The following is a 62193-nucleotide window of genomic DNA, read 5'->3' as shown; positions in this document are numbered from 1 at the left end:
CGTTTCGTTCACTACATTGGGATTGAGCCTAAAAAGGAGTTACCATCAAATTAAAATTGTTTTCTCTTTTTGAAATATTTGTACCTAGAGCATTTCGTGATTGTGAGATTAAATCGCTGTTCACATCTAGGTTTGGGCTCTTTGGCATGCTCAAGCCCAATGGCACCCTTGCTGACAATCCACAGCGTCACTAGCTCTCGAGTCTACTCGTTTTTATTTTTCACAAAGCCAAAAGTACCTCTATAATCTTTCTCGCTTGGATTTTTCTATTGTCAAAGCTCTCGTAAGGTAAGCTATGGTCTCTCGTGCTCACACCGCCCCAATGCTTGCCCGACGAGCTCCAGCGCCCTGGCATGGCGGCCATCACCAAGCTTCACACCCGCGAGCTCCAGCTCTAGCTCCAGCACATCCAACACACCACCATGGACATCAAGGCCACGAGCCAGCGCCAGCTTTAGCTCCAGTTCTTCAAGGTGACGCTCCAGATCGAGCCCCAGCTCCAGCAGCAGCAGTGTACCATCATCACCACGGTGATGGGGCTCCTCTGGTTGTTCACCACCATGGAGGACGCCACAACCACCACCACCACCACCACCATCATCGTTGTCGCGACAGTCACGACGCAGCAGTGGCCACACCAACACCCGCAGCAGTAGTTACAGTGGTTCAGTGACGCGTAAGTCAGCACAGTGCATGCGTTGTCACATGGAAGATTGTGTACAAACAATCTTCAAGGAGAAATCTTCAGAGCAAGAAGACAGCAGGCTCTTGCTCGCGGACAGTGAAGATCACATACAAGGGTCAACTGGTGGAAGTCACCAGATATGGAAGTTATTGCACAGGTGGCTCGGGACATGGACTGGAAAATAGAGCAAGAACCTACCAAGTTTCGATTTGACTGAGCTATCCTCTAGAGTGACGGGGAAGCAGACGTTAGTGCACCTCCAAAGGCCAGAGAATTTGCTTGAGACGGAAGGTTTGAGAAAAGGTAACGTACTACTTTTGCTCTGTGTTCTTGCAGGCGCTTAAAGCTGAACTTTGATGAGAACAAGCATTGCAGGGCATAGCGGCCAGATAAGTTTCTCCAGAGTCAAGAGCATCATTCAAGCAAGTGCAATTGTGAAAGTATGGTCGAAGTCTACACTGCGGCTTGCAACACAGGTTGTTCAACAGGATGGGACGAAGAACAGGATAGGTACCTCGCAAATTGTGAATACAAAGCCGTATGCATTCGTCGCAAGCAGCCTCGTGGACTGTGGAACCATCAGAAGTGTTCAGGAGGACAAATAAACACGACGTTGGTTGCCTGGAACACGAACATGCAAGTCTTCTATCAGATGCAACGAGAAGCTGGGCTGCCTCCAAACGCTGAGACTTTGCATGGAGCAGCAAGACATCGTTTCCTGGGATATGCCGAGAACAACCTTTGCTCTTTAGTGCTACGAGCAAACCGGCAGCCAAACGCTCAGACTTTTCATGGTGGCGCTCAAGGCACGCGGTGACTTAGCAGAGAAGAGGTTCCACTCGCAGATCCGGGAGAGATCTGGATGGAATCCACTACTCACGTGCTCGCTCAGTGTGAAGACATGCCTGCCGCTCAAGAAGTTTTCTGCCTCACTGTCACGATGACACGCTTCTTCTTGCACTACTCATAAGAAGCATGATGGTCATAGGTACTATAGTTTTTTCACTAGTTCATAGCTTCTTTGTTTCGTCTTATAGCCTTCACAAGGTACTTCGTTTATGCAATTCTTAGGCCAAGATGGTCGAGTTAGTTAAAAATCCCTATCTTCAAGCTGTTTTCAGGAAAATGAAGTTTGGCAATGAAAAGCTGTGGAGGCTTTAGAGTTTATCTCCTTACACATGGTAAGTATCTTCTTCTTTGACTTTTTCATCAATGACATGAATGGGAATGGACATACAATTTTATTGTGGAGAGGGTATTAATAGGTGTTACTCATGTTGCCTTGGAAGGTTACTTTTCATTTAGGTGCTTGGGAGTTGCCTGAGAACTAGGAGCGCTGTGTCAGAATGAGGGAACTCCATCGTATCACTGAAGGCATATGCTCTAATCTCATGGATTCAAAGAATTTAATCAAAATGAGAGAAAAGTTTTTCTCAGGAGCTTGTTGGTAAGCTTTGTGATGCAAGGTTGATGGAGCCGTCAATGAAACCCAAAAAAATATGGTACCTGAAAACAAGAAAAAGGATCTTAGCATGGTGAAGAGATAAAAATATTTGAGAAAATACTTATCTCATAAATAATTTTCTTGGTTTACTAGATAGTAGTAATAATTTAATTGAGAAATAATGATAAACATATTTATAATCTATAAACCAAGATTAATATTATTGCATATCAATAGTGGAATAGAAAAGAATATACTAGAAAGTTTTTTCCAAGATTTTATAAATTATAAACATGTTCACAAATTATAAAAAATAGATTAATCTAAATGAACAACAGCCATTAGATAGTAGAATATCCTAGAATATCCAAGCATATTCAAAGTTTATTCAATACCACTTCAAGTTCACTTAAGCAAAGCAATTATAGATCTATGGTGTTTGGTCACTTAAACTTAGACAAGCTTATTTCATTAACTCATGTACTCATTAATATATAGAATTTTCTTCCCCAAACTTATATAATTAAACCGATATAAAAACTTGAGACTTACATTTTTCCAACATTTTGTTGTAGATTAGATGTTATATTGTTCTTTCAACAATGCCTTGTACAAATATACAATACAATACAAGTTCTTTAAATCTTTCCTGATTTTGTATTAGTAGAAGAGAAACAACAAACATATGAAGATTACAAATACTTGGTCAAAGAAAGTGAAGACAATATACTCAAAGGTAATATAGTTAAAAAGTAAATATGAACATCAATCAACAATACCATAATCTCAAGTATATAGTTTTCAGTTAAGAAAGTGATATTGTAAATGGGAATCTTTACAACATCATAATCAACCAATTCCTAAGTTGCAATGCACATACTTCTTTTAACGTTAAACTTTGAAAGTCTTTCATCCTTTGCATATTATGGATCTAAATGTTAAACTTTCAATTCATCATAATGTTTGAACATAAGGTGAAAAAATAGATATTGGTATTGTATTAACTTAATATGAATATATAACTTAAACAATTAGTATAAATAATAATTATTGAATATTAAATTTATAAATTATTCTCTAAATTAGGTGATAACCAAAGCCTCTGCCACAAAGATTAGATGGTGGTAAGTTAAACAGATGTAAACATTATTTAAATTACTTATTTTACTTAAAATACCTGATTAATAAAACTGTTTGCAGCTAAAACCTTAACAGAATATTTTTTAGTGTATCAGAATATTCTTGTCAACTCCATTTACTAACTCCTTGTATTAGTAAACATAACTATTTAGGTTGGATTACGATTTTCAACACCACCAATGTTTTACAATTTCATGAGTAACAAAGCATAAACAAATTGATGAAGTATTAGAATTGTTTATAATGGTTGTATAAACAAAGTTTTTGTTAAGTGAGAGAAGAGTTGCTTTTTCCATTAGGAATAAAGTTTACATGAATGCACAAAGAAATGTATTCAAGTTGAACACCATAATAAACACAAATGGTTTTGCTAGAGTTTAAAAGGTACAAGCACTTTAGAAAATGGCAAACCAGTAATATAAGTTTGTACATTTATAATGGGTTGGGGGTGATGTTTATGAAAAATGCAATTTTAAAATTACAAACTTGGCTGACATAGTGGTTTATTTGTTTTCCACATTTAAGGACTTTAGTTATTTCTCAAATAAAGAAGTACTCACATCAATCTCTTTATTAATTATCTTTCTTTATTCAATGAGTTTTGAAATACGTGCTACGAAGTGTTAACAACAAATCTTATTGAAATTTACCATATGATATGGCTATCAAAAACAAATTGCTCTAAATGCGTATTTTCACATAAAACATGCTAGAATGATTTAGTCATCTCTATGCTACAATAGACCTTTATATACTTTTATATAAAAGGCCAAGTTATAAAAAAAATTGATGTAATTTTGAGGGTTTGGTGGAATGTTCCACAACATTGACACAACCTCTTGGTCACAAAGTCATAAAAGTGATGAAATGAACTTTATATGATTTTGGAATTTCATTTGCAATAAAACCAATTGAGAACTTTGAAACTGTCAAAAGAAGTGAGCCTATACAGCCAAACCATTTGCACTATCTCAAATATAAGCATATAATTATAGAACAAAGAGGACCAGTGCTTTTGAGGAATGAAGAGCCTAGATGCTTCCAAGCCAAATTAGGAAAGATTCATAGAATTTAATGAGTTAGACATCGACTTAAAGTCAGTTCTAGAATCAAATATTTTACTTGGATTGGAGGAATATTATATATTAAGCAAATTACTATATGAACTTTACACACTCCAATTGATTGTTTTTGCAGATAACAACAATATGGCAATCCTCCACAATATTGTGATTATTCATATTGTTGTGTCCTATAGAAGTTCTGCTCACATAGTCTATGTAGTGTTAATTATCCAGAAAGTAAAATATATACTATATATTTACTTAGTTGAAGAAGGGGTGAAATTGATGAATTTGGAGCTTCAGGCTTTAGTTGAAGCAAACTTTAAATTTGAAAAGAACACTTTACAACCATAACCACAAACTCAACTTTAGCACTTTTCTCAAGAAATTCTAAAAATGAGAAAGAATGAATGTGTGAAAATTACAAATACATAATTAAAGGAAGCAAGGTAACATACTCAAAAGCACTACAGTTGAAAGTGGAAGTTAAAAGTCTCAACATTAAATAATAATACTATCATCACAAGTATACAATTTTCAATTATGAAATTGATATTTTAAATATAAAATTTTACAATATCACAACAAATTAATTCCCAAGTTGCACTTGCATATGCTTCCTGCAATGTTATACTTTTGGTAGGTCTTTAATCCCTAAAAACATATTTATTTTATATATTTAATGCTTTTTGGGATGGAATCAAATGTTAAAATGTTAATATGAGGATTTCATAACATTGAGAAATAATTAGATATTAGTATTGAATTTTAATTTAAAATATTTATTATAAAATATTATTATAAGTTACATATAAAATAACAAAGGGCATTTCTCAAAGTTACACTCAAATGGATTTTACAGTAATAATTAAATATTTAATAATACTAATTATTAAATCTTAAAATAATACTTTCATCTGTAAATTAGGTTACAAGGGAAAACCTCTATTAATTAGGAAATATTGCCACTCATATTTAAATATTATTTAAATTATTAGTTTGTTTAAAATACCTATTTAATAAAAATATTTCCACTAAAACATTAAGAAAATATTCTTTAGTGTACCAGAATATTTTAAAAGTTTATTCTTAATGACTCCTTTTGTTGACTTGGGCTCTCTCTATTGGCAGATTCTAGTAAGTTTTTAATGATTAGTTTCTTTGAATTGATCAAGAGTTCCCAATATCTCTATTTGTTTGTTTAGGGGCTATGAGATACCAAAAGCAAATGCTCTTAAACTTTGAAAAAATGTGAAGGTGACATTTCCAATTTTGAAATTTTGTAAGAAAGAAAAGTTACTCATTTTAAATTACTTTTAGCAATACAATTATGTAGCTAAATATGTTTACTAGCAAACCAAAATACCAAATAATATTAGTGTTACTAATAATTATAATAATAATACATAATATAGTAATAATATTCACAAGAACAAGGCTAGTGTTTTGCTTTGCAATGTTATTCAAAAGGATGAGTAAAGAAATTTATACAACCAACACAATATAAATCAAATTGATATGATCTGGAACAGAGGAGTCTCTCGTACACAAGCAGCCCATCCTGTGGATTCCACACACATCTCTTTTGAGGGTATGCTCCACAAATCTAAACCTAGAGCACTTCATAGGATGTTGCCAAAATTAGATTTCATGACCTTGAGTATGTACATATCATTTCCATGCAGCTTCTTGGCTATAAAAGCTTGTTAGTCCTTCCGAACCTCATCTCTTAAAAAGCTCTTGAAATCCCAATTATTGGATCGTTCCAGACATTTTGACTGATTCTACTCTGGAGGAGCTGTGGATCAATATCAATATGGAGCTATGTTGCACTGTGAGAATATCAAAAGAGCAATGGATAGATTTTCCCACTTTTTTGCAAAAGGAAGTAGTTTGTGCACGCTGCTGGCTGAGCGTCTCTATGAGCTCCATGACTCACATTCAATGAGTGCCAAGTTTCCATAGGTTTGGAAAAGCGAGTAAAAAAGTTTTGTTCACTGCGAACTTGGAAAGGAGTTGCCATAAAATTAAAGTTATTTTCTCTTTTTGAAATACCTAGAGCATTTCGTGATTGTGAGATTAAATCGCTGTTCACATCTAGGTTTGAGCTTTTTGGCATGCTCAAGCCTGATGGCACCCTTGTTGACAATCCAGCTCTCGAGTCTACTCGTTTTTTTTTTTCACAAAGCCAAAAGTACCTCTTTATTTTTGTAAGTCAAGAGTTAAATTATAATCTTTCTGGCTTGAATTTTTCTATTGTCGAAGCTCTTGTCAGGTAAGCTATGGTCTCTCGCGCTCACGCCGCCCCAATGCTTGCCCGCTGAGCTCAAGCGCCCTGGGCCATCACCCAGCTCTAGCTCCAGCACATCCAGCACACCACCATGGACACCAAGGCCACGAGCCAGCGCCAGCTTTAGCTCCAGTTCTTCAAGGTGACGCTCCAGATCGAGCCCCAGCGCCAGCTGCTTTCGTTCACCCTGCTCACGGCCACCCTGCTCATCTAGCTCCAGCGCCTGCTATCCTCGATCATGCTCGCCACCACCATCCAGCTCCAGCAGCAGCAGTGTACCATCATCATCACGGTGATGGAGCTCCTCTGGTTGTTCACCACCATCACCATGGTCACCACCATGGAGGACGCCGCCACCACCACCACCACCACCACCACCACCATCGTTGCGACAGTCACGACGCAGCAGTGGCCACACCAACACCCGCAGCAGTAGTTACAGTGGTTCGGAGGACGACGTGGTCGCTGCTCCAGCTTCTTCTCTGGGTTTTGGTTGCGATCTTGGTGCTGCTCGCGTGCTTTTTGCTCGTGCGATGGATGTTATCTCGAAGGAAGCAGCGCAGTAATGTGATCTTTCAGGATCCCGGGTGGCAGATCGAAGTTGTGGTGGAGGATCCTCCCACTGAAAAGAAACAGCTGGAAGTTCACACTCGTGGTTCGCACAGCAATGGCACTCTAGGATTCTCCTCAAAGTGTCCTGCCAACACTGGCAGTGACGCATAAGTCAGCACAGTGCATGCGTTGTCACATGGAAGATTGTGTACAAACAATCTTCAAGGAGATGAAGTTGCAGAGCAAGAAGACAGCAGGATCTTGCTCACGGACAGTGAAGATCACATACAAGGGTCAACTGGTGGAAGTCACCAGACATGGAAGTTATTGCACAGGTGGCTTGGAACATGGACTGGAAAATAGAGCAAGAACCTACCAAGTTTCGATTTGACTGAGCTATCCTCTAGAGTGACGGGGGAGCAGACGTTAGTGCACCTCCAAAGGCCAGAGAAGTTGCTTGAGACGAAAGGTTTGAGAAAAGGTAACGTACTACTTTTTCTCTCTGTTCTTGCAGGCGCTCAAAGCTCAACTTCGATGAGAAGAAGCAGTGCAGGGCATAGCGGCCAGATAAGTTTCTCCAGAGTCAAGAGCATCATTCAAGCAAGTGCAATTGTGAAAGTATGGTCGAAGTCTACACTGCCGCTTGCAACACAGGTTGTTCAACAGGATGGGACGAAGAACAGGATAGGTTGGTCTACCTCGCAAATTCAAAGCCGATGCATTCGTCACAAGCAGCCTCGTGGACATGTGGAAGCATCAGAAGTGTTCAGGAGGACAAATAAACATGACGTTGGTTGCCTGGAACACAATCATCATGGGACAGCACGTCTTCTATCAGATGCAACGAGAAGCTGGCCTGCCTCCAAACGCTGAGACTTTGCATGGAGTAGCAAAACATTGTTTCCTGGGATATGCTGAGAACAACCTTTGCTCTTGAGTGCTATGAGCAAGCCAGCAGCCAAACGCTCAGACTTTCATGGTGGTGCTCAAGGCACACAGCAACTTAGCAGAGAAGAGGCTCCACTCACAGATCTGGGAGAGAAATCTGGATGGAATCCACTACTCAGCATGCTTGCTCAATGAGAGAAAAGCTTATCTCGGGAGGTTGGTAAACTTTGCAAGGAAAGAGTGTGATGCAAGGTTGATGGAGCTGTCCATGAAACCCAAACAAAGATGGTACCTGAAAAGACGCAAAAGGATCTTAGCTGGCACACCATGGTGAAGGATAAAAAATATGAGAGACAATACTTAGTATCATTCATTGAGTATTTTAATTGATCAATGGTTATAAACATATTTATAATTTATTGGCCATATCAATAGTAGAATAAACAAGAATATACTAGAAAGTGTTTAGGAAAGATTATAAATTATAAATAGAGGAGCTCAACAAACAAATGGCTCATGAGATCATCAAAACAGCTTACTATAATCCATCAGTCTTATGCTTCTTGGTGGGTGCCACAAGACCCTGTAAACAGTTAATGACTGAATGAATGATATATATTTACACCTTGTATGCACCATTATTTTGAAGATTAGTAAGTTCCTTGTGTACATGCATTAATTGCTCCTCTTTTCCTAGTTTGTGATCTCCCTCCATGGTAACTTGATCAAGGAAGTTGCAACCTAATGCAGTCAATAGCTATGGAATACTAACTTATGTAAACCAAGGAAAGTTAATTAGGTGCCTAGCTAATGTATTTATATCACCTTTGTCCCAACTTGTATATATACTAAACAAATTGCATACAGTAAACTTCATCACACTTTTCAGTAACTCTCATAGTTGTGACCTGGTGTTGTTATGGACATATCTTGATCTTACCACCTTTCATATAGATATGATTCATGTGAAGGTTAATACAAGTATGGAAAGATCATTCTGAATGATACATTCATAATTACATAGCATGAAAAGGTGGGTATATGTATAATACCATGCAAAGTTATAGTACATCATACCATTTATAGGCAAAAACAACCAGAAGTATTCATTAAATAAAAATTACATAGAAAAATATATACATATAATATATACAAAATCTTATAATCTTGCCACGTTGGCAAGATGCAAAAGTGCACGTGTGGATTACCATGTACGGCCAGGATCTTTCCCCTTTTGCCACGCGGGCTTTGACGGGCAAAAGAGCAGTGGAATTCAGAAAAATATTTCAAGCATCTGCTTTCTGTGAAGGAATATTTTAAAAATCTGATTGGTGTTTAGAAGATCATTTGAGTCGCGCGTAAGCCATTTGAAAATACTCGCTAAACTCCCACTCGTCGAGCTTGTCGAGCCCGAGCCTGTTGTAAACCTCCCGTTCCTCCTCCCCCAGGAGTGGCGCCACCGTTCTTGCGGGGTCGTAAGCCCTCTGGTAGCTCAAGCTCGGGCTGGCCAGCGGCGGCACCTCCCAGTAGATTTGCAGCATGGATTGGACGAGCTTGTAGTTTTCGATGTGATCCTGATGGGAGATGGGGACTTTGATCTTGTCGAAGTTGTCGCGCATCTCGCCCCGGATCCCCCACCACGCTCCGCTCATGCTGCACAGCTCCGTCATGTCCACTGCTCGCTCCCATGCTCTCTTTCGCTGGGATCGGACCTCCGCCTCCCTGCTGCTCAGGGAGCAAGAGTGGCCACCTCCTGACAAAGCGAAACGTAAATTTCACCAAAGATGATAACTGATTCTTGGAAAAAGGATCGTAGATCTCTAGATCTCTCACCGGTGGTAAGCTGATCACATATTTGCCGGAGCGAGTACTCATCTCCAGACCCAGTGTCATAGTTATCGTCGAAGACTAGGTGCTTGAAGCCCGCTTGCTGCGCCTGCTGCACCCTTTCAAAGAGCACAGAGTGATAGAGAAAAGAAAATTTTGGGCTCTCACCTCTTGAGATGGCTCTGGTGATCGTCAAAGAACACCAACGCCTTGGCCTTGTCGACGCGAAATCGGTGCCTCACTACGTCGCCCAGGACTTGGTCCCAGTCCATGCTCGCAAAATCGGTAAAGTTCTCCTCGGTGAAGTAGAATGCCTTCGCATCAACGTAGAAGGGTCCCTCGCTCTCGTGCGATCGCGGGTGCTCGGGGCTGAGCGTGATGATCGACGCATTCGGCATTGCCTGCCGCAAGATCCACGTCGAGTGACCCCTGTGCACCCCGCTCTCGATGATAATCTCCGGCTGGAGCCGCCGCGCCAAGAACCACAGCCCGAAAGAGTGATCCAGCCTCGTCCCCCACTGGTTCTGCTGGACCGGCCGCGTCGCGTAGACGGGCAAGAAGTCGTAGAGCCCGAAGAGGAGCTCGCTCTTGCTCCATTCCACCGGGATCTTGGACCTGGAAGAGAAATTTTCACGACCGGGCAATGGAACACTCAATGCCGATCGGTCGATCGATATTTCGGCACTTACTTGCACCAGGGCACGCCCAGGAGGCCGAAATCAGAGGAGTGCCCGCCTGCGCCGTCGATCTTCCTCACGCAGTAGCGCTCGCTGGCCCACGACGCCGGTGATCCGAGGTGCTTCCAGTCAAGATTCCACTCAAATGCGAGCAGCAAGAGCAGCATTGCGACGCCGAGGAGCAGCGATCGCGAGATGAGCTCCCCCATTTCGTTTGCCCGCGCATAACGATACAAGCACAAAGACCTAACAGATTAGATTAAGTTAACACGCATAATGACGGCTTTGCGAAAGGGCGTGAGTTCAAATCTCGTCAATACGTGTTCACGTGCCGGTATATTCCATCTCGACAATATCCTAGCTTTCGTGGATAAGACCACTTTAAACTGCCGCTGACGTGGACCAGCGTCCAGCCGTTGAAATTCGCGGGGCCATTATTCGATGGGATTAGGTCAGAAAAAAGAGGCTAAAACAGGGTTTGTGGCGCGGAGAGTGATTTTTCTCGAAGGCAAGCGCTACTTCGTCTCTCAAGCGATTCGCTCTTTGCAAGCGATCGAGTGGTAGCAAGCTTGCGGCCATCAGCTGGGAGATTTCCTCCTTAAATGTTGAGCGTTTATCACATAGCAACGCTGGCGATTTGGGGGAGCCCGATCTGGTGCATGGACGAGGAGGGCAAGTGGAACTTCCAGCAATTTGTGACGCAGCAGCAAAATCACCACCACCACCATCGCCATCCTCCGAATCCTCCGATCCAGCAAAACCATCCTCCAAGCCATCCAAATCAGTCGCAGCAGCCACAGCCCACCAGCGCTAGCGGCGCTTCGGACAATGCAGCAGCCACCAGGAGCTCTGGTTCCACTTCCAGTTCCAAGCGATCGGCAAGATCCAAGAACGCGAGCGGCAGCCACGAAGATCACCACAAGCAAATGAGCAGCAGCGCGGTGGAGTCGGCCAAGACCGGGGAGGCTGCCTCGATCCAGCAACAGCAGCAGCAGCAGCAAGGCTCGCAAAACAGTCAGGACAAACGCTTCAAGACACTTCCTCCATCCGAGACGCTTCCCCGGAGCGAGGTCCTCGGTGGGTATATCTTCGTGTGCAACAACGATACCATGCAAGAAGATCTCAAGCGCCAACTCTTCGGTAAACCTTACATCCCGTTGAAACAAAACTCCACCATCTCCATTTTTTCTCTTGCTCTCGGCCATAAAACGCTCGTAAGTTCTTTTTTCTTCTCTTGTTTTTTATTTTTTTCTTTCCTTTATCTCGTTTCTCACCTAGAACTTCGCAGGCCTTCCCCAAAGATACCGTGACTCGGTGAGAGCAATCCAGCCGGGGCTGCCATTGTTTCTATACAATTACTCCACGCATCAGCTTCATGGGATTTACGAGGTACGTATTACACTTAAGTTCTTCTTTGCCGTTGTCCTCTTTGGAACTCTAAAGAATCTATCAATCCAATCCAGGCAACAAGTTTTGGAGGCTCCAACATCGATGCAACTGCGTGGGAGGACAAGAAGTGCCGCGGAGAGTCGAGATTCCCAGCTCAGGTTTGTCTCTCGTTTTCTAGGAGAATAGAAAGCTTTTTCTTGTTCTTGAGCTGCAAGAGCTACAAAGGAAAACCCATCGTGATCCCATACAGGTAAGAACGAGAGTGCGAAAGGCCTGTAAAGCTCTGGAGGAGGATGCGTTTCGGCCCATACTCCATCACTACGACGGCCCAAAGTTTCGCTTGCAGCTCTCGGTGCCAGAGGTAGACTAAAATCTAGCCTTGGAGTGAAAAAAACAAATCGAACTTTGGAACTTGGTTCTTCCAGACTTTGAAGCTGCTGGATTTGTTTGAAGAAGCCAGGACGGAGTAAAGAAAGGAGAGTATGTAAAGATGAGTCATTTAGAAAAATTCAAGTATATTCTAGGATAATGGTTTACAATAACTTGCGTAAACCTTTACTAATCAGTACCATAAAGTAAATGCTTCCTTGAGCAAGCTTCATCTGCTTTGTTGTCACAAACTTACAATGCTGTACTTTAGTTTGGTAAGCTACACTTGGATCGATTCTTATGTTTTTCGGAGTGTTAGTGTGTTAATGTGTTGAGTCAGTGGTGTTGTGTGTGTTGTTTGCAAGAAGAAAAATTGTTTAAAGGGATCAGATGTAAAGAAAAAGGGAGAAAAATACACCAGGGAGGAGCTCTATTTCCTCTGCTTCTCATGTTGTTACTACCTCACCTCAATCATGCTCCTAGAAAAATATATTATAAGTTGGCTAATATTTTCAAGCTCTTTCCCAAGATTAAGATCCCAAATGGTGAACAAAGTTACGACCCTCTATAGCCTTTTATGGAGTGAAATAATTTTAAAATTCTCTCCTTTATGATAATAGATTTCAAATATTTTAAATTATGAATTTTGATTTGAGATTGAAAATATTTTTCCAGTAGTTGTATCTTTTAATATAAGTATACCTGAATTAGTCACATATAAAACAAGACCAACCATAATGCAATTTATTTTATTACAATCCAATTCTATCAACCAAACTAGACCATTATCACCCCATATCCCAACTTACCATTGATTAGCACTTGTAAATAACAATTTTTGTCTTTATTTTCAGTTTTTGTTGACCAATAATTAAAATCTTTCTTGATATTGTGAAGCACAAGATTGCAATTTTCATATAATGTGAGTCTATACTTATAATTAGCTGAAACAATACTGTTTCTTGAGGTTATATAAGATCCTATCATCTTTAAATTTCCAGCTTCTACTATATAAATATATGGCCAGCAATTAACCACATCAAAATCAATAATATTACTAGTTTCATTTGTTTTTAATTCTAAATTTTGTAAAAATAATTTATTTAAGAGAAGTATAGGTGGTAGTTTTGGTCGTGGTGGTTGATTAGGATTTCTTGTTGGTCTTGAAATTGTGAAATAATCTACAAGAAAATATGGCATAACAACTTGAACATGTCCATAAGCTCTAGATTGTGCTGCAAATTCAACCAGGTCAACCATTCTTTTATATGCTTCTAATAGAAGTCTACCTGAAACAAATATTCTTTCATTTTCTAAAGATTCTACACTACATTGTGGAGATTCTCTATCACTTTGTTTAAATGTTTTAAATCTCATATAAGTAAGAGAAACAGTGGTAGGATATCCCCAAGAAATTCCAAGTTCATATCTACTTGTGTTATGAATACCTGCCATAGTAGGTAAATACCTCATTGATCTTATAATTAAATCTATATGTGCATCTGAAAAATGAAGTGGCATGACTGCTATATTGATTTGTTGAGATTGACAAGCAAATATTAAATATGTTAGTATTGTTAGTACTAAATTCCACATAATATAAAATACAAAGTAGTATAAGAAATTTTCATAAAACTACTTTTCCTAAATTCCTTGAAAGTCTTAAAACATTTTTCGACTTTTTTAAGTAACTATAAATATTATTTAGTAATATACTAATATTAATATATATTTATAACATAGTTTTATTTTTATTACTTATTGTCATTATTAATTTACTCCTCCAGATGTACTAATATAAAAAAAAAACTAATATAATATATTTACATTATAGATCTCTATATTTTGAATAAAAAATGTAATTGTTAAAGAAACATAGTATAAATAGCATTGGTAGATATGTTGATCTATAAATGAAATATATGCATCCACATATTATTTGTTTTTATAATTAAGCCAAATGTATACCTATTCTTTACTTAGGCTATATAAATTTAATATACTTTTTAATTATATAACTTAATTGATATATTACAATATATATTTTATGTTACTTAATAATAAATAAGAGTATATTTGTTATGTGAGGTCGAAGTGTATGGATATGATGCCATTTACTATTATTAGCATAGTATAGTTTTGGTAGCTATTGAATTGTCTTCATTATAGATGAAGATTTTTGGGTTAATCAAATTTGCACATTTTTATATTCCATGTAGGATATAGAGTTCTAAATGTATAGTAAGGATAGTAGTTAAAAGCATAATTAACCATTTAAGACATTAGTTTAGCTTTTATTAAGATGTGTCACTCTTTATTTTATATCTGGCTTGGATTTAAATCTATGTTGTGTTAATCAATGGGATACCCATCTCCTCACATTAGATCACTAGTATATTAAAATTATGTCACACTTTATTTAACACCATTTTTCATATAGGAGCTAAATATAGGGAGTTGGGTGCTTATAGAGGATTTAAGTGTGTACCAAACTTTCATTTCATGGGCTTAGAATTCAACCCCAATTGAAATGTCTTACATTAGACCATTTGCTCTATATATGATCTAGGGTTTTTGGGTTAATTAAATATGCATATTTATGTATTCCATGCACTCATAATACAAAAGGGTAATTAGATAAGTTTTGGTTTGTTTAAGCAAAACCTGTAAGGTAAATATTCTAGAATATTCTACCATCTTGAAATAAGATTAATATTTATTTATAGATTATATATATATTTATAATTATTGATCAATTGGATTATTCAAAAATACTAAATAAGAATGACACTATTATTATTGCTGCATACAACATGCATAAAGTTTTTTTTGTGTATTGCATTGTAGCGCACTTGAATTTAGTGCCGAACTCCAAGCCCATTGTGCTACAAACGAGGGTCCGGTACAATCCCACAAGCATCAGCTCCCCGTATCCAGCACCTACATGCAAAATGGTGTTAGACGGAGTCTGGCACAATTTTGGCATACCAATGGCCTAACGCGAGGAGGAGGGTACTCCACCGACTAGAGTAGCGTGGAGCTTGGGCTTAGACCCAAGCCGGACGCAGAACAAAGAGCGATACAGCCCAGCAGAAGCCAAACTAATGTCTCAAGTGGTCGGACATGCATTCTAACCACTATCTCTACTATACATTTGCAGCCCCCCCCCCCCCCCCCCCGTGAGGGACACATGCTTTGGGCTTTTGCCCCAAACCTCCCTTAGTACCAGGAGTTAGTCTCTGGGAAAAGTTCGAAACTTACTAAATATGGAATATCCTTAGATTGCGAATTTAGACACGGGACGAACACCATTGTGTTCAGGCTGATCTCTACATTCCGTAGATATGCCAAATGAGCTAATCTAGACACTTTCCATAAATAGCATTTGAGACCGAAATGAGACCAACACAAAGGGCGTGATAGCAAGGGTGTTTGGCAAACACGGTAAGCTATCATCTAGCGAATATTGAGGGACTAGTCTCAATATCGCAAGGGTTCCCAACACTAGCAAGTGCAAGTCAACATCATGAATTTCTCATCACTGTGTCAAGTATGCTTGACTTAATGACAACTTAGGATTTCCTTCCTTAGTGCCCTTCCGGTCTAAGTGCACATGTGCTGACCAGTTTCTCAACTAACTTGGGCAAAGACCATAAAGGGAACCAGCAGTACCGACCTGCTGCTGTCGTGGCAATAAAGAGAGAGTGTCCGTAAGGACTAGCCGACAAGTATCTTTCGATACCCAAAGTCACATTCGCGACACTCTCCCCCCCTTAGGGAAGATTGATGTCCTTGTCGATGTATACCCGAGTCTAGCAAACCGTCAAGGAAATAACTCCGAAAGTTAACGGAAAGCACACTATGTGGGAAACACACCGACTTAAAGGAGTTATGGAACGACCTCTCCTTTACGTCCAAAGATGTTAAGACTCAAACACCCTCCGGCCGTCACCAACAAGGAAATGACTAACAAAGTTAGCCACCCTTGCTGCTCCGGGTACCACTCGGCTTACAAAGGAATGATACATCCCTGCCCGCAGGGACATAGGGAGAAGGCCAAAGGCCCAACTTCCCCTGAGCAAGAAATCAACCCTATTGGGAAGATTTAGACAACTACTATAAACTGGCAGATTAAGTTGTTTACACAACCACGCCCCTTTTTGAAAATGAGTCAACGAGAGAGAGGCGGGGACTTGTGATTAGTCTATAATAGTTATCCCCATGGTTATGGATTGAACCCATGCACCGAAGTGCCAAAGTCAGCCTGCCAAAACTAACCCAAGTACGAACGAACGATAGAAACGACACTTTGATTTATAAAAATATATTATTTTATTAAATTGCAAGATTTATTACAAGATTTACAAAAGCTATTTTTTATTACTATTCTCATACTCCGTGACAAGCTTATGGGCATGTGTAAGATTACTAAGAGGTTCCCAAGTTGATTCACAAGTCGGGTAACCTTTCCACTTAGCTAGATATTCCTTCGCACGACCACCACATGCCTTACGAGACAAAAGGATAGCCTCAACTTCATACTCCGGTTCACCATCAATAACATCTGGAGCTGGACGAACATCCCTAGAGCGGCCAAGATCTTCATGATATGGGGCCAGTAAACTTAACTTGGTACCAAACAACTGGAACAGAGTGCCCCAAAACTTCCCCGTAAATCTTGAATCCCTATCTGAGATCATCTCTTCGGGAAGACCACGAACCCGCACTACTTTATGGAAAAAGAGCTTTGCTACTTGTTTCGCATTCACTGTTCCCACAGTTGGAATGAAGTGTGCAATCTTTGACAATCGATCCACAACCACCATCAAAGTATCATAACTCTTAGACTTCGGCAAGCAAATGACGAAATCAAGTGTCACACTCTGAAATGACCAGGCTGGTACTAAAATGCACTGCAACTTTCCAGCCTGCTTCTCAGTTTTACGCTTACATTGCTGGCATATAGGGCAGGAACGGACATAATCCGCTACATCACCTTCCATACCAGACCAAAAAAATCCCTTTTTCAATGAAGCCAGAGTCTTTCGCTTTCCACCATGGCCCGCTGCTGGAACATCATGATGTTCCCGCAGAAACAACTGTTGCAGATCCTTAGAGGGAAGATACAATCTTTCTTGCTTATAGAATATAAGCCCATCCCAAACTGAGAAGTGAAGCTTCGCATTAGTGCGACTAGCAACTTTTGCTGCTTTGCTACTAGGGCTCTGCTTCAACAACCCCGCACGGCATAAGATTGCCTTCACCAATAGATCACTTCCATACGAAGCCCGAACGTCTTCTAACCAGTCTGAACTGATTGCCGATATCGCCCAGAACTGAGCCTAATGACTCAATGCATCCGGGACAATATTGTCTTTACCAGGTTTATATATGATTTCAATATCATATCTAGCAAGCTTCTCTTGCCAACGAGCCTGCTTCGGCATAAGCTTAGGCTGTGTAGCAAAGTAGCTTAGTGTGTTATTATCTGTATAAACCTTGGTATGTCCACCCAAGTAGTGTCTCTAGTGTTCCAAGGCCGACACTATAGAAAACATCTCTTTCTCATGCGTTAGCCATCTTCGTTGAGTTCCATCCAATTTCTTGGAATAGAACGCAATGGGACAACCATGTCGCCTTAGCGTAACACTAACCACTTTGTCACAATCTTGCTGCAACACGGCACCAATAACATAGCCAGACGCATCACAATGCACTTCAAAGGGTTTATCAAGATCTGGGATCCTAAGAACAGGAACTGTAGTCAAGATCTCCTTCAACCGTACAAAAACACACTGACAAGCTGGTGTCCAATGAAACGGAATACTACTCTATGTCAACTCAGTCAAAAGAAGAGCAATTCTTGCAAAATTGCGGACAAACTTGTAATAGTATCCCGCCAAACCGAGAAAGGAGCGAACATCTGATACAATGGTCGGGACTTCCCAGGACTTCACTGCTTCCACCTTCTTTGGATCGACTTCAATCACACCACCACCAACTATATGTCCGAAAAAGTTTACGCGCAATTAACCAAAAGTGCATTTACTTTCCTTAGCATACAATTTGTGTTTGCGCAACTTCTGAAACACCAGCTCCAAGTGTTTCAAATGATCCTCCAACGTTTCGCTGAAGACTAGAACATCGTCGATACATAGGACAACAAATGTGTCCAAATAATCTCCAAATATTCTATCCATCATAGTGCTGAACGTTGCTGGAGCATTGCATAACCTGAATGGCATGACAAGGAAACTCATAAGATCTGTACTGAGTCTTAAAGGCTGTCTTCTCCACATCCTGATTTGCCACTCGTATCTGATGATACCCGGACTGCAAATCAATTCACGTAAAATACTTAGCCTTTAAGAGTTGGTCAAACAAGTCATCAATGCGAGGCAAAGGATAACTGTTTTTAACCGTGATCTTGTTGAGTGCCTGATAGTCAATACACATCCTCATGGTTCCATCCTTTTTCATAACAAAAAGGACCAGCGCTCCATAAGGTGACTTGCTGGGTCGGATATGACCTTTGTCAAGAAGCTCCGTGAGTTGTTTCTTGAGTTCAGCCATCTCCTTGATGTTCAACCAATATGGAGCTTTCGTAGGTGGTTTAAAACCCGGAATAACCTCAATCCGATGATCAACCTCACGGCTAGGAGGTAGCCCTGGTGGCAAATCCTTCGGAAAGATATCCTGATTCTGCACCAACAACTCCAATATCTTCTGTGGTACAGGATCAACCCCATCACCAATTCGAACTAAGTCACCAGCACCCTTAGCTTCCATCACTTGAACCCAAAAGGTCCGACATCCCCTCTTAGCTGCTTTTTGAGTGGCCCTCGCAGTTAAGAACTTTGCATCCCAATCTTTTGAGGAACGCTTTTGCAACTGGAAGGACACATCAGGACGTCCTTCTGACTTCAACGTGATATGACTTTGTCCAGCACCATAAATCCCTTTTATATACTTGTTGAAGTGATATACCAAACACCATCTGAAAATCTGGTATCTTCAACACTACCAAGTCCACTCTTTCTTTCCACTTGGATATCTTTATTGGAATATCACTCACAAACTTTCTGGCTACTTGCTCACCTTCTGCAAACCGGAAGTGCATAGGTGACATTTGCTCATTCAATCCTAACAACTTAACTAAGTCTTCGGATATCACGCTGTGTATAGCTCCCGTGTCAATCATCACTCGGATTCGGTGTCCACGGACAAAGCCTACCAGATACATCAACAGATCAGTGTTTGCATTGACTGCAAGAAAAGCTTGAGGAAAGCAACGAAAGTTACTCACCTCTTCTTCCTTATAGTCTGCATTGACCAACTCGTCAACCCCTTCAGCTTCACCACCACCGTCTTCCCTCATGACATTAACCCGAGACCTTGTCTTATGCTTGTTGGGACATTCCGAGGACCTATGTCCCGACTCTCCACAATGGAAGCAATGACCCACACTACCTGTTCCACTAGGAGCAAGTTTTGCAAGTTGCTGCTGCTTATACCCACCAGGAGGAGGAACAGAGGGCCTAGGACCAGAAGAAGCTGCTAGTGGTCTCCAACCACCACCACCTTTGTTAACCATTGCTTGTGAGCCTCCAGGGCGAAACCTACTTTCCACCCTCTATTTCCGATCACCTTGTTTATTCCTAGAATTTTTATTCTTATCTGAGTTACCAGCATACGGTTGCTGATATTGTTCCATGAGTGAGTGACTAAAGGCAACTTACTGTGCTGCCTCCTTACACTCCAGGTACGTCTTTGGCTTAAACTTCAAAATCTCATTGTGAGAAAGTGAACTTGAAAATAGCTCCGAGCATCTTTGTCACTCATATAATGCGTTTCTGAGCAAACGCATTAATGTAATGCATGAGATCCCCTCGCTGCTTTAATTGCCGCAGCTCCGCGTGAAGTCTCAGACCAAGATCATCCGGCAAGTACTCCTTACGGATACGAGACCGCATCTTGGTCCAACTTCTAGTCTGCCCTTTTTCAACACACACTTGGCGCCACCAAGTTTTGGCATGATCGGTGAGAAAGGATTGCATGCACGCAACTTTCGTACGATCATCTATGTCTACCGCTATGAAGTAGTTCTCCATATCGTAGACCCAGTCTTTCAAAACCTGATAGTCCCGCATGCCTCTGAAGTTGGGTGGTTTCGGAGGCTTGAACTTTGAAACTCGTGCAACTGGGGGCAGTTGCAGAACTTCATCATCCTCAGAACTTGAAGAGGAGTCCAGTTGCTTAGGCTTAGCTGGTTTAGCTGCCTCAGCCTCTTTCTTCCTCTTCTTGTTCTCGTTCTTCAATTTGCGAATCTCCCTTCGCAAATTCTCAATCTCAACTTCTTGAGTCGTACGCTGTAGTGCTGCAGCATTTGGCTCTTCCTCTTCTGACTCGGCCTCAGCCTCTTCCGCAACATCTCTAGCAGGAGTTTCCTCCTCTCGATTCACCTGTCTAGAGGTTTCAGTGTCATCAGCACGGTTCCTCTTCACCATCCTGCTAGCTGCATACATGTCTCTATCAGTAATTGAACATACATACAACATTCTTACCGAATGGTGCAATCCAACTAATCCTACACAGGTTGCTTTGGATCTACTAGAAAAGTCTCTGCGTATGCAACTTGAGTCAGAAAATCCGACAAAAGTTGGAAAGGAATCGCTGAGACAATTCTTCTGATACCAAATGTAGTGCACCTAAATTTGGAGCCAAACTCTAAGCCTGTTGCGCTACGAACGAGGGTCCGGTACAATCCCACGAGCACCAGCTCCCCGTATCCAACACCTGTACACAAAATGGTGTCAGACGGAGTCTGGCACAATTTTGGCATATCGGTGGCCTAACGCGAGGAGGAGGGTACTCCACCGACTAGAGCAGCATGGAGCTTGGGCTTAGACCCAAACCGGACGCAAAATAAGGAGCAACACAGCCCAACAGAAGCCAAACTAATGTCTCAGATGGTCGGACATGCATTCCAACCACTATCCCTACTATATATTTGGAAGCCCCCACAGCCCCCCCCCCCTTGAGGGACACACACTTTGGGCTTTCACCCCAAGCCTCCCTTAGTACCAGGAGTTAGTCTCTAGGACAAGTTCGAAACTTACTAAATATGGAATGTCCTTAGATTGCGAATTTAGACACGGGACGAACACCATTGTGTTCAGGCCAATCTCTACATTCCATAAATATGCCAAATGAGCTAATCTAGACACTTTCCATAAATAGCATTTGGGACTGAAATGAGACCAACACAAAGGGCATGATAGTGAGGGTGTTTGGCAGATACGGTAAGCTATCATCTAGCGAATATTGAGGGACTAGTCTCAATATCACAAGGGTTCCCAACACTAGCAAGTGCAAGTCAATATCATAAGTTTCTTATCACCGTGTCAAGTATGCTTGACTTAATGATAACTTAGGATTTCCTTCCTTAGTGCCCTTCTGGTCTAAGTGCACATGTGTTGACCAGTTTCTCAACTAGCTTGGGCGAAGACCATAAAGGGAACCAGTAGTACCGACCTCCTACCGTCGTGGCAGTAAGGAGAGAGTGTCCGTAAGGACTAGCCGACAAGTATCTTTTGATACCCGAAGTTACATTCGCGACATGCATGCAATAGTAGTGCTTTCCTATTTAGTATTAATTAAAATGTAATTCTATTTATAATTATTAAATATTTGTTAGGAATAACATGTTTATGTGTAAAAATGTAAGTCACATTTTTATTCAATAATCATATGCCAGAATAAAATTAATTTTTTAAAACGATTATATACTGAAACAAGTTTTAACTAAATAACTTTCTTATAGTAATTATGTTGTGAATATCAATAGTCCAACTCTACTCTCTCATATTTTAGAGTATTAGAGTATCATAAAAACTCCATCTTAAGCCCAAAAATACGCCTTATCGTGGTTAAGTTGTTATTATATTTATTTATAATTGATAAGCACAATATTTTTGCATATCAACCAATAGATGGTAAGAATATCCAAAGTTATTCTAGGTATATTCACTATCACCCAGCCTGCACTTAATTAATATAATAAACTAAAAATAAATAAGAGAAAATAAGTAAAGTAAACATTTCTTGCAAGCACAGATTATTAGTCACTAATTTTAGATATCTTGATAGCTTTTGTGAGGTACATACTAATATTAGTGTAGCAGGATTCTTATAACTATTAGATTGGTTTCAATCTAGACCACTTCCTCTTTTATATAAACTAAAGTTTTTTGGCTAATTGATATGCATTTTTTTATATTCCATACACTCACATTGGTGAAGGTGAGAGGCAGCTTTGATTATCCCTAAGGAGTGCTTGGATTTAGGATTTTGGTTTAGATTTAGCTTTTACATTATTTAAATCTCACTTTCCTTATAATTTTGTATTAATTTTTTCTCTATTGTTTTTTTCCTTTTCATTCATCTTCATGACAGAGTAGTAGCCTCCTCCTCTTTTGACTCTAGAACAGCAATTGGTGCAATTGTAGTTGAACACTTAAACTCAATTGATGATGGTATTTATGGTGCATAGTACAACTCTTCCTACTATTACTGCCAATCCTTGCATTTGGTTAGAGTTCTTTTGTGGGAATTCTGGGGATGATATGTACCACTAGTTTGATCACTTTATGGTGATATTTAGGATGATGTTTGGCACCTATGTGAGTTTTCCATGTATTTCCAAGGGATAACATTGCAATAGTACAATAGTTTGAGTGCAACCACTTTCGTAAATTAAAACATTCTTTTAGAAATCTTCAAGCATGCATTTGGACATATTAATAATTGTGATGATACCTTCTAACAATTGCACTATCTTCATCAAGAGGCGTATAAGTAAATGATGCAATTTGGTGTTTGTTTTTGGAGACTTTTATTTCATGTGGAGCCAAATATATTAAAACAAATCAAGTTAAGAATGTTGTGGCTTTCACTTTGTTAAGATTTTATGGGATTTGTGCATGCACTTGCTTCCCCTTAACAATGTTCTTCGATTGGCACAATATTATAAACCATCACCTCTTTTATTGTTGCATATCCTTCAACTCCACTTTTTATAGTAAATGATTCTATTTTGATAAAGGTTGATGTTGTTACTGCCCATATTCAAGGACAAGAGTGAGGACATGGTTGTGGCCATAATGTTTATTGTTGGGCATGTGATGAGGTTGGCTATACATATTAGTGTTATCAACATTTTCCAGATTGATGTCCTTCATTTCTTGAGTGGAGGCTTTGACATCAATAACATTTTGTTGGTGCTATTGTTCTTGACATAGAGATTCTTTCAAAAAAATAATGAGTTGCGTGAATAATAGAGAACCTTTGCACACATAAGTCAGTGGCTCTTCCATCCTTCTTTCAAGAGCACCATCAAGAGGTTCACTTGGCACTAGTGTTACTTCCAAGTTTGTCTTATAATAAAAGGTCTCCTATCTGTAGCACACGTGGTTTTTACCCTTTATCCTATGGTGATTTACTATAGGGTAACACCACGAAGCGGAACCTAAACCCTCTTTATGCCACGTGACATATGCCACATGTCATATGCCATATGTCCAAAGGACAGTGGTGCGGAACCTGAGGTTCAGGGCCTTGGGCCACTGAACAAAGGAACGGTGCCAAACTCCCAAGCATGGAGCCAAAGAATGAGGGAACTGGACCACGGAGCAACTCCCGAGCATACAGCCCAAGGAGTAAAGGGACAGGAGCTCGGAGCGACTTGGAACAGTCCTGGAGCAACCAGCATCCCAATGCTAGAACCAACACATAAAATGGAGCCAAACGGAGTCTGGTGTTATTTCGGCATACCGGTGACACAAGGATATGGGTACTCCACCAACTAGCATGGAATGGAATTTAGACTTAAACCCAAGCCGGACGCAGAACAAGGATAGGCATGCAAGCAGGAGCTAGACTATGCCTCAGATTGGTCAGCCATGCCCAACCTATCCACTATCCCTATTATACATTTGGAACCCCCTCACAGCCCCCCCTCCCCCCTTGAGGAACACACGCTTTGGGCTTTCACCCCAAGCCTCCCTTAGTATCAGGAGTTAGTCTTTGGGACAAGCTTGAAACTTACTAAATATGGAATGGTGCTAGATTGCGAATTTAGACACAGAACGAACACCATTGTGTTTAGGACAATCTTTACATTCCGTAAATATGCCAAATGAGCAAATGTGGACACTTTCCATAAATAGCATTTGGGACTGAATTGAGACTAACACAAAGGGCATAATAGCGGAAGGTGTTTGGCAGACATGGTAACCTAAAACTTTTGACAAGGATAATCAACCATTCTAGATGATAGTCAATCATCATCAATGATTACTAGATGCAAAAACCAACTTCAACATCAAAGGTAATAAGCCAAAATGCCTTTCTCAACAACTCCTAACAAATGGAACAATGAGCATAAAACTCAAAGAACCAAAAGTTCGAAGAAGTCTATAACCAAGTCTTGCCTAACAATGATCATGAGTCTTGCATGAACTAATGTGAATGCTAAAAAAGAAATCATGGTACAACCCACAATATCCTCCTCAACACATCTATAAACTAAACTTCATAATGTTAGAGCTAATGAAGAGCATGTCTGCATCAATCCAAAAGCTAAGCACAATGGAGTTATACTCAACAAGTGATCACCAAATGATCCTCTATGAATCCATCTATAACAAAACGTAACTCATTTCATAACAAGCATAAGAAGAATCATCAATAATTGATATATCTCAATTGAAATCCAGCAAAGGATTCAAACATTTCAATATCGATCACTAACTCTTCATCTCGTAAAGCTAGCATAGTCTACGACTAAATCACTTTTCAAGGAAAAGCTAAAGCTCAACCCCTACTAAACAATCTCGTTTAGAACACAACTAACTTAACTTGCCATTTAGTTCATTTGAACGTCGATACAGTTGCTAACTAGCAAATGCACAAATGCCAATAACACAAAGCCATAGCTAAACCATCAATACTATCTTTATTGAGACTAATGAAACTCAATATCAATCCAAGAGACATCTTATTTCACTCAGATATCAATATCAATAATGTCAATGACAAAACATCACTTCAATGCCATTAACACCATAACAAAGCTAAAAGAAAGCAAAAGTGAATCACCACTCAAAGCTCTCTAGCAACCAAACTAACCAAATTCGAAGATACTTTAGTTAATATCTGAGACTAATCCTCCAACAATACTCAGTTACAGATAACACTTCCTCAAGGAGTGAATCACAACATCCAAGACTTAATGAAATCCAACACCACGAACTAAATGCAACCAAATGATATCGACAAGGTAGAGTCGATATACCAACATGGAAAAACCATGTAAGTCTAACGATACGATCCTTTGCAACACCATCTAGTAAAGCAAACCTATCACTGCTAAATCATCATTGAGTGAAGTAAGTGTCAACAATCTCTTTAACAAGGTTTACAAGCACTCTTTCAACTTGCCTTCATAAGACCCAAACACTAAACTCATGCTATTGAGTCATATACTTGTCCAATATGAACATAATATCCCATGCATGAGATAAAGGTTCATGGACAAGCATAAACTAAATGACCACTCGAATCCAACTCAATTGCGATAAGCTGACTAACACATCTAGTCAATAGCTTTGAGCATGGAAGAGGCTAGCTATGCATAATCAACACCCAGTCAAAACTAAAGTGAAGACCATAAGATGAACTCATATAAAAAACATACCTCCTCATAAACAAAGCTATAGTACGGGTACTAACATCTCAAATTCAAACAACTAAGTTGGACATCACCATCCTCAGCCAAGGTGTAGAGCTACCAAGACTAAGTCAAGATCAGTAAGAGCTTACTACTCTCATAGAGTCTTAGCAAAATGCAAGGTGCAACTTACCACCAAGAAAAATGCTATAGAAAAAAGGCACAAGGGTCACCTTTCTAGAAAAGCGCAAAGGCCACTTTTCTACACCAACTCCAGACTTTATCCAACCTAATTGCTTTAGCCCCAAAAGTTAGCATCCCTTTCGAGCCGTATCATACAAACTACATACTAAGGTCTAAGTTAACCAAAGTTAATTCCAACCCCTTCACTAGTTTGTACTAGCTTACGAAAATGGATGGTTTTCGGGCAAAGTGATCAACAAATCAACCATTGGAAAAGTCTAAGAAAATTTGTGGAAAATTTTCCATCCTAAAGAAAGAATGACTCTAAATTTAGGAATATAAACTTTCAAGACTCAACCAATTTCCTTCTATTAACAACTTCACATAGGTTCACCTCAACACAAATTCTCAAGACTTATAGTATGCTTAAGCCACGAACATCTTTACCCATTTTTCTAACATCTGTAAAATGCAAAATGAATATCCAAGGCTTGATCACGAAGACTATATCTTCAGATATCCATATTGCATTAACACTCTTTTTCAACTACCTTCAAGATCCAATGTGAAGCAAAAACACTAACAAGAAAAATGACATGGAAAATCAAGCTCTAAAGAAAATTCCTCATCACTTGAATCAACAATGTCATTTTCACTAACACAAGTGCTATCAATGTTAATGCCTCAACTACACACCTTCTCCATCCAAAAGCTCTATTTCGTTAAAGTGGGATTTATTCAGTAAAATGGGACTAGGTACAAATTTTCAAGTATTTGAAAATGACGTGAAATTATATGTTTTTTGTCCAGGGGCTAGACATATCTGGGGCATGGTGACTAGTGCGATGACTTTATGTCCAGACTGAGTCCATCTGGTTGTATAATAAATCTCATTGTCAAGGTGAACAAGCCGAATCTGAAGCTAAAGAAGAGCGATGGCATGCGCGCACACACTATTTGTTTGTTCATTGAGCGTGTGGTGAGCTTTCCAAGATGAACATCATTCCTATTAGCCAGACATATCACTTAATGGTGAGAACATTTAGATATTATTCAATGTTATCTTTTTCTAACGAATCTAATTGTGAAGGTGTAGCAAGAGGCATTGCTAGTCTGGAGAAGTCATTTAACTCATTTGACCACCCTTAGTGTATTTTCATGAAACTAAATAACATTCATATTATTAAGGAATTTCTCTAGTACCTTTTTTTTACGACATAGAGGCTTGCATTTCTTTCAAAGGTGATTTAGTAAAAGGCCTGAGGGCACATGCCATTCTATTTCTCAGACCGGTATTAAGATATACTAGTGCAAAGGGAAAAAGGTATTTGGTGATCAAGTAAATGGCATGAGGGCACACGCCATTATAAGCCTAAGCGCTAGTGGACACCTCCTTTTTGGTACTCTCAGCGGTACTATCATCCTTCTCCGGGTCAGTTGTTTTGCTTTGGATTGTTGTCTCTGACGTTACTGGGGCGTTCTCGATAGTTGTTAATATTGCCGTTTGTTCAGAAAAATGATCACCTGGAGTATAGTACGGGGAGTTTGGAAGACATATATTCTACATCTTCACCTACCTCCTTCTCCGTCTCCTTTTCTGCCTCACTTACAGATTTTGTGCTTGCCATGAGAACGCTCTTCACCCTAAAATATGGAGTTCGTTGTGTTATAAAAGGAAACCAACACACACGCTGCAAGGGAATGATGGTACATAAAGTACGTAAGCCCACAATATGAGTTTATGTGCCATTAATATGGGCCACACGCCATATTATTAGATTTATGCACGTGTGATTGGTAAATGCATATGTCACATCATCTTTGTTTTACCTCACACACTATATCAGGCCTCCTCTGATTCAGATTCGGATTGTTCACCTTGAAATAAAATATATTAGAAACTTAGTAAAGGAATATTAATGAATCTCACCTTGAACCCGGGTTATGAATGCTCTTGCATGGTCTGGCAAGGTGATGGTGGCACTCTACTTCCGCATCCAACCATGCACAACATTATCCACCGATATGCTCATGCTGGGATCCCTTGGATTTAGCACCCATCTCTTTTCTAGGCAATCCTTCGTATATCCGGAACTTGGCTTGAACCACTCCACAGTTACATTGAAGGAGTTAGTTTCCGCGTCCTCCTCTGCATCAGTGATGCAGCGCCCCACCCATATCATTTGTTTTTTATTACTGGGTCTGACAAGCACGACCATTCCTTTGCAGACCTGTACTGGATTGAATGCTGAATCCGGCTTCTTGTTCCTCGGCCCATAATAGTGATCCTCAACATCGTTATCTGTCACTGCATTTCCAGACGACATTGTTCCGCTACTATCTGGTGCTCTGGGTTCTGGCCAAAAGGACTCTTCCAATTCTTCATATACAACCGGCCCATTTTGGATAGCAGATATAATCTTCTCCCAGTATTCGAGCAAAGGCTTGCACCTCTGAAAATAGGATTCTCCACCAAACACCAACCCCCTCTTCCAGAAGGCAATATGCTGTCTAATCCCGGCCACTATACTTTCCTGGTCTTTGAGTCCATCCGGGTGCATCGGCCGTGGGGAACCCTGAGGAATCATAGGTTCCCCAGTTATGGGATCTCTCTTGAAGAGTTCAATGCCGTCCACTAGCAGCCACACTGTGTCCCATTCTCTCATCTTGTACCTCATCACTGAGCACCGTCACACATGCTGAAATGAAACTGAAGAGGCTTGGAGTGGCCAATCAGCGTTTCGGATCCGTCCCTGATGTAGCCTCTTACAAACCCCTTAAAGTCTGGAACCTCTGTCAGAAGTGCAGCTTCAACAGTGCCTTTGATGCAATTTTGGAATTCATCGTAGAGTTGTGGGAGGGTGAGGACATTGGATCGCCGGAGGGACTTTGCCAGGTGACTGAACATGGCATCGACGTCTTCATGAGTGTGCCCAACCATGAGAAAGCCAAGTGTAACCGTTTCAAATATGCCTTTGGCAACAAGCATCGCCAAGTACGCGAAGACGTACATGTTTTTGTTCTCACTGCCAGCATTGTCTGTTTGGAGCAGAAGATGGGGTGGAAGGCCACATCGGCCGCAAGAACTTCCTTGAGATTCTGCTTCGTTTGGATGAGGCTGTGCATTCACCGGGCGACCAGCCTCGTCGGAATGGCATGAGGCCTCACGTGATAACCCTACAATCTGACGGCCAACATATTCACTGGGATGGCATGGGGCCCCACGCGATACTGCAAGCCTTTGCTCCTCCTCCAGCTGAACCCTGTATGGGGTTCGATCGACAAGGGCCTTATGCAAGGGTTGGCCGTTCAGCTCAGTCTGCGCACTTTGCAGAGACCTTAAGTGTTTTGCTAGGGACGCAATCATCATGTTTGCACCCCCGCCACCCCATAGAGGTACAAAGAAGTTCCCATAGTTCTGGGCACCATGCCCATGAGCGATTATGCCAAACAGAGACACAGGCAGCTGCATGGATGAAGAGATTGCCTTGGGGGCAGGATTGAGTCGAGGTAAGCATGTCTTTTTCTGGTCCATTTTGTCGTGGATGATGCAGAGGTAAGAGTCAGGTCTCTCCATGGAGAGAATCCTGTTATGATAATATGCAGTCCTGCAGCTTCTCTGCTCGATGTTGTGGTCGAGCCGCCTTCTAACCAACGTCTCTCGCTCTTGAGCGCTGCAAGAATTCTTCAACAAAGCCATTTTGATAGCAGTGCACTCGTCACACTTTGAAAAGCTGGAGTACTTTCCTATACTCACATCCCTGAACCTGTTGCTCCACAATCTACTAAATCTAGATTGGCTCAGCTTCCTGTAGCCATTACTCTGGAGTTCCCGATTCACATCTTCCAATATGGCCCCCTTGGTATACATGGAAGGGAGAACTCGTTGGGTGTCTCGTGTTCCATCTTCCAAGAGGCGGGTTTTATGTGGTTGCTGCTCGCTACATGTCTCGACAAACCTCTTGAAGATTGCCTCTCCATATACAACATGACCCCTGGTTTTGTGCGTACTGTCGTTCCCATGGACTGCCTGTTGAACCCTTTGTTCCTCGAACTCAGTTTTGATTCTGTAGAATGTGGTTTGAGGGACTCCATAAATGATTCTCCATGCCTTCATGTAGACCAAACCCCTCTGGAAGACCATGCCCCCCACCTGATGTTCTGAAGCATCAACAGATGACCGTAATGCCTTGTAGTGGTGTTTGATTGTGAATCCTTCACATTCTCAAACACTAAGTGCCTCAATTTCCACCGCACAATGCTTCCAATAGTCAGACTGTTTTCTTCTGTGTCAACAACCTCTAAAATCGCAACTCCAATATCATCCCAGCCCAATTCTTGATTAGCAACCGCATCTCTTGGATCGACAACTGTGGCTAAGCCCTCAGCTACCACCTCCCCCTCGGGGTTGTTTAGAAACACCTTCGCCTGAATCCATGTAGCACGGTTCTTAAGATCCACGGAGGGAACATGCGTCGCACTTGCGCTGTCCCCAACATCTACTTTCTTCTGAAGATTTTTCAAGGCAACAACAACATTTACCCCGACGACCATCTCTCCTCGTTCAATAGCGACCACATTCCCATCGAAGACAGTCTCTACTGATACAGCAGCATTGCCTTCCCCAAGCCTTTGACAGTGTATAACAAAGTTCCGATCCATAGACACAAGGGTCCCTTTTGCAACTCTCTTCCCACCATTCAAAATGTAAACCTTTTCCCCAACCCTGAAGGCCATTCTAAAAGTGCAGAAAAGAAGTTAAGACCATACAAAAAATGATTGGAGAATGGCCTAAATCATAACATACCAAACAACCTCAATAGCATGAGGCCACATGCCATTATTCAAACATGCTATTGACACCCACGTGAAATTTTGCATTCACAAAATTGGCATGAGGCCTCATGCCATCTTGATATACACACAGCTGCAGGCAAGTAAAAACATACATGACAATACGCTAGCCATGAAATTGCAAGGGCCCAAGATGGCATGTGGCCTCATGCCATTTCTAAATGTGGTCCTAAGCCATTCCATGGTGAACATACCAGGAAGCACAAGTGCCGAATATCAAGAGGAAGCGGTAGCCACACCAAAGACAGTGCCGCTCGCAACACCGCAACTACTCGTAGCGCCGCTCGCAACACCGCAACTGCTCGTAGCGCCGCTCGCACAAATTGCCACTCGCATAAACTGCCGCTCGCAATGGCGCTCGCAATGCCGCAACCGCTCGTATACGCATAAACCATAGCCCACAACGCCGCTTACACAAGCAGCGCTCACTGCGCTCAGCGGAACCAGGAACACGGCGCACAAAAATGATAGACCTAGGAATGAGTTCGAGAATTCAAAAATAACACACGCTTGAATGTCACATCAAATCCTCTGACAAACCAGATTTTATGACTCCTTTGACAAATTTCAAACTGAGTAGCTTCTAGACTTTGCTGTCGGAGGTTGAACTTTGTCACATCATGTCCTTGCCTCGATCCAGCTGTGCCATGTCAGTGATTCGAACTTTGCCATGCCATGTCAGCGATCCGTGCCAAGATTATTCGCCGTGTAAAGGAATAATTATGCTCTGTGTGTACGTCCATTTATGGCAATATAAGGCCACACGCCATTCAAAGAATAATGCTAGTCGAGCATTTTTTGGTGCATTTTTGGGTTCAAAATTGCATGATCCCACACGCTATAAAGTTTATCTGTACCAAAAATAGAAACAGCTTTATTTACTTGGGAATTTAAGTGGTTGAGGCATTTTTAAACTTACAAACACATGCCCTACTTACATTCCTTTGGCTGCTTAAAATTCAAAAATATTATAAACCTTTCTTTTTGCATTTTCAATGTTTTCAATTATGGTTTTTGATTTTCGCAGGACCAGCCTAGTAATCTATTTGCATCCCGTCATGTTTATAGCTAGCTTTCGTTTTTCCCCTTCGCTAGCCTGAGATACATCTGCTCGGCATCTGCCTCTTACAGCATTTGCCCAGAAAGGGCATCTTTCTTCACGCAGCATTTGCCACATGTTTAGGGTTTAGGGTTTAGCAATTCAGTAGCTTGATAAACATGCAAATATAGAACTTGATGCAAAATCCTTTGATATGTCACAATGCCCCTAGGACCATAAACACATTTCAATAGAGAGGGTCCTTTCATTTCATAACTCCTTACGTAGATCTTGGTGAAACCAGAGTTAGTGAAGTTAGTTTCTTGTGATCCCGCATCTGATTGTGATGTCCCTTTGCAGTGTCGATGGAAAGGTCAATGCACACCAAACTGTAAAATCTTGGAGCAAAATAACGGTCGGATCTATGGCAAATGCCCCTGAAACATTGTAAGGCTTGTGTGGTCTCATGTGGTGTCCGATCGAGATGCTTCTTTGCAGGGTCATCAAGAAAGACATTGTATACCATTCTGTAAAATCTAGTTGCGATCTAACGGTTGGATCTCCAGAAAACTCAAAAAAATCTCGCGCGTGTCAGAATATCCTAGGAATATACTCCTATGTGCCCCTGAAAATGGCATGCGGCCCCACGCCATTCACGAGATAACGCCAGATGACACCGAGAATTTTTTGGTGCATTTTTTGGGTTCAAAATTGCATGAGCCCACACGCTATAAAGTTTATCTTTCCCAAATAGAGAAAAGTTTATCTGTGTCATGTGAGGTAGTTACAGTCCTTTGTGCTCGGCATCTGCCTCTTGCAGCATTTGCACTGAAAGGGAATTTTTCTCCATTCAGCATTTGGCCCTGAAAATGGCATGCGCCCACATGCCATTCAAGGAATAACGCCACAGGACGCCTGGATTTTTGGGTTTAAAATGTTTAGGGTTTTTTGGGTTTTTTTAAAATATTTTGGGTCCAACGTTTTTTGGGTTTCTTTGGTTCAAAATTGCATGAACCCACACGCTATAATATTGATTTGAGAGAAAAATAGAAACAGATAGAATTTCTTTATTTAGCTGAACATCTGCCATTTTTGGAAATACAAGATGCTTTGGAATATCCAATCATGCATGGTATAAATATAGCGAGGGTATTAAATGATATCCCAATCATGATCTTTCTTTTGGATTTCGCGTGCATGCAGTCCGATGAATGATGACGTTGCGGATTTTTTTTGGATTTTGCGTGCTTGCATGCGCACGGCAATCCAGAAATTAATGGTGGCGCCCAAGTCCGAGGAATGATGACGTGGCGGGATTACCAACCGTTGTGACATTTCGCGCGTGTGAGGTTAGGTTTTGCATTTTGCTTCGTGCTCACGCTCGCGCTCGCATCACACTCGCGCTCCCGCTCGCATCGCGCTCCTACTCGCGATCACGCTCACTTCTCTACAGGTTTCTCGTGTGCATCGGCGTCCACTCGCGCTTGCATCACACTCGCGCTCGCATCGCGCTCGTGTGCATCGGCGTCCACTTCAAGACACACCCAGTTTGTAACTTCGCCGCCAACTCCGCCGCCCACTCCGCCACCCACACGCAGCCCACTTGGCGTCCCGGGAGATTTCAGCGCCACTCTCCAACTGTAAGTGGCAGAGTAGCCTTGCTGCTACGATCCGCTGCACACACAGTGCACATTCGCCAGCGAGTCTGGCCTCGATTGTCACGGCCTCCATTCGGCTTCAAATAGTAAGTCTTTTAGGCCAAGTAGAAAATGGCATGAGGCCACATGCCATTCAGTAGCAACATTGGCATGCACCGATTGGGCTCTCGAGTGCAGTCCGGTTACAGATGGCGTGTAGCCTCACGCCATCTTAGGATGCAGCCTCAAGACATCTGATGCAGTGGTGAATGGCGTGTGGCCTCACGTTATTTCCAGCTGCTAGCTTTTCATCTGTCAGCTCTAATTGTTGTGCATTTCTGAACAGGCGAGGAATTGCGTTCTTCTTCCAGCCATTGTCAATGTGGATGCAGAGAAGGGGGAGGAGCTCACCAGTTGGACTTTCGGGATGGAAGGCGAGGATCTGATGCTGTACAACACAGATGGTGGGAGAAAAGAATGCATGGGGATCCTCATCCAAGTGACAGACACTCCATGCAGTTCCATGCAAGAATATGGACTGGCACTTGTGGTAGAGACAGCATCCGCCTTCAAGATCCACCTTGCACATCCTAGCGGCTTCCCGGAGGGGGGCAGCGGCTATGAGGAATTCCTAGAGGGAGCTAGGGAGAGGTTGTCCAGGAGGCCCACAATTTCAAAGACGCTGCGGGTCTATGAAGATCACATGGAATCCACGGACCTCACCTACGGCGATGTTCAAAAACTATATTCCAACATTGAGCCGTTGAGAGTGCCTCCAGTTCGCGAAGCGAAGGGGAAGGGGGTCGATCTGGAAACTACCCCGAAGCTGAAAAGGGTGGTCAAGCTCAAGCCGACGTCCGACTCTTCTGCTCCAAAAAAGAAGCTACTCGGTGATGCCATTGCCTCGGGTTCGAACACTACACCCACCAAAAAGAAGAGCCGCAAAGAGCAGAAAGAGCAAGAAGAGGCAGCAAAAATCGTCGTAGATAATAGTACTTGTTACTATTCCAACAAAGTATATACAATCGACGTGAGCCGTATCGACATCCAAAGCAAATACAACCACAGGCTAGTATCTGATGAGTGGGTGGAGAAACTGAAGCAGAAGATGCTGGCAAGTCCAGTAACACCCGACATCGCAGATGTGATCCCCTACTACCAAACAATGAAGGGCGAGACGAGGTTTCCAAACTTGATCAATAGGAAGGTGTTGGACGATCAGAACATCCGGTTCTATGCCGTCTCCGGGCAGCATTCTAGCTTGGCGATGCAAGAGATAGTTCTGGATATTATGGTGGGCGAGGAGGTGAAGAAAGTCTTCAAGACAAGAGTTGTCCGCCTGATAAAAGGCAACTCGCCCCTCCGATCTATCATATACATCTCCCACACGCAGAATGTCAAGCAAGAAACGTGCTACAAATCGGGTCTGCATGAGACATTGGCACGAACACGGAAGCTCTGGGTTCAACTGAAGAAGCCACAAAAACCAGGACAAGGACGTGCACTAGCAACTAGCGCCTGGCAGGTAAGCCTCGTTGCATGTGGCATAGCATGTGGCCTCACGCCATTTCCATTGCAGGAATTCTCGAGTCTTCTCTCGAAAACACTGGGGGTCAATGACACACTCAACATCCATAACATTCTACTCGCAACAAAAGTTGTTTTTGACAAATGGGTAGATGTGCTGAGGAGGTACCATGACGGGGAGTTGCTAAACTCAATGGGTGTGGAGGATGGCCGGAAGCCCAATGATTTGAAGCTCAACGCCTTGCGTTTCTCGCGGTCTCTAAACGACGACGACCTTCTGACAGTGGCTAATGCTCTTCTACGTGGTGAGGTAGTCTTCAACAAGACCAAAATGACTCCCGGCCATATTGTGACATACGAGGACTTGTGCACGACTCTGAGAGCTCGTGCGCTATTGAAGGATTGGATCTTCGAGCAAGTGGCCGTGGAGAGGGTGAGCATCGACACCACGCAAGAGATGATGGAAGAGCTGGACTTGTCAAATGAAGACATCGACGAGTACGTGAAGGGGGCCCCCAAGTTCATCGATCTGCTGCGGGATGCCACGAAAAGTAAAGCTAAGAAGTTGGATCAATATCCAAATTTTATTAAGAGGGATGTCGACCGCCGGCTTCAGAAACAGCTCGACCCCGCAGCAGAGGCCTATCGAGAACCTTACCGGGTATACGTGAATTCGGATGAGGATCAAAGGTGGAGGAGCATCGTTTCCCGCGGAGATGAGCAGGTCAAGAGCATCTTTTGTGTGATGGACTTCACAAACGAAGAGATCACTCATGCAGACGAAGTCAGCTCCATCATTGACTTAATGGTGGGACTTGCGGAGGTGGAATCTTCAGTCCACTATATGATCTACGACTCCGAATCCTATCACAAGTTCTGGAAGGCCTTGAACGAGGTGAAGGCTCGGTTGAAAGGCAAGGAGATGCGGGAGATCCATGGGATAATGGCTAAGAAGAAGATACCGACGAATGTCCGCATCTTCACACTTGCCCTTGTTATTGGTCCTGCAGTAGAGTGGGACTGGAGTGACTTCCCAGCTTCGTTCGACAAGGCCGATCGAATTGATCTGAGGGAGGTCAATTTACCCGTGCCTGAGGAACTGAAGACGGCTATGGAACTTTCGAATCCAAAGAAAGCTCCAGGTGCAGCATGGGAAATGCTCAGCTGGGTCTTCAACGCAATAGCGGGTGACACCAAGGGCAAATGCGTTGTCGAGTACAACTGCGGCGGACTATTCTTTCGAGCCGCACTACTCAAGGGTGTCCCGTGTGTTGCGGTGACAAACTCCATTGAAGAGGTGACTTCAATGGAGCATATAATTACAGTTGCCAAAGAAAAACAGTATCTTCTCTGCAAACCTGGTGAGTACGCACTTTAAGTTTAAATGTTATCTCACAAGCTCTGTATGCAGGAGCGTGGCCACCCCCAGATGCTGAAACGGCGTTAACAGCTACTGATGTTAGGCCGAGCTCACAACCTACACAAGGTAAGGTCACGTGAGGCCTCACGCCATTTTGATTATAGATCGTTGTGAATATTCAGACATGAGGACTGAAAAGCGCACTGGTGGCGCGTCGAAGAAGGACAAACAGACAAGCAATAGGAAAAAAGGAGGTACAAATTATATTTGCAATGGCGTGTGGTCTCATGCCATTCCTTGCAGGAGACACTTCTTCAAAGGCAAAACAGGCAAGCACCAGCCAAGCTCAAACTGACAGTGGTCATAAAAAGCGAAAGCACGTTGGACAGTCGTCGGGATCAGAGGCGTTTGATTCGAAAAGGAAGAAGGGCAACGAAAAGATGATAGGTAATGCCTCGCGGTTATGGCGTGTGTGCTCATGCCATTCATTGCAGATCAAGGGCTGAGTGAAAGGAGCCAGTCACCACCTCCTGACTCAGATTCCTATGGCGGACTCCCCTTCCCCAATCTCAATGGAGAGGTACAATGGATGAGGGATGCTTTTCAAGTCAGGGCCACGTTTTTCTCATCTCGTCGTCTTCGAAGGGTGCAAGAACGTGCAGAAACCATGTTAAGACAGTCGGGTGAGGATACGGTCCTAGGTCAAGCACTGAAACAGGCTATGGATGTCTTGTATTTTGAGATGGAGACTCGGCTAGATGATTTTCCCAAGATGGTCCTGGAAAAACAAGCCATCCAGCCTGAGCAGCCTATGGAAGAAATGCAGGAGGGGGATGAGGAGCCAGAGAAAGATAATGAGCAGGAAGAGCAGAAGGACGAAGAGGAGGACGAAGAAGAGGAGGACGAAGAGGACTTGGATGGTCCTCACAATGGTGACGATCACAATAACGACGATGACGATGATGACGACGATGGCCAGCCTGAGGTGGCCAAAGAGCAGTGGAGGAAGGTCATACAAGACAAACCATCAGGTAAATAATAGTACATCCATTCCTAACCTTTTACCATTTCTAACATTGTCCATGTAGGTCGCAAAAGAAATGGTAAGTAGAGATTATTCAGTTGAATTAAGATACAAACTCTAGCCTTTAGTGTCGAGGAAGGATAGTGCCAAGCAAGGGTCGAAACGTATGTCCAATCCTTCAGAATCAGCAGTGCGCCCAATAGCAGTTGATGGTAAATACAGTATAGTCGATTCAATGTGCTAATGAGTTTGTTTTTAGTAGCCAGTAGGGAGGATACCATCTCAATCGAAGGGAGATATTTGGACATGCATATGGATCCGCCAGTGGACTCTACTTGCCTGCAAGAGTCATCAGAGCTGGTGGAGGCTACTATCCATATCAACGCCAAGCAAGCTGACCACGCTCCACTTGATGCTGCCCATACCACTGAGTCAATCTTGTCCACGTATCCAACTGACGATGACCAGGCGCCATTGGACCCGCATAAGGCCGCCCCAGCCGCCGAGCCGGTCGTATCCTCATTTCCAACGGACTCAACGTGTGCCCAATCGTCTGACTACGTGCCGTTGGAACCTCCCTACACCGCCTCTGCTGCCTGTTCGGTCATGTCCACTTTGCCAACGGAGGCACCAGCTGAAATGGCGTGTGATCACACGCCATCGGAACCACCCCATGCCACTGTTGAGCCAGTTGTACCAGAGTCTACAACTGAAATGGCATGTGCCCACACGCCATCGGATGCGATTGACCCCACATTGCAGAGGAGAGTATTTCCGCCCTTCACGTTTCCTCGACCAAAACCCTCTGAACGACCATCGGGAGCACCATTCGCTAATATTGTAGATGGTAAAATTGACTTGTACCATTTTTTATGCTGACGCATTTCATTTCAAAGTCACGGCGAAAGTACTGTATCGTTTTTGATCTGAACGGTGTCCTTTTCTCCCATGAGCGTGGCTCGTCCTTGAATGTCACTGCACCCTCCAAAGCCTGCGGTCGCAAGTTGGTCAAAAGTGACAGATTCACATTAATCACACGGGAGAAACTGCGGGATCTAATAATAACCATGCGACACTTAAAACAGAGGGCCGGGTTCAATTTGCAATTGGGAGTTTGGACATCCATGATGCGCCACAATGCATTAACGTTGCTACAGATGATGCACAATCAGACGCGAGTAATATTACCATTTGACTTTCTCCTAACGCAGGAGGATTGCTTGACTATGGTCCATGTGAGGGGTAGCAAGCCCATCTTCGTCAAGCCAGAGGCTGTAGTGATGAACCAGACTGCTAGGTCAAGTGAAATCCTCATCATCGATGACTCGCCGATTAAAACTGCAGCGAACACGCACACATATGCAGTGCACCCCATCTCTTGCAGTATGGAAACTAGGGAGAAGAAACCGTATGTTCTGGGGGACCTTGCAAAACGGCTTGAAGCGATGGTGATAGAGAACCGGCCAGTCCAGGAGGTGGCTGCAGAAATCAACCAAATGGCAGATGGAACGGTATATCAGAAGCCATTTGATCGGACAGACACCAGTCATCATTTATGGCATGTATATTGTCTAGCCAAGCACTATCCGCATCTCCATAATCTGCTTAACCGGATGGGTTCTTCGACCACTGAACATGAGCGTGGACGTATTAGAGAAGAGATAGCATTACTATTGGGTTTAAATCCTGATAGTGTGGAGAGTGATGAAATTCCAAGATTATTGTATAGGCGTTGGAGGCAAAAAATAACAGTCTGAGATGGCATGTATTTATTTAAAAATGTAACTTATTATGGCATGGGGTTCCATGCCATTGTATTAATATTAAAAGACAATTCTTTGAGACGATTTGCATTATACTAGAAGTGTTACAGCATGTTATTGGAAGTCTACGAAGTTGTTTTATTAATAAGGGGAAAGTAAAGATTGAATGGGGACTTGGGCTCCACCTAGACTCGGAGCAACTAAGCCAATATTAAAAGGATGGAAAGAAATTGGACGACGATAACAAGGAGAAGAGAGAGGTGAAGCAGTGGCAGGGGGAGGAGAAGTGATTGAGTAGACATTTCCTTGTTTAAAATAAAATGGCATGTGCCTCAATGCAATTGAATTTTGTTATATTTATATACTATATAAAGGTTTGGAAACCTTATTTTACAAGTGGGATAATGACAATTCCCACTTTAACGAAATAGAGCTTCCAATAATTTACTCCAAGTGCTAACAGGTAAACCAACAAGCCATAGCAAGTGAATGCTATAATCCTTTCCTAACACCTCAATGGGCAACCCTCAAGAAACAAGGAACCAATTTTAGCTTAGCATGAATTATTATTGAGAATCCAATTGAAGCTACTACAATGCTACTACATGTAAGTAGACTAGCTTCACCATCAACCACTTTGGGGTTGATCATCATTTAACCAAACAACTTTGTAAACACATTGCTCATTATCACATGGATATGATATAATAATCATAATAACTTGATCATCAATTGAGCAACACCATGAGCAATGCCCATGTCATTACTTCAAAGGTTTATGTGAATATTAAGTGCTAACTCGATTCGATAAAATGCAACATAAATGCCACACTCCACCGATAGAGATTTACAACACCCAATACCACTAACTTTTGTTCACAACACTGACAAACTCATGCCACTCTCTTTCCGACCAAACTCAAAACTAATCCAACACCAAGTTATTCAAAGAGCAGTAGCAAGGTTTCTCAGAAAAGAATTGAGCATTGCAACCCAAATCTTCAATAGCAAGCCTAGACAAAAAGGATTAGCGCTTCACCACTATCCATCCCACAACTCGCCATTTGTAAAACTATCATTTCCAACATGCATCAAGGTAGGGACTCTTGATTGCATAATGTGAACATAAGCAATGAGATAACACCATGTTGCAAATCATCTATCCAAAAAGAGGAGATGATTTATGTGTTTGATCCTTCATCCCTGACAACTCTCTTTTCGGCCTCATCCTTGACTAAACCTTAAGCTTGCGTTTGCACTACCTTCAGTCTAATCCAAGAAAAGTTTATGAGAGAGCACAGCAATGACTATTTGAACCAATAAACTAATCCCTACAGTCTTGATTGATTCACTTATAATCATGCCTAAGAAGGATCCACTAATGCCTTGCTAAATAGCTACGGACCAGCCTATTTGCCACTCATAACAAACCTAGGGAAGGTTTACTTTCACCCACAGTACACAGAACAACTCATGGAACCACTGATAGACTTTCATTAATCCTGCCAACTCAAGGTATAACCTCAAGTTGCTAATGTGCCTCACTCACAAGCCTAAGCTTAAACTCGTGCAAACGAAACATCCCAAATCCATCTTATGAGCCCAAGAGCAAACTTATACAATGTAGTACAAAAAGGTAACCAAAATCCATACCCAAAGAACGATTGCGAAGTCTTTGCACCCAAACATGTACTTACTTGGATCATTATTTTCATCTTTGTGTATGCAACGAGACTAGTTGCCCAATCTCATTGGATAGTACTCACTGAGACGTAGTTCTTTGATACCAAATGTAGCGCACGTGGTTTTTACCCTTTATCCTATGGTGATTTACCATAGGGTAACACCACAAAGCGGAACCTAAATCCTCTTTATGCCACGTGACACATGCCACATGTCATATGCCACGTTTCCAAAGGACAATGGTGCAGAACCCGAGGTTCAGAGCCTTGGGCCACTGAACAAAGGAATGGTGCAAAACTCCCAAGCATGGAGCCAAGAAGTGATGGAACCGGACCACAGAGTAATTCCCGAGCATACAGCCCAAGGAGCGAAGGGACAAGAGCCTAGAGCGACTTGGAACAGTCCTGGAGCAACCAGCATCCCAATGCTAGGACCAACACGCAAAACGAAACCAAACGAAGTCTGGCACTATTTCGGCATACCGATGGCCTAACGCAAGGACATGGGTACTCCACTAACTAGCATGGAATGGAATTTAAGCTTAGACCCAAGTCGAACACAGAACAAAGACAGGCATGCAAGCAGGAGTTAAACTATGCCTCAGGTTAGTCAACCATGCCCGACTTACCCACTATTCCTACTATACATTTGGAACCCCCTCACATTTCCATTTTTCTCCTTTATTCCCTCTCTAGATCCTTTCGACAATCTTTGTATCATAATAATTGACCGACTCAAGAAGCAATATACTAATCTTTTCCACTTTGACATATTGTCAGCCAGTGTGACCTAGGAAGGCTATGCCCACATGTTGGGTGATAAGCCACCTCTAACTACCCCAGGAGATCAAATGGTACCTTCCAAGGATGTTGCTTGTCAGGAATCCCCCAATTCTTGACGCCAGATTCCTAACCTGCAGACCACATTCCTGATTCTCGAGACACTTCCCTATTCCTAACTCTCGAGACACTTCCCTATTCCTGACTCTCAAGACACTTCCCGATTCCTGAGTCTCGAGCCACATTCCTGATATTGATGTGGCGCCTCCTCAACCTCAGCTATATTTAGGCCGTCCTCGATCCAAGAGTGGTGGAGCTTCATCAACCTATAGTATATATAGGTTAGCCTTGTTCCATTTCTCCACAATCTGAATCAACACTAGTCTAAGGCCTCTTCTTTGTTTCCACTAGCTTTTCTCTTTGTCTTTAGCATTTTCTAGTCTTGATCTTGTTGGGGGTCTTGACAGTTTGATTCAGATTGTGCTTTTTGCTTTTCTTTTAGCTCGTTTTGATTATTTGATTGCTTTTGTCTTTTCCCCCTTTTCTTTTCTTTCTTCTTGCCAATGGAGTCTCCAAGCCATCCTGATTTCTTTGCCGAAGTCCTTGCAAAAATCCAGTCTGAGAATACCGAGCTGAAGGCGACCCTTCTTCGCATGCAGCAGGAGCTTGCTTCACTTTCGGCTCAAGGATCCAACAAAGTTCCTGAACCGAAGGTGAGTTTCCCGGTGAAATTTTCAGGCAAGCGTTCGGAGCTTCGTGGATTTTTTAACCAAATGGAGCTGATCTTTGCACTTCAACATCGGCGGTACCCCACTCCCGAGTCTCAAATCGGCGCGATTGGGACATTGCTCGAGGGTGCAGCTTTGTCATGGTTTTCTCCTCTTCTGGAGAAGAGCATGAAAGGGGTCGTGGTTCCGGAGCTGATGGATCTTCAATTGTTCAAAGAGAAGCTCGAAGCATGTTTTGGCGAGACGGATCGGGTTCGGGCTGCTACCACAAATATGAGACGTCTCTCTCAGGGGTCTCGTCCTGCCTCGATCTACGCTGCAGAGTTCCAACTCCTTGCCTTGGACACTCAGTGGGATGAGCGAGCCCTGATTGACCAATTTCGTTTCGGCCTCAACAACGGTGTCAAGGATTTGTTGCTCACCATGGAGGATCCCAAGGACCTGTCGGACGCCATCAACAAAGCTGTTCGATGTGATAACCGTCTCTTTGAACGTCGTCAGGAAAGTCGCCGCGCCGCTGTTTTTCCGTCCCAGACTCAGGAATCCCAGCTTGAGTCTTCGGGGCATAGTCCTGAACCTACTGCTCCGGTCCCGATGGATATTTCTAGTACTCCCCGACTCATTAGAGGGAAGTTGAGTTCTGCTGAGAAGCAACGTCGAATATCTCATAATCTTTGCCTCTACTGTGCTGATCCTAATCACAAAGCAGCTGTGTGTCCCAAGAAGCCTCCCTGATTGCTCAAGTTCACTCTGCCTCAAAGTCCACCTCTGTTGCAGTCGGGAAACGACCCTGTCCAAACAGAGTAGGAGCTGTCTGTTTGGACTCCCCAAATAAAAATCACTTTTCTTCCTTATCAAGCTCCTCACCACCTTTCATCAAAGCCACCACCAATTCCCGCAACTTCCGCATCCCATGTCTCCTTTCTTTCACCGGACAATCAGGACTCAAGGCTTTGGCACTACTGGACTCGGGTGCAACTTCCTGCTTCATGGACACGGACTTTGCTGCCCGACATCACGTTCCTCTTTCTCCTACCATACGGCATCTGAGGGTTGAAGGCATCGACGGGCATTTTGTGTCTCCATCTTCTGGACTTAGGGAAACGTTGCCCGTTCGAGTACACATCAGGTCCACCGTCACCGATATCACCTTCAACATCATCAACAGCAAGTCCTCCTCTGTGGTGCTCGGTCTTCCTTGGTTCCAACTACATTAGCCTTAGATTTGTTGGAAGGACTTACAGCTCATCTCTCCCACTCGGCGCCACTCTCCCACATCACCATCTCCCACGGCTTCCCCTGGTGTTCATCGAGTCCGAATCAGGAAAAGTTCCCTAAACTCAAATCGGGGTTCTGTTCCTGACTCTACGAAGTTTTCATCCACTTCTTTTTCCTCTCTTCCATCTTACACTGGACAGTATCCTCGTCTCATCATTCCATTTTGTCGTACACCTCCTCCTATCTCCACAATCACTATGAAAGAACTCCTTCATGAAGAATCTATTTTCCTTTTTGCTTTGCATGTTTTTCCTGTCAGTCTTCCTGAGAAGTATCATGATTTTGGGGATGTGTTTGACAAGAAAAAAGCTAGTGTACTGCCTGCTCATCGGCCTTATGACTATCCCATTGATTTACAGGAAGGAGCGTCGCCTCCATGGGGGCCTATCTACGGGTTATCCCCGTCCGAGCTTAAAACCCTCAAAGAGTACGTGGATGAGAACCTTGCCTCGGGGTTCATTCAGCATTCGCAGTCCCCGGCTGGAGTGCCTGTCTTCTTTGTCAAGAAGAAGGATGGGAGTTTGCGGTTAGTCATCGATTACCGAGGTTTGAACAAGGTGACTGTTCGGAACCGTTATCCGCTGCCCCTGATCTTGGACCTGTTGGAACGCCTCGGCGGTGCCCGCTTCTTCACCAAGATTGACCTCCGTGGCGCATACAACCTGATCTGGATCCGGCCTGGTGATGAATGGAAGACTGCGTTCCGAACCCGCTATGGCCACTTCGAGTACACTGTCATGCCATTTGGCTTGACAAATGCTCCCGCAGTTTTCCAACACATGGCGAACGATGTCTTTTGGGAGTTTCTTGATCAGATGGTGATCGTCTACCTCGATGACATCCTCATCTACTCAAGAACTCAGGAGGAGCACGACGAACATGTACGCAAGGTGCTGGCGAAGCTGCGAGAACACGGCCTATACGCGAAGCTTAAGAAATGTTCCTTCGATCAGCAGTCTGTGGAGTTCCTTGGGTACATTGTCACTCCTGAGGGTATCACGATGGATCCTGCCAAAGTCAAGACTATTCTCGAGTGAGAGCCTCCACAATCAATGTCAGACGTTCAGGTTTTCCTTGGCTTCGCCAACTTCTACCGCAAATTCATTGATCACTACTCTGACATTGTCCTTCCTCTCACGCATCTCACTCGCAAGGATGTTCCCTTCTCTTGGTCTACTGCTGCCCAGCACGCCTTCGACACACTCAAGGCAGCCTTTAGTTCTGCTCCCGTGTTGATCCATGCTGATTCCTCACAACCTTTCTTCATCGAGGCTGATGCCTCCGACTTTGCCATCGGTGCTGTGCTGTCTCAACTCGGAGCGGATCAAGAACTTCATCCGGTCGCTTTCCATTCTCGGAAATTCCAGCCTGCGGAGATCAATTACGAAATCCACGACAAGGAGCTCCTTGCCATCGTGGATTCCTTTGGAGAGTGGCGCCGTTTCTTGGAGGGGGCGGGCCATCAAACAACAGTCTGGATGGATCACAAAAATCTCGAGTACTTCGCCACTTCCCGAGTTTTAAGCCGTCGTCAAGCAAGGTGGGCACAATTCCTGAGTCGGTTTGACTTTGTTATCAAGTACAGACCTGGAAAGCTTCAAGGCCTTCCTGATGCTCTTTCAAGGCGCTCCTATCTCAGTCTCAGGCCTGGTAATCCTGCCTTCGATCAACAGGATCAAATTATCCTCGGTCCTGATCGGCTTCAAGTTATGGCAATTTCCCTGGCCCCTCAGGACTCCTCCTTGATGGATGCCATCAGAAACGATCTTCAATCCACTGATCTCGCCAGCGACATTTTCCCCCATCTTCAGGCTGGACACCCTGTGACTCCCGACTGCCGGCGATTTGACGAGTTCGAGTTCTTAGATGGCTTATTATACCGTGGGGAGCAGCTTTATGTTCCTGAAGGTGATGCTCGAAGGTTGGTCCTAATGGCGTGCCACGATAGCCCGACTGCTGGTCACTTCGGCATTGCGAAAACCTATGAGCTAGTTGCACGGGACTTTTGGTGGCCTCACATAGACGACTACATCAAAGCTTTTGTTACCTCCTGTGACACTTGCGCCCGGAATAAGGTACCTCGCCACCTTCCTTCAGGTTTACTTCGTTCCCTTCCAGTCCCTTCAGGTCCTTGGGAATCCATCTCCATGGATTTCTTGAGTGATCTTCCGAGTTCTGGAGGCTTCAACAGCATTTTAGTCGTGGTGGATCGCTTCACAAAGATGGCGCACTTCTTGCCATGTACCAAGGAGTTTTCGGGCGAGGACATGGCAAAACTGGTATTCAGGGAAATTTTCCGACTTCATGGGATTCCTACAGATGTGGTTTCGGATCGGGGGCCTCAGTTCATCTCTCATTTTTGGCAACGGTTTTTGCAGCTGCTTGGAGTGAAGGCCAACCTCTCTTCGGCGTATCATCCTCAAACTGATGGGCAGTCCGAGCGAACGATTCAGACGTTGGAACAATTCTTAAGGTGCTTCATCAACTATCATCAAGATAACTGGTTCGATATCCTTCCCCTTGCTGAGTTCTCCTATAACAACTCTATTCACTCCTCTCTTCAAATTTCCCCCTTCTTTGCAAACTCTGGCCGAAATCCCCGATTCAATCTCTCACTTCCTTCTCCATCCGAATCCTCTCATTCAAATCCCCGCTCTGAGGCATTTGTCTCCAACCTCCAAGAAATCCACAACTCCATCTCCTTCCACCTCCATCGTGCTCAGGAATCTCACAAAACATTTGCCAATGTCCATCGTCAGGATTGTCCCCCTTACAATATCGGGGATAAAGTTTGGCTCCTCAGGCGAAATATCTCCACCACCAGGCCCTGTCCAAAACTTGATTTCAAACGCCTCAGTCCTTTCCCTATCACTGCCATCATTAATCCTGTCACTTATCGCCTTGCACTTCCCTCCTCATATCAAATTCACCCCGTTTTTCATTCCTCTCTCCTTGAGCCTTATATTCCCAGTCCTATTCCCAATCGGGTCATTCCTCCACCTCCACCAGTGCAGCTCGAGGATGGGTCTGAGTACGAGGTTCAGGACATCCTTGATTCCAAGATTTCACGGTCTAAACTCTACTATCTGGTCGACTGGAAGGGTTACGGGCCTGAAGAACGCACTTGGGAACCTGCAGACAACCTGATTCATTCTCCTGACCTTGTTCAGGACTTCCACCGCCGCTATCCTAGTTGTCCCAGTCCTCATTCTTTTTCTCCATCTCCCATCCCTCGCCGCTCATCTCATCCTCCTCATCGTTCTCATTCACATCCTCGTTCCACTCGTTCTTGAGGAGGGGGTGCTGTCAGGAATCCCCCAATTCTTGATGCCGGATTCCTGACCTGCAGACCACATTCCTGATTCTCGAGACACTTCCCTATTCCTGACTCTCGAGACACTTCCCTATTCCTGACTCTCAAGACACTTCCCGATTCCTGAGTCTCGAGCCACATTCCTGATATTGATGTGGCGCCTCCTCAACCTCAGCTATATTTAAGCCGTCCTCGATCCAAGAGTGGTGGAGCTTCATCAACCTATAGTATATATAGGTTAGCCTTGTTCCATTTCTCCACAATCTGAATCAACACCAGTCTAAGGCTTCTTCTTTGTTTCCACTAGCTTTTCTCTTTGTCTTTAGCATTTTCTAGTTTTGATCTTGTTGGGGGTCTTAACATTGCTGATGCAGGGTGATGCCAAGGTACTTGTATTGTGTTGCTCTCATGACCTCATGGCCTGAATAGAACAGAGGGGGGAGGGTCTTCCATCCCTTCCCGAAGCCAGCAGCTGTGTCTTACTAAGTTTTATGGAGAGCTGTATTGGTGTGCAAAATCTCGCGAGCGCATCAAGCTGTCTTTGCATTTGCCCATGGGAGTTGGCAAGCAAGAGCAAGTCATTGGTGTAGAGAAGTAATTGGAGAAACAGTCCCGCCATCTGGACATCAAACAGGGTTAAGCAGGGCTGCCCCCTTGTCTCCGACTTTGTTCGGAATTTACCATTGAGGCACTTTTCCAGGAATTGATCGCTGCTCATCCTACCAATTCGGCTTGAATCTAGAGGTGGCAGATAGCTGTGATGAGAGACGGAGGTGTGTTCAGATCCCAGAGGTGCTCAAATAGAAGATTGCAGGGGACTGTATCAAAAGCTTTGGTGAAGTCCACAAACAACAGATTAGTAGGCCTTGCCTTGTCCGCCTTCAGTCCATAATTGTCCGCAACGTGACCAGATGATCGACACCATGTCGGGGCCGAAATCCGGCTTGCCCCCAAGTATGCATTTGGAGTTGTTCTGCCCACTGGGAGAGTCTTCTCTCCAGCATGTGTGCGTAGAGTTTCGAGAAAATGCTGCTGACCATAATACAGCAGTAGTTTGTCAGGAACATCCTTATGGATTGGAATGATGCGATTAGTCATCCATGGAACCAGGAAGCCTGTGTATTTGATGGTCTGGAAGATGGTGCAAAGGATCAGAGCCAGAAGTGCCAGGTCAGTCACTTGATAGCATATGTGCACACTTCCATGCCTTAATGAACTCAATATTGGTGTTAATATTTTGATTTGTTTATTTCATTACCAATCTTATACCACAGGATTTGCAAGCATCACACCTCATTATGAAGTTATTGCATAACACCAGGACTTTTGTAACTTCATTTTTGTCTGGCATGGCCATCTTATTTACATAAAATTTACCACTAAAATAGAACCTTTGGATATACACATAAGATGGAATTCATGTTTATGTAAATATCTAAATCAATACTATGTAAGATGTAATAATTGTGTTATGAGGTGAATAATGTCACACTATGTGTTTATGAATTTCATATGTGTAATTACCATTATACTTAGAATATGCTTAGATATTCTAGGATATTATATCATCTAACTGCTATTATTCATTTATATTAATCTTATATTTATAATTTGTAAATTTTCTTAAACACTTCCTAGTATGTTCTACCATTGATCTATAAACTGACAACATGTTTATAATTATTGATCAATTAGATTATTCAAAAATATTAAATAGGAATAACACTTATATTAAACAAACCAAACATTGCTACATGCATCACACAACAAATTATTACATAGAACTTCAGAGATATCAATATTGTCTTCCCTGGCCCCATTCCCTCTTTCTCTTTGGTGCTTTGGTGCGAAGTTGGATTATTTGCAATCATGGATTCTTCACAAGCTTTTCTATCTCTTTGTGTGGCCATTACTTAAGAAAATGAATGCCTTGAGATCCTTTCTACTTATTTGATTAGAGGCAGAAAGTGGAGAACACATGGACAGAAGCACTGAAAAGGTGGCTAGAAGAGCTTTTGGCTCCTAACAAGTTGTTTGAATGCTAAGGATACAACTTACCAATGTGTGGCACAGCAAGCTATTCTACAATATAAAGTTTTTTTACCATCTACTAACTCCTGTGATCACTTCCCTCTCCCCCCTTTTCCACTGTGTGATGTTGGCATTTGCCAAGTAGCCACACTCCAAAGTAAGACATTTGACTCGAAATTACTACTGAGAGCACAATGAAAGAAGTGTTCACTAGTTAGGCTGGTGTATGCCCACTGCCATTTTTTTGTTCTTTTTTTTAATGAATTGTTTCAAAACAATCAGGTCCTAGTAAATATATAGTTCTCACGTCTGTTTATAAATGATCTCCCTGCATTTTTTGTATGGCATGACTTCAATTTTCATGACACAAACAATTATGAAAATATGTATTTCTTCTTTATAGACACATGCCACATATTGCATATGGCCAAACACCATATTGTCATTGATAAAATTTAGATTTCGTACATCAATTCAAGAAAAATACACTAGTGTGCCTAAGTGGTTTCACTTCTTTAGGTTATATATTATGACCCTTAAGGACTATTAGTGCTTTCTTTATCTTAAAAATAAGTTTTGTTAGAAAATTAACACTTAATATATAGTTCTCAACTTATATTATTTCAAGATTAAATAAAAATAGTCCATAGCCACTATAGCAAGAAATTTGTGATGGTAGTTTTGGGGGGAGAGAGGTGTACCTGGGGTGGGTGACCTGATAAAAAAATGTGTAAGGTTGCAAAATATATGAAAAAAAAACATATATGTGTGCACAAATTGGATTTTACATGTTTTTTAGATGTTGCAAGTTGAGTTTGCCACCATTGTGTACTTGAGGCACTCTCCTTGGTAAGGGTAATCGAAAACACTTATCATACATATATATTTTTAGCATTACTATTGGGCGTGTTTGCACATTAAGGCCAAGAACAACAAACTAGGAATGCGAGAAATTACTGTGGCTACAGTAAGATCCACTTGCTCACAGAAAGTCACAACACTCAACACCCTAAACATTCATAAAATGGTTTTGCACTCACCTCTACATTCTAATTGATTGCACTCACTTCTAGGTCAATCAATTATTACCTAGATTAAGGTGTTGAAACGTAAACAAGCTGTGAGAAATAAGAAATACTTGCCAATTGAACCACCATGCTTACATTAGTATATTTTACAATTGAAATATGCTTCCAAACTATGAGAAATAAAGCATAGACACATGAAATGAGAGGCAAATGGAATGCACACAAAGGAGGAGAGAGATGATCACAATTGGGAGATCATAAATTTGTACTCAATGACATAAGAATGAGATAAATAAAATACCTTTACTATATTTGTGGTGACATCATGTTATCTAAGATGATGTGATATTTGTCTTGTATGGTTTAAGGTGTTATACCCTAATTAAAAATATTATACACACAATTATATTTTGATTGCTTATATAATAATCGAAAAGTGTTTGTGTGTATAATACTTTTGCATGCAACTCAAAATAAAAAAATAAATCTACACATATGTAAATATATAATATTTCCATGTTCAATCACATATTTGTTGCTATCTCTCACTCCTCACTATCATCAATAAATTATTCTTGTTCACTTTAAAAATGAAATATATTAAGAACTTGGTATTTATAATTCTGACCTTAGATAGGAATGACATATGGCTCACTCTTTATATTCTTCTTGTTCACCTTAAAAATGAAAGTTATAAAATAACATTAGACTTGCGTTATAAAGACTCTTGCTGCATCTTTTCATTCTCATCCAACAATGTAAATGGTGTGTGGCCACATGCTCTCAGTGCTCACACAATCATTAGCAGATTGTTCTTATTCGCCTTGAAAATGAGATTTATTAGAACAACCACATGTATTTATATTCTCACCCTAAATAGGAATGGTGTGTGGCTGCATGCAATCAGTCCTCATGGCACAATAAAAATGTTCTTATTCACCTTGATTTGTTAGAACAAATTTAATATAGTATTATAATTCTCATCTTACCACTTTATAAAGATCTTTTGCTACACTCCACATCAACTGCCATGTGGATTAAACCACACTTCTAATGTTCACATAGTAGAAGTGTTTAGAAGCAAACTCATTGAACTGTCCATGGAATCTCGTTAGCGCAAGTTGGAGAGTTTGCTTGTGTTACTCCCAGTCCAGCAGTGGGTGGTATATCTAGCCATGTTGCTAGAGCATGGTACTGACAGTGAATTTGAGGAACGTTCCATAGATCTGCATAATCATAAATAAAGCAAACATGCAGATCCCATAAGAGCTTGAACAATCAGAAGAAAAACCGGCCTTGAAGTTCGGGACCGTTTCATGAAGAACTCGAATATATAACTGTGGCAGAACATTCGGAGAAAATGGAATCGAAAAGCAATACCCCGATCATAGGAAGTTCCACACGCTAACCCTTGAGACACTCGGCCATCTGGAAGTATCAGGACGAGTACCATGCCCGAGTATCTGTGTGACAACGATTACATCTGAAGTACTATCACACCGCCACAAAGTTTTGCTCGCAAAACAACAATCTTATTAAATTTGCTCCATATGTATTTGTACAATGGACATAGTTTTAGAAATATGTCATTAGTAATGAATGTAAAAAAATTAAACTATATAATCAATGGGTGCTCCATGGATCTTATCTTTGGCCTCCCGTTAAACACCATCCTGATTCACTCTCTCTTCGCTTACCTGGTGATGATGTGGCATTAGGCCTTCTTTTTGTTTTATCTCCAGCACACTCCCTCTCCCGTCTGTCGCCACTGCACACTCCCGCCTGCGGCTATCGCCCGCCCGCGGCTCCTGCCCGCCCACTTGCCCTCACGGCTCCCACCCGCACTCCCACCTGCCCCCACATGCCCAGTGTGCGCCCTAAAATTACTTCCACGTGGCCACAGCCCCAACACTTAGCCAAATTTCAATCCTAGTCCGCCAGATGGTTGCCCCATAATTGACCTAAAAACGTTTTTGTTTCTTTTATGATCAAGCATGGCAGCAGCACATCAATTTCCAGAGGTAAGCAATCAATTCAACTTCATATTGATTCAAGAAAATTATTTAGGATCCCCCATGGCTTGATAAGGTGCAAGAATTCCATGAAATGGATTATTTTTGTGCAGATGATTTAGATTGGAATTTGTCTAAATCAAATGAAACTATACTTCCTATTGTGTATATATTACAGAAGGATGTGAACAAGTTTCTAGATGGTGAGAGGAAAAGGGGTGATATAGTGCATTTTTGGCAATTTTCTAACAAAAATTGTGATCCTGGAGATTTGAAACAACCCAAAAACACAAGATTTTTTTCATTAATCAAGTATATCTTTTTAACAAAATATAATTATTAACTTCTTGATACAGGTATTGGTGTGAATATGGAAAACAAGATGCTCGTGAAACATCCTCTATTATGATTGCTGAATTTACACCAAAGTCAAGACTTAGAAGTAGATCAGGTCAAAGTTCTAATAAGTGAGGTTGCCTTTGCAATTTTTTGGTCAAACAGTTTTACAAATGGCCTGATTATATGCAGATTACGTATTATCATAGAGAGCATTGTGATAAGAATGGGATTCTTTATCATGGTCAACTTGATCCGACTGGAGGAAAGTCATTATTTCCTCAGAAGCTTTCAATAGATATTTGACATTGGGTGATTCATATGATTTAGTAGGATTTCACATCAAATCAGATTTATAATGAGCATATACAGATTGTGGGAAGGAACAAGTCAGCTGGTGAACCTCTTCATTGAGATGATTTTCTAACTATGCAGGATATCAATAATCTGCATAGGAAGTATTTGCTTTCAACTTATCGATTACATGAGAATGACGCATAGAGTGTACGTATTTGGAAAAACACAAATCCCGAGAAAATATTTTTCTATCAGGAAGGTGATCGAGGTAAAGATTGTTTTACTATTGAGATTCAGACAACTTGGCAACTACAAAAGATGGTGGAATTTTCAAATAATAATTTATTGAGTCTTGATGCAACTTTTGGAACTAATCACTACAAGGTAATTTGATTATCATGGAAATGGTATTTCAATTGCATCGGTTTTAACTTTTAGTGAGAAAGGAGAATATATGAAGAATTAGATGATAGCTCTTAAAAAATGAGTTTTAGAACACATGCCAAATTAGAAACCACGGGCAATAATGATTGATGATGCTGAAACAGAGATTAATGCTATAAAGTAATTAATTTGATATGAAATAATTTAATTATTTTCTTCTATATAGAGCTACATTTGATTGTCAAATTTTATTATATATTTGGCATGTGAGGAGGAATTGGCTCAAACCTATTATTTGTAAGATGAAATCTTGGGATATTAGGATGGAAATAAACGTCTCAGAGATATTATATATCATTCAATTCATGCATTTTTTCATGATGATAATATTATGCGAGCTGAGATTAAACAACTTATTGAACATTTTGAAGTGGATTTTCAAAATGAAGTAGCCTTTATCAAGTATTTTTAAGATGAATGGAAGGACAAAGTTGGTAAGTGAATTAATATTTTAATTTTTATAATTTAATTTAATTTATATTTGATAGATATATGGGTTGTTGATGCTCGAAATTTCCCTCATGCTAACAAAGAGACAAATAGTTTGATTGAGGCATTCCATACAAATATGAAAGCTATACTCTCATCCGAAAAAAAACATGCTCGCAATCGAAGGATGGATTGGGCAATTCATCAACTTACTACTAAGGTTCATGCAAGATACTGGTTTACTAGTTATTGCAAAGATCATGGTTTTATCCGAAACGATGCATATGAAAAACTAATCGATGGTGCAATTGTTAAAGCAAGAAATATTAACAACTCTCAAATAAAATTCGATAAGGACAATCCTCACAAATCCTATGTACAATCTTCTTCAGATCCAATTATATAGTATCTTGTTGTTGGAAGTGAAGGACACAGTGATTGGGCTTTTTCGACTTAGTGTAATTGTCCATAGGCAACCAAAGGAAACTTTTGCAAGTATCAAGCAAAAATTATTATGTTAAAACAAGGAGAAAAAACTGATTGGACTACAACTAGTTATAAGGTTCAACCATCACAATCACATACAATCTTAGAACCTGGATCAGATGATTTATTTTATCATCATCAAGATTTTGAAGCACTTGACTTGGAAGCTATGACAGAGGTAATTCACTTATTAATTAAACTTTTGAAATACTTATAAAAATTTGAGCAGGAAAACATTCATCAAAATGTTTATCATGAACAAGAAATTCAGTTGGAAATTACGTTAGAGGTAAACTAGCATATTTTATATACTAATATATATGAATATTAAGCAAGAAGATATGCATCAAAATATACAGCATCAACAAGAAATTCAGCTAAGGACTAGTATAGAGGTAAATAAATTTTAAATATTGATATGAACTTTTCATGTTTCACAAGCATCTTGTTTTCCATATTCACACTAATACCTGTATCAAGAAGTTAGTAATTATATTTTGTTAAAAAGATATACCTGATTAATGATAAAAAGCTTGTGTTTTTGAGTCGTTTCAAATCTCCAGGATCACAATTTTTGTTAGAAAATCGCCAGAAATCCACTTTATCACCCCTTATCCTCTCACCATCTAGAAACTTGTTCACATCCTTCTGTAATATATACACAATAGGAGGTATAATTTCATTTGATTTAGACAAATTCCAATCTAAATCATCTGCACAAAAATAATCCTTTTCATGGAATTCTTGCACCTCATCAAGCCATGGGGGATCCTAAATAATTTTCTTGAATCAATATGAAGTTGAATTGATTGCTTACCTCTGGAAATTGATGTGCTGCTGCCATGCTTGATCATAAAAGAAACCGGCGGACTAAGGCGCGCTGATTGAAATTTGGCTAAGTGTTGGGGCTGTGGCCACGTGGAAGTAATTTTAGGGCGCACGCTGGGCGTGCGGGGGCGGGTGGGACTGCGGGTAGGAGCCGTGAGGGCGAGCGGGCGGGCGGGAGCCGCGGGCGGGCGATAGCCGCGGGCGGGAGTGCGCAGCGGCGACGGACGGGAGAGGGAGTGCGCTGGAGATAAAACAAAAAAAAAGCCTGATGCCACGTCATCACCAGGTAAGCGGAGAGAGAGTGAATCAGGATGGTGTTTAGAGGCGAAAAGCCCTTATCTTTGGTGTCTTTGGTGGTGCGAGTTAATGCTCTCAGCTCATCCATGCGCTCCGCAAGACGAGCCTTTTTGGAATCCTGCAGGTACGGCGATGTGAGAAAGTGACTCTAAGCCTACACTTTAGTGTTCATCAATAGTTATTAAACCTATACTAAGTAGTACTTTACCCTTAAAACAAAATATTTTCCTTTATGATCTTCTTATTAATCAAGCGCTGTACTCACGCTTCTTCGTCTGGCATTAGGTAGAACTCGACGTAAGAAACGCGGCCCTGCTGTGTGGGATTTGGATCCATATTGTGCTGCTGCGCCTGGCGGAGGGAGATTAAATGCTGGACTTTGAGGAGGCCCCCGGCTCCAATGGTTAGCTTGCTGCCCCTGTTGTCTTTCGTCACGCTGTTTGGAACGTTGGCTGTGGTTGCTCGCAGAAACTTATACTTGTAGCTGGGCAACATCGTAGCAACTTTGCGAGATCTACTGAAATCTGGAAAGCATACCTGTAGCTTACTTCGCTTTGGCACTGGAACGCGGCAAAGAGCTCGTTGTGAGCATCATACGGGAAGTCGATCTTAAACAAGTACAAAAGAAGTCTTAGTGGGGAACTGAAAGTGAGGATAAGAGATCGACCTGCAGGTCTCCATGATGGCCTTCCCCTCTGAGAATCACCCCGGCTGGATCGGGAGATATGGTGATGGAAATGCTCGAGCCCGGCCACTCGAGATCGTCAATGGCTTCTTTCAACGCCGCCGACTACACAACAAGGAAGTTATCAAAAACAAAAAGGAGGTGCGATCAGTGATAACCTTCACTGCAAAGACTGCTCGGCGACCACCATCGCCGTCTACACTGTACTCTTTCGGGACAGTGTCCGTGACTTTGGTTCGAATTTCAGCGTAGATGCACGTATTATCAGCGTCCGTGAGCCTGAGAATGGATCAAAAAGCCTTTCACTCGATCGAACCAGTTAACTTACTTGAGGAGAAGCTGCATGTCCGATCCGGGATACGAGAGCTCAAGCCCAGTGGTACCAGTCGAAGAAAATGTGCTCAAGGTGTCAACGAGCAAGCCAAGGCTGACGCCAAATCTCGGCCTCGACTCTGCCGAATACTCGTATGAAACAAAGAGCTTGTAAAACCCAGAAGAACATTGATGCAACAATGAGAAACAATGAACTTTGGGGCGCTTACTTCTTTCCTGTAGTAAACTCGAGCTTGGAGGCATCCCCATTCTTCTACGATGATCACCAGTCCATGCTCCGAGACCTCGCAAATAGCGTCCTGTGGAGTGAAAAGAAGAAAGCTTTCTAGATAGCCATAAGGAGGGGAGGAAACTATCGATCACCTGTTGTTTCTTCCATCGCACAGCGCTGAGCGAATCCACGAGCCCCTGGACGTTGTCTAGCACGCACCGCAGCTCCATCGCTAAGTTCCTAGGGCAGAAGCTTGTCCAAAACAGAAGAGATTTATTTTTTCTTTACAAATGTTTTCCTAGAGATCTCTTTCGCAACTCTATGGGCCGAAACGCGCAGGTCTCTCGGGAACTAGATGGATTTTCTCGAAGTTACTTGGGATCCACCGCAGCCGATTTTGCGTCACTGGGAATGTGGATGCAAGCTTGCGGCGGGATCTCGTACGCCTTCTCGCTCTGCTTGGGCGATTTGAAGCAGGAGGGGGTGTAGGCATTGTTTCTACTGTGCGCCTTTCGTGCTCCTCGTCGGTGGCTTGATGCAGTTAAGTTTCCACACGATGCTTTTCTTTTCCTTTGTGTTCTTCGTGTTTGTCTCACTTTTTTTTGTAAGTTTTTTTTCTCTTGGTTGGATCTTCCATAAGATTGATTGATCATAGCGAGAGCGTTTTTCTAAAAACTTGGTGGCAGCATGAGAAACTTTCCTTCGGATAGAGGCGTGGTTGTAGGCCTTCTCCAAGAATTTATTGGCCTCAGTGGTGCCATCTTCACTCAAGGTACTCTCATTCTTAACTTTCTGTTTTCGTTCTTCGTTGTTTTCTAAAACTCAGGTCTATACTGCGGTGTATGCACCACACACGCCCATCCCTTCTTGTCTGTGCGATGTTTCCACCATGGGTGGCACTCGTTTCCATGCTTTTCATTCGTCCTAAGGAACAAGGACGAATCAGACGATGACAAATTTACAACGCTGTACGTAAGTTTAGGCCAGTGGTAAGCTACACTTTGTCTGGATCGATTCTTATGCTTTTCTTGTTTATCTGAGATCACCAGTCTCGTATTTGCATTCTATCTTATGTGCATCATATTGCTCCAGGTAGCCTTCGTCTCTTTCTAGTATATAGAGCTTCCTTTCTCTTCTTCTTCCAGGATTTCTTTGCCGTGAGGAAAGCAGCCAGCCTTCATGTTTATCATGCTTCTCATTCTTTTGGTTTCTGGTGTCATCTCTGTAAGCGTACAATTCTCACCCCTTTGCTGTTTTCTAAGTTTGTTAAACTCTGCGTTCTTCCAGTTTCATACTGCAGATGGGAGACAGAAGGTTCATCTTGACGCTGATAGTCTGTTCATCAAGACATTACTAGCTACAACTTTGTATACAATTGTCAAATGCTTGAACTAATCTCAAAGTGATAATTTTGAACCAAAGCCACTCAAACATCAAATGATATATCTTATCTTTAAATTTGATGATTGGCCACCATTTGAGATTATTATTAACTCGGACTTATGACTAATAACAAAACCTATCTTTGTATCTTACCTTTGCTCAACTTTTGACCCACATTAATTTGGATTCACTTTATCTTTGTTTAACATTGCATATAGGAAGTTAAATTCATTCTGTTCATCTTTTATATTCCTTTTTATCCCCTTCATAAAGGAAAAGAAATTTTGAAATATCATTTCTATTTGTCCTTACTTTGCTATTTATGTTTTGCTTCAATTGTTGTATTTATTTAGCTTTATTATGTTAGAGTTGGATTATAAAACATAAATCCTTAAGTCCTAAAGTGGAGTCAAAAGGTATGCCAATGGCATTGACAAAAGTTTATCAACCAAGCCACACATTTCCGGCATTTTGAAAGTACAGTGTCCATGGTTCATTGTGGTGGGGTATTTAGATTGTATGAAGGGTAGACATATCTAAAGCTAAATATATCTAATGGAAGTTCATCCCATAGTGCCACGTGATGTGCAGAATAATGGCAACAACCACTTCTAGTAGGGAATCACCCATTTGCTGCTGTATGATTTGCTGCTCAACTTGAGTTCTAGGCTCAAACGCGACAATCTTTTGTGGCTTTGATGAATCGGTCTCCCAGCTAGTTGTAATTGTCTTCCAAACCCTAGGGGGTTTAGTAAACCTACAGGATAATAAGGCGAATACTTTAAGAGAATTAGTGTGATCAAAAAAGGTTATACTCTTATAGTGGGTGATAATATGAACATTGGGGAATCCAAAAGTTATAGTAAACATGAATAGACAAATGGGGTGACTTGGTAAAGTGTTTAGAAATTGACTCTAGCTCCTTCAATAGATCAAATAGTTGATGTAAATATGGGTAACACTACTTATTTGAATACCTTCTGTGGCTCATTAAAACCTTTTTCTAGTCATGTGACTAAAAAACTTTAGTGGTTAAAGGTGGTGGGAGTATATATAAGATTTGCGTTTGATTGTAGTATTTTGAAATGTTGTCTCAAAGTCCTTAATTGTGGAAAGGAAAGGAATGTTCTTTTTATTTTGTAACTAAATATATGGTTACATAGTGAAGAAGTCCGAAAACTTGATAGATGGGCTTACAAGCCCTGACCCAATAAACATGTTGGTAAATACTTGCGGGGATCAAAGAAAGGATAGTGGAGGTAGTCGTGTTTCTCTAAGTTTTAGGACATCTTAAGGATGCTAAGAAGTAAGCATTAATTACATGTCATAAATGGAATTACAATCCAATCTCAGAAAAATAGATATGTGGTATGGTTCTTTTAGATTACTAATGAGATAATAATAATAGATATCATGTGGCTTTAATGTAATAGGCTAGTACATCAGTGGTACCTTTAGAGTGTTTGAAATGGGATATAGACACATAAAACACTTGGACCAAATGTAAAGTTGATAGTTTTAGCAAGTATCTTTTCTTATATTAGGATGAGAATTTATGAAGGTTGTGAGTGAGATTTCCTCAAGTGGTCAAAAGTATAATTAAAGGACTAAAGTAAAATAGAAAATTTAGTCGTTTATATAAATATTTCATCTAGATTTGCTATGTTTGTTTTCACTCGACAATTCATGCCATTTGTCCTCATTTCACTATTATATCCATTCATTTTCACTCTATTATCAGGGGTGGATTCTTGTTTGTCCCCTCTACTCCCTCCTCCAAAAATAAAATGGTAAAATAAAAGATTAACTGAATTCTTTAACTTATCTTTAAAGCTATTTTTAAAATAATCAAACTCCTTGTCAACAAAAATTTATTCAAACTTGTAAACATTATCTTTCCATAAACTCAATCCTCGAAACACCCTCCAAAAACTAGACTACATTATCCATAACTCTTTAATTAATATCACAATCACACTCCACCTTAATGGGAGATACAAGATATTGAAAATATAACAAGTTATGTAATTACGTCCTACAAAGTTGAAAATGGCAAAACACTAAGGAGTAGCATTAACATGATCATGCCTCACAATACCAAAAACTTAATCTCAAAAGGACATAACAGTAGGACTAAATGACAATTATAAGGCATCAACTACAACCTTTAATAATACACACTTCAATTAACAACAACATGGTATAGTAGAAAGAAAGAACATATATAATAGTTACAATCCTAAATCTTGTAAAAAGGTATAACATATCTAGAGAAGAAAAGAAACCACAATCCCAAACACTAAGCAAAACTTTGGCTTGCAAGCACAATTTGCAATGATAAATGCTTGAGATATGAGAATAAATATATTAATTGGGGTTTAGACCCCTACTTATATAAAAATGGATTAGTCCCAAATAAATAGTTTGTAATATATAAGCATGGTAATATATATAAACCTTATAAATATAATTTAACATTTATTTGTTTTGAACTAAGAACTAAACTCAATATCTTGAACTACAGCATCTAAGTCAATTGAGTAGACCCTCATTAGAAATCCTGACCAGCTTGTTCACTCTGGTTATTCTCCCAATACTTACTTGGTACCATGCCCAAAAATATAGTTTCCATTCCAATACATATTTTTTCATGTAAAAAACAATAGTCTTACTGGTGACCCAATGGCCTTTCACAGTACATGGTCCCCGTAGGAAAAAGCAATGAATTAGAACCCAGGTATGTTTTCATACGCCAGGCTTTAGACATCTTGCATTTGGAAGAATGTATGCCGCAGTTCTGAATTCCAAGCTCTGATCATCGGCTAGCTGCCTTGAGCCTCTGAATATCACGGTAGACTAGCCTCGTCCGGGACACAAGGCGGACAAGAGCAACGCAACCGATCAAGCAGACTAAGGCCATGATAAGAAACGTGAGCCGAAAGCACTGTGGTCCCTTGCACCTCCTCACGTTGGCAGCAGCAGCTTGTTGGTCATACAAATAGCCAGCCAACTTCACAGATAGTACGTAGGATCCAATAGTGGAAGAAATGCTGCGAGAGAAACTCTTGGTTTTTGTTACAAAGAGGAAACGAAAGGAAGCTTTTTGTACCTGAGTGTGTTGTAGAGAGCCCCAAAGTTCTTGAGGCCAAAGAGCTCTGAGGATGTTGCCACCATCAGAGTCCAGTGAGCTCCGTGAGCAAGCCCGACGAGTATCGATGCTCCGTAGAGCAACGAAGGAACTGCGTTTTCATAACCCATGAGAATCACAATGAGAATCGAGAAGAAACTTTTTACCCGAGGAAGCAAAGAGCAAATGCGCAGATCCCATGAGCGCTTGAACAATCAGAAGAAAAACCGGCCTTGGAGTTCCGGACCGTTTCATGAAGAACTCGGAAATATAACTGCGGCAGAACAATCAGAGGAGACAAAGGAATCTAAAAGCATTACCCCGATCCTAGCCTGCCGAGGAAGTTCCACACGCTAACCAGCGCGACAAATGCTCCTATGCTCTTGGAATTCAGAGACTCGGCCATCTGAAAGTATCAGGAGGCTTTAGTAGTGTTCTGCGAGCAAAACTTTGTGGGTGTGAAGATAGCTCATACACACCTGCGCTAAGTTGTTTATTGCAGTGAGACCACTGCCAGTGCCACATCCCATTGCAAAGAACAAAAGCCTACGAAAGAAACGAGCTCAAAAACACTACGTGAATAGAGAAGATAAACGAAGGAGAGAATTACGTACCAGAAGTCCTCCGTCCTCACAGCTTGAGTCAGGGTATAATCGCTACCAAGGCGGAGTTTGGACTTTGAAGGAGAGCCGGGCAAGCCGCCATTATTTACAGCTCCATCATTCCGGAGCTCCGCTATCCTGTGTCCAACGTCTACAGTTATCGGATTTCTTATCGAGTTCTTCAGCATTTTCGGTGTCTTGACGAACAGACTATCAGTATCAGGATGGATCTTCTGTCTTCCATCCGCAGGATGAAGCTGGAAGAACGCAGAGGCTAGAAAGCTTAGAAAACAGCAAAGCGGGGAGCACTGTATGCTTACAGAGATGGCACCAGGAACCAAAAGAATGAGAAGCATGATAAACATGAAAAACTGGCTGGCTGCTTTCCTGACGACAAAGAAATCCTGGAAGAAGAGAAACAGAGGTCCACTAACTCGAAAGT

The 62193-nt window shown here is 41.8% G+C and overlaps 4 protein-coding genes across 8 annotated transcripts in view; 2 read left to right on the top strand and 2 right to left on the bottom strand.

The window, feature by feature from the left end:
- The first annotated feature begins 11155 nt into the window (after positions 1 to 11155).
- LOC9636468 (B2 protein) lies at positions 11156 to 12497 on the top strand. The gene is made up of 5 exons (XM_002974679.2): positions 11156 to 11707; positions 11856 to 11956; positions 12031 to 12114; positions 12207 to 12317; positions 12382 to 12497. The coding sequence occupies exons 1-5, from the start codon at positions 11170 to 11172 to the stop codon at positions 12424 to 12426; spliced, it is 879 nt and encodes a 292-aa protein (XP_002974725.2). The 5' UTR covers positions 11156 to 11169; the 3' UTR covers positions 12427 to 12497.
- A 43123-nt stretch (positions 12498 to 55620) lies between these two features.
- On the bottom strand, positions 55621 to 56907 carry LOC9637186 (cell cycle checkpoint protein RAD1). Of its 2 annotated transcripts, none has more exons than XM_002974496.2 (7): positions 56792 to 56907; positions 56638 to 56727; positions 56424 to 56575; positions 56254 to 56374; positions 56078 to 56200; positions 55948 to 56018; positions 55621 to 55894 (listed from the first exon to the last, which is right to left on the bottom strand). In XM_002974496.2, exons 1-7 carry the CDS (start codon positions 56867 to 56869, stop codon positions 55672 to 55674), a joined length of 858 nt encoding a protein of 285 aa, XP_002974542.1. In that variant the 5' UTR covers positions 56870 to 56907; the 3' UTR covers positions 55621 to 55671. The 2 variants fall into 2 exon arrangements, with proteins under 2 accessions (XP_002974542.1, XP_024535450.1); XM_024679682.1 differs by having other exon boundaries at positions 56638 to 56753; positions 56792 to 56895.
- Positions 56899 to 58060, top strand: LOC9636466. Of its 2 annotated transcripts, XM_024679684.1 has the most exons (4): positions 56899 to 57179; positions 57326 to 57411; positions 57466 to 57607; positions 57927 to 58060. In XM_024679684.1, exons 1-4 carry the CDS (start codon positions 57175 to 57177, stop codon positions 57994 to 57996), a joined length of 303 nt encoding a protein of 100 aa, XP_024535452.1. In that variant the 5' UTR covers positions 56899 to 57174; the 3' UTR covers positions 57997 to 58060. The 2 variants fall into 2 exon arrangements, 1 of the variants encoding a protein (XP_024535452.1); XR_002992909.1 differs by lacking the exons at positions 56899 to 57179; positions 57326 to 57411; positions 57466 to 57607 and adding exons at positions 57692 to 57731; positions 57785 to 57863.
- A 2572-nt stretch (positions 58061 to 60632) lies between these two features.
- LOC9637185 (protein NUCLEAR FUSION DEFECTIVE 4) overlaps positions 60633 to 62193 on the bottom strand; it is a 3074-nt gene continuing 1513 nt past the window's right edge. For 2 of the 3 annotated variants that reach the window (XM_024679678.1, XM_024679680.1), the window contains 7 exons: positions 62072 to 62155; positions 61764 to 62008; positions 61629 to 61695; positions 61470 to 61555; positions 61317 to 61423; positions 61132 to 61261; positions 60633 to 61072 (listed from right to left, as the gene is read on the bottom strand). In XM_024679678.1, the coding sequence (XP_024535446.1) occupies positions 60838 to 61072; positions 61132 to 61261; positions 61317 to 61423; positions 61470 to 61555; positions 61629 to 61695; positions 61764 to 62008; positions 62072 to 62155 (954 nt within the window). In that variant the 3' untranslated portion in view covers positions 60633 to 60837. Of the gene's footprint in view, positions 61087 to 61131; positions 61262 to 61316; positions 61424 to 61469; positions 61556 to 61628; positions 61696 to 61763; positions 62009 to 62071; positions 62156 to 62193 lie in introns of all 3 variants that reach the window. The other variant, XM_024679679.1, reaches the window with a different exon arrangement.

The sequence above is a fragment of the Selaginella moellendorffii genome, unplaced genomic scaffold, assembly GCF_000143415.4.
Source record: "Selaginella moellendorffii unplaced genomic scaffold, v1.0 SELMOscaffold_25, whole genome shotgun sequence".
Lineage (NCBI taxonomy): Eukaryota > Viridiplantae > Streptophyta > Lycopodiopsida > Selaginellales > Selaginellaceae > Selaginella > Selaginella moellendorffii.
This window is presented reverse-complemented; position numbering and strand designations above follow the sequence as displayed.

Excerpts from the sequence above, each read along its gene's own strand:
- LOC9636468 (XM_002974679.2), top strand. The coding sequence starts at position 11,170 with ATGTTGAGCGTTTATCACATAGCAACGCTGGCGATTTGGGGGAGCCCG. Across the intron at positions 11,708-11,855 it reads TCTCAAGCGCCAACTCTTCG|GCCTTCCCCAAAGATACCGT; the intron begins GTAAACCTTACA and ends AGAACTTCGCAG. Across the intron at positions 11,957-12,030 it reads AGCTTCATGGGATTTACGAG|GCAACAAGTTTTGGAGGCTC; the intron begins GTACGTATTACA and ends AATCCAATCCAG.
- LOC9637186 (XM_002974496.2), bottom strand. The coding sequence starts at position 56,869 with ATGGAGCTGCGGTGCGTGCTAGACAACGTCCAGGGGCTCGTGGATTCG. Across the intron at positions 56,728-56,791 it reads TGCGATGGAAGAAACAACAG|GACGCTATTTGCGAGGTCTC; the intron begins GTGATCGATAGT and ends TTCACTCCACAG. Across the intron at positions 56,019-56,077 it reads GCCATCATGGAGACCTGCAG|ATCGACTTCCCGTATGATGC; the intron begins GTCGATCTCTTA and ends TACTTGTTTAAG.
- LOC9636466 (XM_024679684.1), top strand. Across the intron at positions 57,412-57,465 it reads TGGTGCCATCTTCACTCAAG|GTCTATACTGCGGTGTATGC; the intron begins GTACTCTCATTC and ends TCTAAAACTCAG. Across the intron at positions 57,608-57,926 it reads GATGACAAATTTACAACGCT|TTTCATACTGCAGATGGGAG; the intron begins GTACGTAAGTTT and ends GCGTTCTTCCAG.